Genomic DNA, 72,089 nt, shown 5'->3' with positions numbered 1-72,089 from the left:
GTGGGGTGCGTCAATCATGGACCATCAGATCTGAGGTTGCCCCGAATTTATCAGTTTGTCCGAATTCAAAATTTTGCCCCGAATTTACTAATCGGCCTAGATTTACAATATGACATACTCGAATCTCCTATATTTCAACGTACGCATGAGGGTGTAGTGGTTCATGCACATGACTCGTGGTGGGGAGGTCGAAGGTTCAAGACATGGGGTGCGGATCGACCCGAATTTACAAGCCTACCCGAATTTACTTTTCTCCCCGAATTTACCAAATGCGCATCTGACAGCCCAGATCACCTCGATCGTCGATCCCATTTGAGATGCCTGGGCGAGATAGTGTGGAGAGTCCCCCATGAATGCTTTGAGATAAATGCCCTATTGGACAATGTAGCTAAAACTTGCTTAGATGATCTTCCTTGTCAAGTGTATGTAAGCAGGCTGGTGCGTAGACTAATGCTCAATAAAAATCATTGTGTACGTAAGCAGGCTGGTGCCTAGACCTATGCTCAATAAAAATCATTTTAGCAACCCAACCGTGTATTTTGTATGGATATTGAGTAAATGCCGATTTTTACTGTAGAATTGTCTAAATTTTGTTGTATTTCTCTAGGCCCAGTTTTTTGTACTAGGCCCAGTGCGACAAAAGAGTGCCCTTAATTTTGTCCGCAAAACGAGAATGGCTTCAAATTTTGTCCGCAGAACGGGAAGGGCTTGACATGTTTCCTTTAAGCATCTTGAGTCTTGGGATTGCCTTGAGTGTATGTGTGTGTGTGTGTGTGTGTGTGTGTGTGTGTGTGTTCTCTCTCACTCCCTACTCTTTGGGCTCGTCGCCTCCTATGTAGGAGTCATGTTTGGCTTGAACACCACAAGCGCTTTGGTCATCAAGCACGTCCTTAGTCATGACTGACGACAAGAAACTCAAGCACCTTAGTCATTAAGTACAACAAGCATTTCAAGCACCTTAATCTGCTCAAGCACCTCAAGGAACTCCAGAATGGACCTAGCTTGCCTAAGCTCTAAAGTATCCAACAGTACTAGATCTAAGGACTCTTAAGACTAACCTTTTGAGGTCTTTATTGACACTAACCCTAAGTTCTTCTAAACTCCATTATATGTTCATTGCTCTTTGGTAGACCATCTCCTTTTTGGACCCTCAATGAGATGTAGCCTTCTCTCCCTTTGGTCACGTGTTGAGATAGGTCTAAAAGAGAATATCTATATTCTAACTCTTGTTCCCATTCATTTTTCCACATTAAATGATCAATTCAATAATAGAAAATAATTTGGGATAGATAGTTATTAGATTTTATGACATTACCTCTGTCATCAAACCGTAGTCCTCCTCGCCTATGAGGTAGAGAAGGTAAAGCCTTAGTCATTCGTCAATGTTTCTTCGCGGCTAGATGCTGGCCGGCTGCCAAGCCTCACCATATTGATGGTGGAGTGGCCATGGACTTACATTTGAAGAAATACTTGATACAAGGAAGTATAGGAAAATATCGAAAAACCTTTTGTGGAATTTTTGTTCCGTGGAGATCTACTCGATATCTCTCGGGATCACATTTCGGACACTTCTCTATGTCTATGTATTCCCCTCTGAAAAGAATGCAGTCATTAGGACAAGCGTGGATCGAATTGTAGTCTATTCCCAAGTTTCGCAAGATCTTTCTTGGTTCCTGTCTGGAATCTGGCATCACATTATCTGCCGACAGTGTGTGCTCTTTGAGCAATCTACATAGCGAAAAAATGCGGTACAATTGTGTAAAAATCTATCAGATCATTATACATCTAGAGTTTTTTCTTAAAGTAAACACATTGTAAATAGATCACCTGAAAAGTGTTGTGACACTAGTGTCACTCCATCCAAACTTTGTCTATATGTTAAGAAGAACCAGGAGCGCCTTCAATCTAGACACATGTGCTCCATCATACAATGGTGTACCGGCTTCACTTTTCATATCATCATAGATAATCCTCTCTAAATCCATGATCGTCTCAATAATTTCATCGATCTCAGGCTGAAACATTGACTTGTTGGGAATGTGGTCTGCATGATCATCCCCCGAGGTGTCAAAGGCTACATCTTGTGGCCTCACATATGCTGCTTGACCAAAGCGCTTGCGAACACGTCTATTGGGTTGCAAGATTGTTGCCTATTGGCCAGCGTCAGATTCCGACGAGTTATAATTGGAAACAACTCGCTCTATAATAGATGGATCGAACGCGCTGAATTCGCGAAAGTGCTGCAAAGAAACACGTCTTGTCCGTCTTACAACATGCTTGCATTGATTACAAGGACATAAGATCCTAGTTGAGAGATATGTGTTTCGGTTTGACGGCCCCACTCTCTCTCTTTGTTCACACTGTAAACTACCTCACATTCCCAAGTCATGTCCAATCCTCCCACACCTCGGTCTAGAGGTGCAAGGAGATTTGAACCACCGGGTTATAATCTTGTCTTGATTGGTCAATGCCTATATTTGTGGGTACAAGAAATCTACACACCCACATCTACATGATAGTGCATGTAGTGGACAAAACCCCTTTGCCTCTTCTCTAGCTGTAGCATTTCTCAACATCTTAACATTTTTTCACAATAGATCTTTGTCTGCAGCATGCAGGTACGCCATACTTGCAATGTAGCTGATGCCTGCTCAATGTCATGGATGCTTGAGAGTCAATCGTTGCCTGTATCAACACCTATGTCATCACCTACATCATCGCTAGAATCTAGAAGTATCTAGAAGATTCTATAAGTTTTAAAAGTATCAAGGAGATTTTAGAAGTTTCTAGAAGCATGGAGAAGATTCCAGAAGAATCTAGAAGGTTCTGGAAAGCTCTAGAAAGTTGAAGAAGGTTCTAGAAGAACTAGAAGGATCAAGAAATTTCTAGAAGCTTGGAGAAGATTTCGAAAGAATCTAGAAGTTTTTGGAAAGCTGTAGAAACTTGAAGAAGGATCCAGAAGGTTCTAGAAGCACTAGAAGGATCAAGAAGATTCTAGAAGATTCTAACGTCCTCAAGAAGAACCTAGTAAGTCCTAACCTCCTCAAGTAACCTCCTCAAGCACTAGTATAAATAGGGGTCTTGGGCCACAAGCCCCTGAGTCTTGCCAACACCAGTTGTGAGCCTCCTATGAGGAAATCGCTCTTCTAGTTCTTATGTTCAAGTCTTGTCCTGGCAATCAAGCCTTGTCTTGTACTCAAGTCATGTAATCCAAGTCTTCTATCTAGCTCTCTTAATAAAGTATTAAATCTTGTAATCATTATTAAGCTTATCATAAAATCCAAGTTCTTGTACATTGTGAGCGCCTCCTCTTGCTCTCTTGTAGCTCTATATGCGCTCATAACAGTTTGGCAAGAGTACCATCTCTTAATCTTCTCAAGCCATCATGGAGCCGACAATGGAAGGTCTCATCAACACATTGCAAAGCATTCAAGCTCAATTACAAGAACTTCGCGAGAGTATCTCTCAACTGCAAGCAAGGCAACCCCTAATCTTGGGACCAGCGTTGCAAGATCTTCAACGTCAAATTCAAGAGCTTCAAGAGACAAGCACACATCAAGCACAAGGTGCAAGATCCAGCTATTCTCAACAACATAAGATGGAGCCGAAGGTCAGCATGCCGGAAAAATTTGATGGGACTAGATCAAAGTTTAGAGGTTTTCTCGAACAAGTGCATTTCTTCATTCGAATGCAACGAGAGCATTATCCAGATGATGTCTCTCAAGTAGGCCTTATTGGGACCCTCCTCTCAGGTATGGCTCTCTCTTGGTTTTCTCCCTTACTTGAAAAAGAATCTCCTCTCCTTCATGACTTTGAAGCTTTTGTGCGGGAGTTCTCTGTAACCTTTGGGGATATTGATAGAGCAAGGGTTGCTGAAAGAAAACTTAGAAATCTCCGCCAAGGATCAAGACCTGCATTCGTCTATGCATCCAAATTTCAACAGCTCACTTGTGATCTGACTTGGCATGAGGAATATTTCATTAGCCAATTTCGGTGGGGATTAAAGGATGACATAAAAGATCTTTTATTGACTATGCCAAAGGCTCACACACTAAGCGAGTTCTTCTCTCAAGCAATAGAATGTGATAATCGACTATTTGAAGGATACAGGAGAGGCGTCTTGCGGAAACATTGTGACCCCAAACAGAAGTGACACATAATGGATACACACCTCAACAGGGCCATGAATCAAGCGTTGAGCCCATGCAAATTGATTCAGCACGGTTTGAACCTCTCTGAGCCTAGGAGAAGCAAAGGCGATGCATTAATGGCTTATGTATGTACTGCGGAGAACAGGGGCACATAGGTCGACAGTGTCCAAGGAAGGGAAGGATGAAGGTTCATGGTGCAATGGCCTCAATGTGTTCAGAAAACATGGACGTCCAACCCCAATAGAGACCGACAGGTTAACAAAAGGCACAATGGGGACAGAGAGTTCCTGACCAATTGGGACCACCCATCTCGTAGGCATTCGCAACCTGAGCCAAGCCCCCACTTTCCACCCCCACACTCACACTTCCTTGTGTGAACTAATTACTACCACAAAGGTTGTTCAGCATAATCATTCCTTGTTTTAATTCCGAAGCACATTGTTCGTTAAGACATCCCTTCAATCAATATTGCAAACAACACCAAGACAGTATTCTAGTAAAAATTCTACTCAAACTTATTCATTAAATTCCAATGTTCTGGAGGTACAACATCCCCCCTCCAGCGAGAGTTTACTCCTCCAGTTGTCGCCTAGTTGCCCATACAACTAGGTATGTCCACCGCATAGAAAGCACGACATGGACATTCCCACCGCTTAACCAGCAGACGTGGGTTCCCACCGCTTAACCAGCAGTCGTGGATTCAAGAGCCCTTAACCAGGAACTCTGCCCCCTGTGATCAGGAGGGGATTCATGACTAATTCAACATTGGAAACAGAATGAACATGCCGAGCTAAATTTTCCCTAGCAGACATTCTTTCCTATTGCAACAGTATATCCGTCAATCATTTCTTTCCTACTTTAGACTTTAATATACAAACGGATTCAATTGCCGAGGTTTCCGTCGGATTTCTCCAACATGCTTGGGGATATGTTCATTCCTAGCTAAACGTTGTCGAGAAATTTGCGGTCTTGTCGGGAAAGCACCGGGCTTATGGCTGTGAGAGTTTGTGAGAGAACTCAAAAAAAAACTATATGAAGGAGTTAAACCATAGATGCCATGAAGACTAGGGTTTGAAAGGAAGTGCAATAAAAGAAAGACCCACTCTTTCTCTCTTGCACTCACACACACAAAAAAAGAATACAAAAGAGAATGTCAAAATAACACAAAGATGAAAACATCAAGGCTATGGTCATATCGTATCATGGGTAGTATGAAAGGGTTAATAGATGAGTTAATGGAATTCAATCTTGACTGACCAAATAGGCTACGAATTGTTCTTTGGAATTGTAGTTTTGTGCTTACCATAATATATATATTCTGTCTAGTGATTGGGATTAATTATGTATACAAATCCTCTTGGTTCATAGCAAGATAACTACGCTTACGTCAAAAGAAAAGTTATAGTCTATGAGAGGTAGTATAATGGGATCCGGTGATAGAAGTATCTCATTGAGTCTTTCTGGGACAAAGAGAAACACTATATGTTGTTGAAAGTGTATTTTACGGCTAATCCATGCGTTAATTCTAATAGATCATACAGAGTGAAAGCGATAGAAATTATCATCATGTGGGTTATTCATCTAGGATAGTATATGAGAAATGTAGATATGAGAGAAGAGAAGGGAAGAGAAGAGAAGAGAGTTTCCCTCCCAAGCCCTATTCTTGCCCGTAGGCAATAAGGATACTGCGGGGAGAGATGTACCTGTGGCAAGGAGAACCTAAAATTTGTAGAGAGGATGAATTACTAAGAGTGAAAGAGATAGATTTGGTTAAGGAAATGATATTAGATACATATATATATATATATGTTGGATTAGAGATGAAAAAGAAAACAACAAGAAATCAAGAAAACATCAATGTAGAACACATCTTACTTGACAAACCCTTTGGCAACATTATTGATGGAGAGAGAAGAAGAGGGGAGAACTCCACTTTGATTGATACGCCAAGTGCAAGACCTTCTTTGATTAGATTTCATCTTCTGAGGATAGCGTACAAGAATGGCTAGTCTTCCAAAAATAGAGAAAATTATTGTAAATCCTAAAAAAGTAACCTAATTTTGTAAAATTTCCTCTTGGAAAATATAAGGAAACGAATTTTGTATGTTTGGAAAATTGATTTTAATTTCCAAACATTGCTTAGAGGTGACTTTGATTCGACATTCGAAGTTTCATTAGCCCTATCCTCATACCTGTTGGAGCATTGACATTGCATGTAAGCGATGATCGAGGTCTGGAGGAAGCCTCTCTTTGTAACAACAGCCTAAAGTTCTTTCTAGTGCCATGTGTTGGAAACTAGATCATGCCTTTCGTGAGGAATTCACTCTTTGTAAAAAGGGACTTGCCACTTGCAGGCAAAAAGTCTTAGAAAAACCTCTATCTACAATTAGTTTATTTTAATATACCTTGATTGGATAATCTTTATTCCTAAGGAAGTACTCATCAGATTATTCTCGATGACAATCTGATTTGTATGAAAAGGGTTTATGTTTTGTAATATCGAAAATTGAATTTGAAGTGGCATCAGATGAGAGTAACAAAAATTATGCGAGCAATGTTAACCTCTGATGGCTTCATCAAAATCTCTCTCTCTATATATGTGTATGGAATTTTTATTTAAGGATATACCTAACAGAGAAGACATGTTTCTCTCATTTCATCTCTATCTCTTCTCCTTCTCCTTCTCCCCTCTCCCTTTCCCTTGAGTAAGACTTACCCCCCCCCCCCCCCCCCCAATCCATCTCCTTATAATTCTAGAAGGCGAATTATCGGGGGTCCATCCGTAGCTTATAAGCTTATCTCCTGCTCATGGAGGGAGGCAAAGCGGTCTCCTTTGGTGCATGGCACCGGACAACTATGTTTAGGCCTACCCCATCTCCCAATATCGTCCGCTTGTGTTGCATTCTAGGCCTAGAGATCAACCCTTCCCCTCTTCTTGTCAACTGCCTCTAAGGGCGCTCTTGAGGAGGTCAAGGGGTTTGTATCGGACAATGCTTGTATTATAGAACACAATCCCTTAATGGCATTGAGTGTAGGTGCACAAAACGTCTTTAAAATGGCCTGGCCGCTTCCTAGGCACACCTCCTATGCCTTCATTGATCTAGTGAAACCCGTAGTCCCAAAGAAAGACAGTGATATTGCCCAAGTTGTTTCCTGGCGACTTCTGTTTTTAAAGCCACCATCTCTAAGCTTTGGCCTTATGAACCTGGGTTTTGAGGGACCCCAACTCTAAAGCATATACCCACAAACCTGTTTCTCGCTTTAGAATAGAGATCAAGTAAAGCTTCGTTTGCCTCCATAGGCTCGATTCTTCTTTGATTGAGATATCTATACAATATGCATGGCGGAAGAAGTTTCGGGATATATGTTGCAATTTCCTTGATCCATATTCTTTCTACTACTTTCTAGATAGGTACTCTTTAGTGACACCTAAAACAGGAGATGACTCGTATTGTACCTATGGACTATGGCATGGCAAGGTTGCACTACATAGATAGTAAGTAGAGGGGAGCACCTAATCAAGACAAGGGCCTCAAAAGTATCATGATCGTATGTCTTTCATAGTCAGTTGACACAAGAGTGCATTTATACAATGTCTCTTGTCATTCATTGATACAACCACGTCGACCTTTATGATAGCTATGATCATTCTACGTCCAGATGGAGAGTTTGTAATCAATTTTGAGTGGAAAGGAAGAGAGATTCAATTTTCAAATTGACTTTGAAGACCAAGATCTCCCAGCAAGCTATTATAAATGCTTCTTGTAACGGAATATGGCTAATAGCATCGATTGTAGCGGAATATAAGTAACAATAGTGAGCATTCCCTTAAGAGGATTCTTAATAAACAGACATAGAGTGCTCAATCGAAGGTTTCAAAATAAACATCATAACTTGCTAGCTTGGCATGAACAATACTTCCAAGAGAGAGAGAGAGAGAGGGGGGGGGGGGGGGGGGGGGGGGAGAGATAGATAATTAGAGAAATTGACAACAATCGAGGACCGGATTTACTTGGAGCCACTCCTCCCTCCAAACAGATTTTGTATTATAGATTCTCCCTTGAAGAGAGACTTGGTACAATACATGCTTTGCTCCTAGTTGAGACCTTAATGGTGCCATGAAGATGGTAAGCTTCATGTACCAGTATTATGCATGTAACTAACTTGCAAAAACATTAACTTGTCCCTGGACTCAATCCCAAGACCTCAAACACCTTCAAAGGTGGAGAGAGCTAGCAAGGAGTGAGGGAAGGGAAGAGGAAGATGATGTAGCATACAAGAAAGGAGTACTTGTCTCACCATAGATTACTCTTAAAGCCTAGCTTAGCATAGTAATATAGATGGTAGAGAAGATGAGCATGCCATTGAGGCTTGACTCCTAGTTGGATTTGCATTCCATAGCCAAGTGGGGTTGGTGTAGGATCTCTACTTCTCAAGCTTGGAGAAGGAGATGTACTTATTGCTCAACACATGAGAGAGTGTGTTTGTGTACGCGCGAATGTGAAAAAAGGAGGGCTCTCCCTTGTTTTCGTCGACATCTCTCTCTCGACTCTAGCTTGCTCCTAATTGGTGTATGGCAACCCTGGCCAATCACAAGCTATGGTCATATCAAGCAGTATGGGTAGCATTTGGCAAGTTTCCTTCTTTCCCCCTTTTATAAAGACATCTTAATTAATTTTTTTAAAGCATCTAAATTCTCATTGGACCTCCCTAAAGTCCATCTAATAGGATTCAGGCACACTATGAGGGAAATAGGGCTAGGGGCTTAACATGTTTCCTTTAAGCATCTTGAGTCTTGGAATTGCCTTGAGTGTGTGTGTGTTCTCTCTCACGCCCTACTCTTAGGGCTCGTCCCCTCCTATGTAGGAGTCCTGTTTGACCTGAACACCACAAGAAATTTGGTCATCAAGCACCTCAAGCACGTCCTCAATCATGACTCACGATGATAGACTACTTTTGGTGTGTAGAAAGTAGCGTTTATATGCATGGTCATATGTACAAAAAGATGTAAATACATGCATTTTTGAGCTTTGTAAAGTGGTTTCAAGTTCAAAAAAAGGTGTAACGTGTGCACATTGTAAATATGCATGCTTACGTGTCGGCAGTCGGACACATGTACATGCCCGTATAAGGTATCGGGGCCTTGGATATGGTTTTAGGTGGCTTATTTTGGCTCTAGATAATGTGTTTGAGCTTTCTAGAATGTAAGTAATGCAAGTGACAAGTGTGGGTACTCTTATCCCGCTCGAGAAGTTTGACACATGCGGTAACTGTCTATTTGCTGAGCCTGATCTGCAGTGATACGTGCATCGCCCTCGAAGTGGTCAAAAATGGAGTTTTGGGATGTGGAAATTTGATTTGGGAATGGAGGATCAAGCGTGCAAAATTTGGTGAATTTTGGAGTTTGTTTGGGGTTTTTCCTACGAAAAATGCTCGTCAGGGGTCAAAACTGGGCCAAAAAGGGTCAAAAAATGGTCAAAAAAGGTGTGAAATGGCTTCAATTGCCACATCACTCACAGTGCCGTGAGTGTTGATTTTGAGGGAGATCTTTTGAACTAAAATATCAACACTTGCACCCCTATGTGTATGGGAGTAAGCAGGGTTCCTACAGGTGGTCTAGTGCAATCCCATTGCGTTCGCGTCCTGTTTTCGAGTGTGTGGAGTAGTGAATGAGAGCTTTCTCTCTTCAATTTTTCACTTAGGAGAGTCTATGGGAGTTCTAAGGTTTCCATGGATGTGTGTGTGCAAGGAATTGAGGGAAGAAGGTGCGGATTTCTGCAAGACTATGTGACCCTATATCGGTGCCATTAGGGTTGGCGCTACTCCAAAGATCGAGTCCAACAAAGTGGAGTTTGGTGAAGCTTTTGCAATGGTTTCAGAGTTTCCTTTTGTGGCTGGAGTTTTTGGTTTTCTGATCGGTTTTCTTGTATATTTTGGTCATCAATCAAGCGTGATTTCAAGTGTTGATCACCTCGACTCACCTTGTAGTGTCTGCGTGCAGGCAAGGGCTTGTAAGTCGAGGCGTTTGGAGTTTGAATTGAGCTTGTGGGTAGAGTTTTTAGTGAGGTTTTGAGTGGTAGTGAGTGAGGTGAGGAATTCAATTAAATACCTTTTGTTGTGTTGCTTTGTCTCTGTGTGTGAGTGTGCGCACGACGTCTTTTGCTCCATCATCCTTTGGCGATCCCGCTGGGGAGCGGAAATTTGCCGGTTGTGCACCCAGGTGAAGCAGTTTTGCTATGAAGTTCGAGCTTCATTGAAGAAAAGTGGTGGTTTGGTTGAGGTGCAAGACTTCAAATTTTGTGGAATTACTTACGCAAGGGAGAAGGGACTTTAAAGGGATGGCGTATAGTCGGCCAGTGTTTACAGGGAAGGAGGATGTGAAGGACTGGATTGCGGACTTCGAGTGGCATACGCTTGGTATGCACATTGTGAATGACAAAGCCAAGCTTCATGTATTTCCTCTTGCGCTCAAAGGAGAAGCTCGGGAGTGGTTGGAAGGTTTAGAGGAAGAAAAAAAGCAAACATGGGAGCAGGTGAAGCTGGCAATTTTTGACAGGTTTGGAAAGAAACTAACCGCAACAGAAGTGACGACAAAATTGAGAGGTTTGCAGCAAGATGTTCATGCTAGCTTTAAAGAGTTTTTGCACACTTCAAAGGACTTTGGGTTCAATTAGAGGCGACATCCCAAGTACCTCCAGGGGATTTCTTTAAAGTGCGTCAGTTTATGGATTGTATCCATCCAAGTGTAAGGGAGAAGGTCGATCAAGAGGAGCCTGCTACATTTTCAAGAGCTATGGAAATTGCCGAGGCCAAGATCAAGAAGATCAAGAGAAGGTGGGAGCAAGGCCTGACACATACTGAGCCAGTTGTGGTGCAACCAATGGTCCCTCTGACAACGGATGATAGAGTGGAGCGAGTGGTTCAAGGTCCAAATCCTGTTACGGCCCGGGTTTTGCATGATCTTGCTGGTGAGTTGCAAGAATTAAGAATTAACATAATGAATAGGAACCAAAGAGAGCAGCGGCAGGGGACGAAGGCTACAAGGTAGATGCTAGAATTGTGATGAAGAGGGTCACTATGCCCTGGATTGTCCTGAACCACCAAGAGAGAGAGGAGGGATATGCCCCTTATATGGACGTGGTCGAGGAAGAAAATAGAAGAGAATCATCAATAACAATTGCAACCATTGCTTGAAAATGGAGAAGGTAGGGCTATTAACATCATTACCCTTGAGCATCAAGATGTGGATAGAAAGAGATAGAAGAAGAGAGAGAAACAAGAGCAAGGAAAGGAAAGGCTAAGGTAGAAAACAAACGAAATCAAAAGGAAAAGTGGTCCATAGGGCTACCTCCTTGGCGAAGGTGTTGAAGAGTATGATATTGTCGAAGACATACGAAATCAAAAGTCAAATATATCTTTTGGTCAATTGGTGGCTTTGAAAGCTAAATTGAGGAGGCAGTGGACCAAGTGTGTGAGTACGCGGCTTCCTTCCAATAAGGAAAAGCATCAAAGCATGGTGTCATCTTTGAGGGTTGGTCACCCAGTGGATATGGTGCCAATAGTTGAAGCTATACTGGGAAAGAAGACGGAAGTGCAAGCATATGTGGATGGTGGTGCGTAGGTGTGTGTCATAACCGAGGCTATCATGAAAGAAGCAGGCGTTAAGATGTCAGTGAATGCTTCGATCCGTATGAGGATGGCCAACCACAAAAAGGCAAGCTGTCTTGGAATAGCTGAAGAGGTGAAGATAAAAGTCTTGGGGATTGAGTGGTTGGTTGATTGCTACGTGATGCAAGCCGGTGAGAATGTGTATCCAATCATTTTAGGGAGGCACGCTTCTAAATCTTCGCATATCTTTCTTATGCCATCAAACTCTTTAAGCTTAGCCTTCGTTAAGAATGATTTGGTTGTCGCTTCTCCCATATCGTCATCGTTTCTTTTGGCGGTACCCCAGTGCCACCACGATGATTATTGTTTCCAGGTGGATTAGCATGGTTTTCACCTTCATGTTGGCCATCAAGGTCTACATAGATATCAAGCTCTCGTGTTGCTTTGCCCCGTAGAGCCTCAACACACTCCCGATATTCAATTTTCAGATCTTCTCATAGTCGCCGAATCAGGTCTTCTTGCTCCTTCATCCTCCTCTCGTATCCTTCCATGTCCAGAATCAACCGCTCGCTCTGATACCAATTGTCACGGGAACCGAATAATAGAGATCGATAGCAAAAGATAGAGAAAGAGATCTTTGTATTGATGAATCTTTGTAGAGTTTTGATACAACAGAGGAGCAAAATATATGGGCGCACTCCGTTGTATGGAGCTCGAACCTCCCGACCACCCCCGAGCTTCAATCCGCTTGCATGCAGCGTCTCACTCGCACTCGCACTCACACTCGCACTCTCACTCTCACTCTCACTCTCACTCGCACTCGCACTCACAGAAGAAGAGATCGGCGAATGATCCCCAAACGCACCACCCGTCGTGCTTTTATCCTTCTTTTCCTCGAAAAGCCTGCACGATTTTCGTACCAAGTATACCTGCGAGAATAATATAAGAACGTGATCGCTAAGTGATCCGTAAAGGTTAGATTTCTATCATGACACTTTGCACAGATCCTGTTTCACACATTGATTTCTGCATCGCCTACAAAATAGCCAAAAGAACATACTCGTGCAACCAATTCAACATGATAATCAAAGTAAAAAAACATAATTATATACCTTCATAATCTCAATTTTCATACTCTATCATGAAGAAACAATCCATTTCTTGGTTGATAGCAGGGAGAACTATATGATGTTGTATGTCTGTCTGTCCCTGTGTACACTACACTACTGCTTCCTTCTGTTTGTTTTCATTATAACTTTTACAAACGAACTCAGAACAAAGCAATCCAGGTACTCAAAACGACGGGAATAGGTTTGGTCTACAAGGCAACGCGGACAGAATTGCGAAAAACGTCTCTGTTTGGCTAAAAATGCATCTTTTAGGTCGCGACTCATAAAACCTCTATTTTTTTGGGTATCCACTACTTTTACAACTTATTTTAAGCCTATCCATGCATTTTAAGCTAAAACACATAAATATAAAACATTGATATTAATAAAAATCTCAATTTTACTGTTCATAGACAGACTATCTGTTATTCATTAATCTTTATCAAATCCGTTTTTAGTGTATTATTTAAAAAAAAAGAATATATGTTCTCTCTTAATATTTCAACTCATTCGTATAAGCTCTATTTAATAGACTATTCAATAATCTTTCAAATCGTGCTAACGAAAGATATGCCCTGCTACATTCTTTTCGACTTTAAGAACTTCAAATATTAGTCCTATTACACGTATAGGGTATCGGGGCCTTGGATATCGTTTTAGGTGGCTTATTTTGGCTCTAGATAATTTTTTTGAGCTTTCTAGAATGTAAATAATGCAAGTGACAAGTGTGGGTACTCTAATCCCGCTCTAGAAGTTTGACACATGTGGTAACTGTCTGTTTGCGGGGCCTGATCTGCGGTGATACATGCATCGCCCTAGAAGTGGTAAAAAATGGAATGTGGGGATGTGGAAATGGGATTTGGGTATCGAGGATCAAACGTGTGAAATTTGGTTAATTTTGGAGTTCGTTTAGGTATTTTCCTGCGAAAAATGTCCGCCAGGGGTCAAAACTGGCAAAAACTGGGCCAAAAAAGGTTTAAAAATTGTCAAAAAAGGTGTGAAATTGCTTCAAATTGCCACATCACTCATGTTTCCATGAGTGTGGAGTCTGAGGGAGAACTTTTGAAGTACAATATCAACACTTTCACCCCTATGTGTATGGGAGAAAGCAAGGTTCCTACAGGTGGTCTAGTGCAATCCCGTTGCGGAGTGAATGAGAGCTTTCTCTCTTCAATTTTGCACTTGGGAGAGTCTATGGGAGTTATGAGGTTTCCATAGATGTGTGTGTGCAAGGAATTGAGGGAAGAAGGTGCGGCTTTCTACAAGACTATGTGACCCTGTATCGGTGCCATTAGGGTTGGCGCTACTCTAAAGAGTCCAACGGAGTGGATTTTGGTGAAGCTTTTGCAATGGTTTGAGAGTGGCCTGTTGTGGATGGATTTTTTGGTTTTTTGATGGTTTTTCTTGTATATTTTTGTCACCATCAAGCGTGATTTCAAGTGTTGATCACCTCGACTCACCTTGTAGTGTCTGCGGGCAGGCAAGAGCTTGTACCCCTATGTGTATGGGAGTAAGGAGGGTTCCTACAGGTGGTCTAGTGCAATCCCATTGCGTTCGCGTCCTGTTTTCGAGTGTGTGGAGGAGTAAATGAGAGCTTTCTCTCTTCAATTTTTCACTTAGGAGAGTCAATGGGAGTTCTGAGGTTTCCATGGATGTGTGTCTGCAAGGAATTGAGGGAAGAAGGTGCGGATTTCTGCAAGACTATGTGACCCTATATGGGTGCCATTAGGGTTGGCGCTACTCCAAAGAGTCCAACAGAGTGGAGTTTGGTGAAGCTTTTGCAATGGTTTGAGAGTTTCCTTTTGTGGCTGGAGTTTTTGGTTTTCTGATGGGTTTTCTTGTATATTTTGGTCATCAATCAAGCGTGATTTCAAGTGTTGATCAGCTCGACTCACCTTGTAGTGTCTGCGTGCAGGCAAGGGCTTGTAGGTTGAGGCATTTGGAGTTTGAATTGAGCTTGTGGGTAGAGTTTTTAGGGAGCTTTTGAGTGGTAGTGAGTGAGGTGAGTAATTCAAGTAAATTCCTTGTGTTGTGTTGAGTTGTCTGGGTGTGTGAGTGTGTGCACGGCGTCTTTTGCTCCATCATCCTTTGGCAATCCCGCTGGGGAGCGGAAATTTGCCGGTTGTGCACCCAGGTGAAGCGGTTTTGCTGTGAAGTTCGAGCTTCATTGAAGAAAAGTGGTGGTTTGGTTGAGGTGCAAGACTTCAAATTTTGTGGAATTACTCACGCAAGGGAGAAGGGACTTCAACGGGATGGCGTATAGTCGGCCAGTGTTTACAGGGAAGGAGAATGTGAAGGACTGGATTGCGGACTTCGAGTGGCATGCACTTGGTATGCACATTGTGAATGACGAAGCCAACATTCATGTATTTCTCTAGCGCTCAAAGGAGAAGCTCGGGAGTGGTTTGAAGGTTTAGAGGAAGAAAAAAATCAAATATGAGAGCAGGTGAAGCTGGCAATTTTTGACAGGTTTGGAAAGAAACTAACCGCAACAGAAGCGACATCAAAATGGAGAGGTTTGCAGCAAGATGTTCATGCTAACTTTAAAGAGCTTTTGCAGCACTTCAAAGGAATTTGGGTTCAATTACAGGCGACATCCCAAGTACCTCCAGGGGATTTCTTTAAAGTGCGTCAATTTATGGATTGTCTCCATTCAAGTGTAAGGGAGAAGGTCGATCCAGAGGAGCCTGCTACATTTGAAAGAGCTGTGGAAATTGCCGAGGGCAAGAGCAAGAAGATCAAGAGAAGGTGGGAGCAAGGCCTGACATATACTGAGCCAGTTGTGGTGCAACCAATGGTCCCTATGACAACGGATGATAGAGTGGAGCGAGTGGTTCAAGGTCCAGATACTGTTACAACCCGGGTTTTGCATGATCTTGCTGGTCAGTTATAAGAATTAAGAATTAACATAATGAATAGGAACCAAAGAGAGGAGCGGCCAGCTGGGAGCCTGGCAGGGGACGAAGGCTACAAGGTAGATGCTTCAATTGTGATGAAGAGGGTCACTGCGCCAGTGATTGTCCTGAACCACCAAGAGAGAGAGGAGGGATATACCCCTTATATGGATGTGGTCGAGGAAGAATAGAAGAGAATCATCAAGAATGGGCACTAGAAGCACCGCCGCCGCAACAACAACTCCAACCGTTGCCTACAAATGGAGAAGATAGGGGTATTAACATCATTACCCTTCAGCATCAAGATGTGGATGTTTTTGCCAATAAGAGATCTAGGCATGATAGGGAGAAAGAGACAGAAGAAGAGAGGAAAACAAGAGCAAGGAAAGGAAAGCCTAAGGTAGAAGACAAACCAGAAAGTAACAAGAGGCGGCGAAGAAGGAAAATTGGTCCAAAGAACTACCTCCTTGTCCAAGGTGTTGGAGACTATGATATTGTCGAAGACATATGAAATCCAAAGGCAAATATATGTTTTGGTCAATTGGTGGCTTTGAACGCTAAATTGAGGAGGCAGTGGACCAAGTGCGTGAGTATGCGGCTTCCTTCCAAGAAGGAAAAGCATCAAAGCATGGTGTCATCTTTGAGGGTTGGTCACCCAGTGGATATGGTGCCAATAGTTGAAGCTATGCTGGGAACAAGACGGAAGTGCAAGCATATGTGGATGGTGGTGCCCAGGTGTGTGTCATCACCGAGGCTATCATGAAAGAAGTAGGGCGTTAAGATGTCAGTGAATGCTTCGATCCGTATGAGGATGGCCAACCACAAAAAGGCAAGGTGTCTTGGAATAGTTGAAGATGTGAAGATAAAAGTTTTCGGGATTGAGTGCTGTTGAGATGTAGAGAGAAAGAGAGAGAGACGAGACAAGAGACACACCATATACGCTCCCAAAGACTGATTCATATTGAGGACAAGATACAAATATATAGGTGAGACCAAGTTCAGTAGAGTGAGCCATATATAGCTCCAACACCCCCACTCAAATAAAGGTCTCTAGCTTTGGATGAAAAAACCCTTGGGGAGTTCAAGGGAAAAACCCAAGCCCCTATACAATGTGAAATATGAACCAGTGGTGATGATGTGAAAGTGAATTGTGCATCTATGTACAAATATTCAAGTGACTTAGATATCACAAGGTGCAAATGTGGAGTGTGCATAGTGCATGGTACCTAAAAGATTACAATGTCATATGTACAAAGCTATTACAATAGAAAAGAAGCTAATCTAGAAAGAGTGAGGCCAAAGCAACTCCAAGCTCCGAGCGCAAGAGGATGAAACGTGACTCATTGAGGCCTTTGGTCAAAATGTCTGCAATCATCTGGTCACTTGGACAGTGTTCAACCATAATGGTTCCCTTGCCTACTTCATACCTCAACAGAATGGTGTTGTTGAACGAAAGAATCGCACTATTCTCAATGCTGTAAGATGTATGCTGATTCATTCTGGCTTATCTCGTGTTTTCTGGGCTGAAGCTACTTTGACAGCAACATTTATTCAGAATCATCTTCCTACTACTGCACCCTCTGGTAAGATACCCATCACAGCATGGACAGGTGACATTTCTTCTGTATCTCATTTTCGAACCTTTGGATGTATTGCTTATATTCATGTTCCCAAAGAAACACGAACAAAGCTTGATGCTCCTGGTCTTAAAGTTATTTTTATTGGATATTCTGACACTTCCAAAGGCTACAAATTCTATGACCCTTCCTCCAAGAAAGTAACTGTGAATCGTGATGCTACTTTTAACGAACAGCTTATGGGAGGCTCATGGTCCATGGATGATTCTGATGATACTAAATCATTGCTTCAGGCTTTTCCATTTCTTTTAGAAGATGAAACACTTCCTATAGAGCAACTTTCCTCCTCACAACCATCCATTCCAAATGTTGCCAATGATGATATTGATATTTTTGTTGATCTGCCTATTAATTTTGAACATGGCTCATGTCATGTTTATGATGACGATATTGCTGATAATGCTTTTTCTACTTCTGAAGATCCCATTACTTATGATGAAGCTATCTATTCACCACAAAAGGATCAATGGCAAGAGGCTATGGAAGCAGAGTACGATTCTCTTATCTCTAAAGGTACATGGATACTAACTGAATTACCTCCTGGTCGTACAGCTATTAAATGTAAGTGGGTGTATAAAACAAAAGTAAAAGCAAATGGATCTTTTGACAAGTTCAAGGCGCGTTTAGTTGCAAAAGGTTACTCCCAAGTAGCTGGTGTTCATTATCAAGAGACTTTTTCACCAGTTGTTCGCATTACAAGTGTTCGAGTTTTATTGGCATTTGCTGTTCAATTTGATTTAGAAGCTCATCAAATGGATGTGCGAACTGCTTTTCTTAATGGTGACTTGGAAGAGGAAATTTATATGGAACAACCAGATGAGTTTGTTATTCCAGGTAAAGAAGACCTTGTTGCTCTGATACCATGTTGAGATGTAGAGAGAAAGAGAGAGAGAGACGAGACAAGAGACACACCATATACGCTCCCAAAGACTGATTCATATTGAGGACAAGATACAAATATATAGGTGAGACCAAGTTCAGTAGAGTGAGCCATATATATCTCCAACAAGTGCTTGGTTGATTGCTACGTGATGCAAGCGGGTGAGAATGCGTATCCAATCATTTTAGGGAGGCCAACAATGCTTAAGCTACTCTATCGAAACGAGTGCAAGCATATGAAACGAGAGGTCAACAATGCTTAAGTTACTCTATCGAAGCATTTATAGTAGCTCAGTTGTATATATATATATATATATATATATATAGGGTTGTTAACACTAGAATGATAACCTAACAGGACATAAAAGTGTCCATTCAGGGTTTTAGGAAAAAATTCCAAAACCATAGTAGATCCACTCCTTTTGAAAAATCCTTTCATGACCTTATAGTTCAGTAACTACTACATATGGAAAAAATGAGAAACTTGTAATTTTTCTCATCCCTTGGTCACTACATGCCCCGTTAACTTCAATGGGTTAGTGACCAAAACATAGGGTTGCTTTTACCTCACTAATTTGTTTTTGGGCAAAAAAAATAGGTACAAAAAAGTTGCATTTCTGTCATTCTTCGGACCTATCATTAAAGTTTCTATAGTCACGCTCAATATAGATACTATATACATGTTTTCTTAGTTCCCTTTGGGCCTTTGGATTCAAAACGAGCCATGGAGCATGTCAAAAGGATAATGGATCTCTTACGATTGGAACCTTGGGGGCAATGATAAAGTGTTAAATACAGCAAACATGAAAAAACTGGGTTTAGCATTATGACCTCTAGAAACCCATAGAAACTACTCAATATCTAGCCAAGTTTGTACTCTATGATTAGATATGGTTACTACCTACAAAATACACACAATTGGCCTAAGAAACTAGCAATACTAAGAAAGTTATACTTGCTACTCTAAAATGTATCGTATTCTTCAGCAATCAAAAAACTCAACCATCATCATATACTATGCTATATAGCATATTAGGTCCCCCAAAACTCAAGGAAGATTAGCTTTATGTTATACATTACACTTACATAATCAAAATTGAATTTGGATATCAAGAAAGCCCCAAAAAATCATAAAAGTGGTAATTTTGGCCAAAAAACAGGATTATGCAATTCTTGTAAATTGGTCATAACTTTCAATTTTAACACTTAGCTCTCTCTACAAGCATCAAAACATGTTGAGAACTATGAAGGCCTAACCTCTAGCGATCTAAACCTCACAAACATGAAGTTTAGAGTTGTATAGTTGCTAAAAATTGAAAAAAAAGCCAAAAACAGGACCCAGTTTTTCACATAGTTTAGGTTCAAAAATGTTGTGCAAGAGTAAGGTTAATGGTGAGATCGATACTCCAAAAAAAATGCTGTCTTTTTTTCAGCTCATAAGGCAACTTTGTGGATATATAGCACCTAGAAATTCATTTTCATACTCTTCACATAATTGAAGCAAAATGGTCACTTAACAGGACATAAAAGTGTCCTGTTACCATTCTAGTGTTAAAGAACCTTGAAAGGGCATATTATAAAACAAGAGTGATGTAGCTGCTTTGAACATTGTAAAGTACATTTGAAATATTTTAATATAACAGTGGGTGTATATAGATCTATGGGTTTTCGCTTTGAGCCCCCAAAGGATTTTCATCACAGGTAGGGACCGGTGTTGAGGTATATATAGTATCTCTACATAAAGCACCTTGGTCCCCTCTATATAAACTCATCTCATTTGATCAATTGACACACTTTTTGGGGTTCTCCATCTCACGTCTCGTCTTGGTCTCCCCTCAACTTCTCTCTCGGCTTTGCTCGTCTACATGTTGTTTCTCCCTCTAGTTCAACGGAATATAGTTTCATGTTATATTCAACTAAAGAATGTATACCTCCTACAACACATAATCTGGGTTAGGGTCATTTTAGCACATTGAAACATGCATGCAGACCGAGTATCATATAAAAAATTAATGAAGCATGCACACTTTCACCAAGTGGAAAATTTTACCACACTTACCAAAACACAGTTTGTTTGAAGCCAACAGCGTAGTTGATTACATTCACACATGCATGCATGGAATATGCATTCAAACATGCATGCATCTAAAACAAGTGAAAAAAAGTAAAATTAGGGATATTCAATGTTCAACTCTTTGCCTCCTCATGGACTTGCTTGGACCCTCTTCATCGAAAAGGGCAAATGCTTCCATGGACACAATCTTCTTAGAACTTGTCCTTGTCTTCGGGATCCTTTTATCTTCTACATCCATGCTAGGTTTCATTGTCTCGTTCATACTCGAAAGGGATTTCATCTCACTATCCTTCCTTTTTGGTTTTGGTTTGGGACCAGATGAGCAGACTTGTGTAATGGGGTCGTCATGGAACGACGCTATCAGCTCCTTTATAGGAAAGAGAACGAGCACAACTAGGGTAGAGCACTATCAGAGCGAGAGTTCCACCTACCACATGAATAGAGAAATCTACCGTTCATAGAGTGATTGCAAGCAAGCTCAACAGAAACCTTTTTAAAATGGCACTACTTGACTCTCTCCCACAAGTTGAAACATTCTCCACTTCCAAAAAATAATGAGCCCATCACCTTACAGTTGTTTTACACATATGGTCACACTTTAAAAATTTCTTCATTTGGCTTCAATATTAAAAAGTATAACGTTTTGCCACCACTGGACTCCCTCTAAAAGTCCAAATATTGCAACTGCATCTAGCTCTTAGTGAAACATTCAAAAATTAAGATTGATCTCACTTATTGAAAATGTTACAAAATAACAAGGGATATTTTTTAAAAAGGCATAGTGTTCAAACACCTCAGTGCATCACCAGGGGTGCACTACAAGAGGTTGTGTGCACTTGTGACATTGTTAGCGATGGAAATACATTGGGTTTTTATACTCCCCGGCATCGCTAACAGCGTCGATACAAGAACGTCGCTATAACCATCGCTATTTAGCGACGCCTATAGTGACGATCATAGCAACGTTTACAGGCCACCTATAGCGATGATGCAGAGCCTTATATAGTGATGCTCATTGCAACACCTGAGAGAGATATTTTTTGGTGAAATGCCCTGCCCCCATCAACCATATTGAATGTTTCAATAATTGAGTAAACCTAAATGAATCCAAGATAAGCCCAAATTCACCTTTGAAAGAAAGTGCAAGCTTAGATATAGACCCAAGGTGACTAGTCACCCACAAGACAATATAACCATTAACTCCATCATCCATAGTATTGTTTGCAGAATAAGATACAAAACTGACAAAAGTAAATTGATGAAACTAAATCAATGACAATTATACACATCATAGGAAAAATCACTTGATAGGTAAACTTTGCAAATGTAATAGTTACAACACCATTGTCATTATTGAAAAAATATACATGGTTTTCTAATAGTTACAAAAAGACGTATAAACATCATCTCAGGATACATGTGCTATGACAAAAGGAAAGTAATGCTATCTAGCTACGACTAGACTGACATCGTTTAATCAGACATCTCATCGCATCCATGCGTATCTGTCGGATTCTGCAAAAAAAAACAATAAGACAGCTTTCTATAAGTATAAATATATAATTATAAAACAATACAACAAATAGAAAAGAGTAAACCCTATAACTAACCATGCTGCCGCGAGAACTCAGAATGTCCATCAGGGCGTTTAAGCCCTTCCTGCCTGCGTACTCGCGCTCGTACGGTGTGGCGTACCCTAAACTATCAAACGTAAAGAGCAATGCAAAAACACTTATAAAATCGGCCTCAAATGATACCCACCCGTCTCTCCCACAAGTTGAAACACACTACAAGAAGCTATTCATATTAGCGACGCTCAAAAAAAAAATCCCGGCGTCGCTATGAGCGTCGCAAATTTACAAAGAAATTTGCGACGCTCATAGCGACGCCGACTGGGCTAAAAAAATAACAGAGAGCGCCCAAAAACTCAGATCTCAGATCTGAGTTTTTCGGCGCCCTCAAGCAAGGAGCAGGTAACGCTCTCCCTCTCTCTCTCTCTCTCTCTCTCTCTCTCTCTCTTTCTTTCTTCTCCACACACACACACACACACACACACACGAGGAGAGGAAGGAGAGCCAGGTATGCTCCTTCCCTCTCCTCACTCTCATGTTCCCTTCCCCTCTTTCTCTCTCCCTCTCTCTCTCTCTCTCACACACACATACACACACACATAGTGTTTTTGAGAGAGAGAGAGAGAGAGAGAGAGAGAGAGAGAGAGAGAGAGTACAAACATAAACAAAAACGCACACACACATACATAAACAAAGAATGCACACACACATTGAGAGAGGAAAAGAGAGAGAGAGAGCATGCATAAACAAGAAACACACACATTGAGAGAGGAAAAGAGAGAGAGAACATGCATAAACAAAAAACGCACACATTGAGAGAGGAAAAGAGAGAGAAAACATGCATAAACAAAAAAACGCACACACATTGAGAGAGAAAGAGAGAGAAACTAATTTAACGTCGTAGGAAACTAATTAAAATTAAAAGACCTAAAGATCTAGCCGACGAGGAGTTGAACTCAAGACCTATTATTCAAGAGGGAAATGACATAACCAATCTATCATACTTGGCATGGGTGATAGAAAGGTTATACCATTTATCTCTTTTTATTGGCACACACATCCACACACGCGCACACACACAAGAAGAAGAGAGTTATAACGTCGTAGGAAACCATCCTAAAATACGTTAAAGATTAGGTTAGATGTAGACTTACGTTAAATTAGATTTAGGTTTATTTAAGTTAAATTAGATTAGATTTAGGTTTATTTTTAATTAGATTTACGTTTATTTACTCTAGATTTAGATTTACGTTATATTAGATTAGATTTAGGTCTCTATAGACTGCGATGCCTGCATGAAGCGGGTGAAGAAAGCCCTCAATGGAATATAGGGTATTGTTGCCTTCACTCATGGTGGACTCCGTCGATCCAAAAGTACTGGTGAAATGTCTTCAGAAGATAGGGAAGAAGGTGGATCTTCAGGGCGGCAAGAGTCACTACATCCCCGACACAATGACCATCTAGACAACCTCTAGTCATTCAACAGCAACTTCAAAGTTAGTAACAAGAGCAAGAACGGTCTAAAGGGCCAATTGCTGTCGTCAGATGTGGATGGAGATGAGGCAGCGTCACCGCCGGAAGCTAACTCTCACATCTTTAGTGATGAGAATGCCAACTCTTGCCGAGTTATGTGAAAAATTATGTGTTAAATCAGTTTTAAGGTTCATATAATCCCTGTTAGTTTAGTTCTTTGCTTTTAATATAACATAATTTACGTTAGATTTAGATTTATGTTATATTAGATTAGACTTAGGTTTATTTAGGTTTATTTAGGTTTACCCCCACACACACACACACACAAGAAGAAGAAGAGAGTTTTAACGTCGTAGGAAACTATTCCAAAAGACGTTAAAGATTAGGTTAGATGTAGACTTACGTTAAATTAGATTTAGGTTTATTTTTAGTTAGATTTACGTTTATTTAGATTTATGCTTACTTACGTTAGATCGAGTCCACGCAAAAATTACTTACGGTTTAGGGTTTAGAGTTAGACGAACTCTGAAAAGATCTACTGTGAAAAGATGTTAAGATGCTGTGAAGTGCTACAGCTAGAGAAGAGGCAAAGGGGTTTTGTCCACTACATGCAGTATCATGTAGACGTGGGTTTGTAGATTTCTTGTACCCACAAATATAGGTATTGACCAATAAAGACGAGATTATAACCCGGTGGTTCTGATCTCCGTGCACCTCTAGACCGAGGTGTGCGAGGATTGGACATGACTAGAGAATGTGAGGTAAAGAGAGAGAGAGAGAGAGAGAGAGAGAGAGAAGACGAAGAATGCCAATAGAATATTAAATTTTTTGTCCAGGTTATAAGATTTTTATCCTCATTATGAGTAGTGACGAGGATGTGGGACCGTCCAACCAAAACACCTATCTCTCAACGAGGGTCTTATGTCCTTGTAATCGATACAAGCATGCTGTGCGACGGACAAGATGTGTTTCTTTGCAGCACGTTCGCGAATTTGGCGAGTTCGATCCATCTATTATAGATCGAGTTGTTGCCATTTATAACTCGTTGGACTCTGACGCTGGCCAACAAGCAACAATCTTGCAACCCAATAGACATGTTCGCAGGCGCTTTGGTCAAGCAGCATATGTGAGGCCACAAGATGTAGCCTCTGACAGCTCGGGGGATGATCATGCAGAGCACATTCCCAACGAGGCAATGTTTGAGCCCGAGATTGATGAAATGATCGAGACGATCATGGATTCAGAAAGGCTTATCTATGATGATATGAAAAGTGAAGACGATACGCCATTGTATAATGGAGCACGTATGTCTAGATTGAAAGCACTCCTGGTTCTTCTCAACATGCAGGCAAAGTTTGGATGGAGTGACACTAGCGTCACAACGCTTTTCAGGTGATCTATTACAATTAGTTTACTTTAATAAAACTCTAAATGTATAATGATCTGATAGATTTTTACACGACTGTATCGTATTTTTATGTTGTGTAGATTGCTTAAAGAGCACATACTACCAGCTGACAATGTGATGCCAGATTCCCGAGATGAAGCAAGAAAGATTTTGCGAAACTTGGGGATGGATTACAATTCTATCCACGCTTGTCCTAATGACTGCATTCTTTTCAGAGGGGAATACATAGATGTGGAGAAGTGTCCGAAATGTGATTCCGAAAGATATCGAGTAGATCTCCACGGGACAAAAATTCCACAAAAGGTTTTGCGACATTTCCCTCTGCTTCCTCGCATCAAGCATTTCTTCGAATGTAAGTCCATGGCCGCCCTAGCATCATGGCATGAGGAGAATAAATCTTCGGATGGTGTGCTACGAATTCCTGCAGATTGCGCAGCCTGGAAACATATAGATGGAACATGGTCGGATTTTGCCAGGGAAGCTCGAAATTTGCACTTAGGCCTGGCTATGGATGGCGTAAATCCATTTGGTCAAAGATCAACATCTTATAGTGTATGGCCCTTTGTCATCGTCAACTACAACATTCCCCCGTGGTTGACTACGAAGAAGGGGCACCTATGGCTAAGCTTGATTGTGCCAGGGCGATATAAAGTGGGGAATATGGATGTGTATCTTCGTCCACTATTGGAAGAGCTACAACAATTGTGGATTGGCATAGAGGTGGTGGATATGAGCCGACACACAAGACGACGGAATGCTTTGATCAGAGGCATTCTAATGTGGACCATGCATGACTATCCCGGGCTAGCAGAATGCTCAGGTGATCTATTGACACTCCTCACTCAGACACTGTAAATCTTGTTTTTTCCCATAGTTGATCTATTATCATGTGTATACATGCAGGGCTTCAAACAAGCGGATACAGAGCATGTGTCACATGTGGACCTAGACTGAATGCACGTAGGGCGCCCTCACTGAAGAAGCAAATCTACGAAGGTCATCAAGCATATCTTCCAGAGAATCATGTGTTACGCGACGGCTTTTTGGGAAGAGAGCCACCAAGGATGTCTGCACAAGCATGGTTAGAGCAGAAGGAGATGTGCGATGACGGATTGCCTCCAGGGATGAAGAGACTATCCCTATGGTACGAGTTACCATACTGGCCCCGACTCATGATCAATCACTTGCTCGATCCAATGCACATATTCAAGAATGTGGGTAATCTACTATGGGACCATCTGACCGGTAAGAAAGATACTTTGGGAGCCAGAGTTCACCTTAGAAATGTGGATCATATGGAGAAATATTGGCCGCAAACAGCGTTTGATGGATCGATAAAACTCCCTAAAGCACCATGGATTTTCACAGGAGCCCAAGAACGCAAAGTAAAAGAGACCATTCAATCTTTGCGGACCCCCACTGGCGTAATGCACTCGCTCCGAACGTGTTTTACTAAAGAAGGAAAGCTTACCGGTTTGAAGTCACACGATTGGCATAAAATGTGTGAGGTACGTTCATAGTGGACTTTAATATCATTGCATAAAATGTGGAGTTTAATATCATTGCTGCACATACTTTACAGTTTATTTTACCGGTTGCCATTGAGGGATGTTTGTCTCTCGACATCCGTAACACAATCTACAAACTTGCAAAGCTGGTGCAATGGATATCACAAAAGGAGATCAACGTAGACTCCATACCATTCGCCAAACTAAATGCTGCGGAGCTTGTGTGCATATTTGAGAAACATTTTCCTACTACCATGCTAACCATTCAGGTGCATCTTCTTGTTCACATAGTTGATGAGGTGGAAATAGGTGGCACAGTTCATTCCAGATGGATGTTCTTCTTAGAACGTTTCATGAAAACGCTTAAGGGATATGTGCGTCAAAAGGCACGTCCGGAGGGTAGCATGGCAGAAGGTTGGTTGGTATCAGAGTCCCTAGTGTACATTGGAGAGTGGCCAGACGGATTTGATAAAGCCCGGGACACGCTATGGCGAACCATAGATGATGAGCGCATATTTGGGATTGTCATGTGTAATCTCGGTGTTGAGAAGAAGATGACGGAAGATCTAGAGGCTAAAATCAACCGATTTTGCATGCTTCACAATCCAGTGATGCAAAAGTGGATTTCACAATATGAGGATGCAAAGCAAGAGCGACAAAGGGCACGAATCGAGTGGAGACGGGGAAGACGACCACTGATGCACTATCCGATGGTTCTGGAGAGCCTACCAACCTTCATGAGCTTAAGATGGTTGCACAACCAATCGAAAATCGCACAACAATGCGGTGACGAAGTGACTGAAGAAGAGTGGGAGTACTCTCGGGGTTGCGCGACCAAGGTAAGTTTGCAATGTACGACTAGCTAGTGACTTTATTTCTAAACGTTTGAACGGCCATTCATAATCTTTGTTCGTTGTAGTATAAGTCATACACAGCAGCATGGTGTAAAGGTCGACATTTTAGGGTGGAACAAATCGACAAAAAGCGTTTTACTCAAGATTGTGGAATCATGGCAAAATTTGAACAGTCTAGTCGACGACGTTCCTCTGATGCAGATCCTGTGGTGGCGGAACTCACTTACTTCGGCACGCTGCAAGAGATTTTGAGGATCGATTACAGAGGATTTTTTGTCGACTTGTTCGACGTGCAATGGTTCAAGATAATCATGGAGGGTCACAACGCTATTGTGCGTAGAGGAGAGTCTGGTTTTCTTGAGGTGGATTCTACTAAGAAATGGATTGACCTAAGAGACACTTTCGTACTACCCGAGCATTGTGAACAAGTAAGTATGTAAATAGTTAACATCCCCCTTCTACAAGTTATGTGCTTGAAAGCTCTCATGTAAGTTATGTGGCTCTGGCAGGTAGTATTTCATCCTACAAAGTCTACATCAAACTGGTGGTACGTCATAGAGGTAGCCCCTCGTAGTGCAAGGACGTATGAAGGCTACCATGTACCAATCACAACGACATCAATGGAGGAGATCAGAGAAGATGCTCAATCAGAAGCCGCTGCGGTGGTGCCAGACGAGCATCAAGATGCTACTACTCTATATGGGGTGCATGCAGAGGAGCTACAAAATGAAACAGAGGATATGTGTTTAAACGGAGAGCTCTATATAGATATAGGAAGTTATGCTGAGTTATGCGAGGATGAGAGAGAGATCTCTTAAAGCCACAAATATTGTATTTGAACAATTTTGCTCCGTGCTGTAAAAGCTCTGGCTCTCTAAGTAGCTTCCATGGTGTATAACGCTCTTTTCTACTCGCGCTCACATCTTTTGATTGAAAATTCTGAGTTTTCGACTTGCCTCTTTTATCACTCGATTCATTGCGTCATTGTATTTATATGCGTCATTACGTCATTGTATTTAATGGTCTTTGCGTCATTGTCTACTCTATTCATTCAATATTAAGTTTAAATATTTGTGTGGTTAATGCAGGTATGGATGATGAGGAGTTTCTTTCTTCTTTGTCACCGCAGCAGAGACAGTGGTACGTGGAGCGTCATCACTCTGGCGCATCATCGCGCGTTCCTACGTCATCCGCATCTCCCTCTATTTCGGAGCATTCGGCGCGCTCCAAAGCTTCGGCGTCGACGAGACGAGCTTCACACTCGTCTAGACACCGGCGCTCTAGTGGTGGCGGTGGCGGTTGTTGTGGGGATTCCGCCACCGATGCCTCCACACCGCCTCGTGTTCGACGAGGCTCTTTACCCTCCCCTTCTTTGCCCGCCCCCACACCAGCCACAGCATCACCATCTACGCCAGGTTTTGCACGGCTGACTGTTCCTAGCAGCTACACACCTCTACCTACTCCGCCAGGAGCCACCCCACTCGACACTCCTCGCTTCGGGGCCCAGACGTCGGTGGAGACACCTGACGTCCGTACCCCCATCGACACACCGCTAGAGAGCCCTGCCGGGACACCCAGGTTCACGCGTCACCGGCCAGAGGGATTGCCTTACTCCGTCGACTTCAGCGGCGGCATCATCATGGATGATGACGGAAAGAAGTTGATCTCGCGCATGCGTGGTCTTTGCTCTCAGCTGTTTAGACACTACATACTAAACAAATGGAGTGAAGTACCAAGTGATTTAAAAAACAGAGTCATCAGCATACTTCATGATGAGTTTCCCGTTCCAACACGGGATCAGCGCTTCAATGAAGACCTGATGATGATTTGAATGCGCGAATACTGCAAACACAAGCGTTCCGAAGTGCAAAAAGCAATCAAGCATGGGTGGAACAGGCCAGATTGGCTGGCCAAAGAAGATTGAAAGAATGCAAAGAAATCAGCGCGCGAGAATCCCGACAAGTGGAGGCAACAAAAGGATGCAGGCAGAGAGCGAGTAGAGGAAGGGAGCTCGCACCACTTTGGGAGCGGTGGATGGGCATCATTTGAGGCCGATTTTGTAAGTGTTTTTGCATTGCTCTTTACGTTTGATAGTTTAGGGTTTATGAGTTTTCTAATTCTAACATAATGAATTCTTTGTATGTTTTGACAGCGGTCGATGACAGGACGTGATCCCACACCGTACGAGCGCGAGTACGCAGGCAGGAAGGGCTTAAACGCCCTGATGGACATTCTCAGTTCTCGCGGCGGCATGGTTAGTATTAGGGTTTACTCTTTTCTATTTTTTGTATTGTTTTATAAATGTCGTTATATGTTTATACTTACTGAAAGCTGTCTTATTGTCTTTTTTTGCAGAATCCGACAGATACGCCGCTTGGACGCGATGAGACGTCTGACTAGACGACGTCAGTTTAGCCGTAGCTAGATAGCATTAGTTTAGGGTTTCTCATAGCTTATGTATCATGAGACGGATTTTATACGTCTTTTTGAACCATGTATATTATTACATTTGTCACCGCAGTTCATTTTGCCAATCAATTCTTTATGCCTATGATGTTGTACAATTGTCATTATTACATTTGCCAATCAATTCATTTTGCCTATGATGTGTACAATTGTCAATTTTACGCTTGTCAATTTTGCAAACAATGCGTCTTGTGGGTGACTATTTTGGGTCTATTATCTACCCTTGCACTTTTTTTAAAAAGTGAATCAAGTACAATATGGTTGATGGGTGGCAGGGCATTCAATGCCCTGTCACCAAAAAAAAAATTCTCTCGGGCGTCGCTATAACCGTCGCTATTTATGGCTCTGGAGCGTCGCTATAGACTTCTGTGAAAACGTCGCTATGATCGTCGCTATGAGCGTCTCTATATAGCGTCGCATATAGCGACGCTCTCGTAGCGACGCTATTAGCGACAGTTTTAGCGATGCCAGGGGTTATATAAACCCACTGTATTTCCGTCGCTAACAGCGTCACAAGAGCACACAACCTCTTGTAGTGACATTCTCCACTCTAGAAAATAATGAGCCCATCATGTTACAGTTGTTTGACACATATGGTCACACTTTAAAAATTTCTTCATTCGGCTTCAATTTTAAAAAGTATAACATTGTGCAACCACTGGATTCCCTCCAAAATTCCAAAGGCTATGTGGCTAAGTCCCAGTCAGGGTGGAATAAAAAAGGGTCCTTTTTGTTACCACAAATCTTGCTTTTAGCCTTGTCCAAATATTTGCAACTGCATCTGGCTCTTAGTGAAACATTTAAAAATTAAGATTGATCTCTCTCATTGAAAATGTGTCAAAATAACAAGGGATATTTTTTTAAAATGCATAGTGTTCAGACACCTCAGTACATCACTAGGGGTGGACATATTAGACATACAAACATTTGACCTCAATCTAGCTGGAACCTAAACAAGATCAATAGTAAGATTAGAAGGTGGAAGTACATACTCCTCCCCTTTCCTAGCTGAGTGATTGTGGTTAACTCCTTGATTATTGAATAAATATTCTTCGTGTCCTCTATCTTGAAAATGGACAAACACAATTGGAAAGCATTTTTAAATCCCATTAAACGATCAAAATATTATTTGTCTCGTCTATCTTAAACATGACCGAATGCAATTGGTCCACTATTGAAAATAATTTATAAAACCCATCAAACCATTCCTATCAAGAAACAACACAACTCCAAGGTATTTGGGGAAATGGAAATGGGTGTTGAGAACCAAGGTGGCATTGGAATCCTACGCCTAGTGCTATACATAAAATAATTTCTAAAACCCATGAAACCAGTCCTATTAAGAAACAACACAAACAGCACAACTCCATGGTAGTGGGGGAAATGGAAATGGGTGGTGAGAACCGAGGTGGCATTGGAATCCTACACCTAATGCTATACATAAAAGCCTTCTGTGCAAACCAGGAAGTATCCTTTACACATCATGGGTCGGATTGGGCATCCATGGCTTGGGATATGCTTGACAAAGTAGAGATTACTTTACAAGAAGGCCCATGGAAGGAGTCTATCGTGCATGGGAAAATGGTTGCTTCAAGGTGGAATTCTTTAAAAGTTGGAGATCGATAAAGTGGCGACAAAGTGGCATCATCATAAGAGGGGGAGACCTTCAGATACGTCACGTGCTCCATCTTTCACTGGTCTCCTTAGCTGTCCAACCTAGGAACATGTTAGGTTTTGGATAAATGTTTCCATAAATATGAATAACGAAGGAATATCAAAGGTGTCATGTTCATGGGACAACGACAACTTTTGTTGGAAGGATGTGGACCAATGGGTGGTGCAACATAATTTGAATCTAAATGAAAGGCTATTGTATTGAAAGCAGGGTTTGTTTGTACGAAAAAAGGACATAACTTTTGCACTACCAAAACCGCTAGGAACTTATAAGAAGCTTATTTGCAAAGCAGATTGGATCACTCCCCTCATGAAATTCAATAGGGTAGAAAATAATAAGATTAATCCTTTTCCAAGGTATTCACTAGGTTACCTTATGGTATCATGTGAGTGTACAATAAGGGGGTTTTGAAAGAAAAGAATGCAAATTTTACAAAGGGATAAAACAAGGCAATTTATGTGCATGCAAGTGACATCTCCGTATTACTACAAGAGAGTTCCCCCTCATCACTATATCACACGGGCATGGTCAAATGGGATCAATGGTGGAGGAGGAAAAGGCGGGGTGCGTCAATCATGGACCATCAGATCTGAGGTTGCCCCGAATTTACCAGTTTGTCCAAATTTACAATTTTGCCCCGAATTTACTAATCGGCCTAGATTTACAATATGACATACTCGAATCTCCTATATTTCAACGTACGCATGAGGGTGTAGTGGTTCATGCACATGACTCGTGGTGGGGAGGTCGAAGGTTCAAGACATGGGGTGCGGATCGACCCGAATTTACTTTTCTCCCCGAATTTACCAAATGCGCATCTGACGGCCCAGATCACCTCAATCGTCTATCCCATTTGAGATGCCTGGGCGAGATAGTGCGGAGAGTCCCCCATGAATGCTTTGAGATAAATGCCCTATTGTACAATGTAGCTAAAACTTGCTTAGATGATCTTCCGTGTCAAGTGTATGTAAGCAGGCTGGTGCGTAGACTAATGCTCAATAAAAATCATTGTGTACGTAAGCAGGCTGGTGCCTAGACCAATGCTCAATAAAAATCATTTTAGCAGCCCAAGCGTGTATTTTGTATGGATGTTGAGTAAATGCCGATTTTTACGGTAGAATTGTCTAAATTTTGTTGTATTTCTCTAGGCCCAGTTTTTTGTACTAGGTCCAGTGCGACAAAACTGGAAGAGTGCCCTTAATTTTGTCCGCAAAACGGGAATGGCTTCAAATTTTGTCCGCAGAACGGGATGAGGTGCCCTTAATTTGTTGGGTTAGGGAAAATGCTTTTGTCAAGCTGTGTAGCACGCTTTTCTTTCCATTACTTTATGTCAGGTGGGGGTACTGCAGTACAATCACGCGGAGAAATGCCACGTTGTGATGCTACAGCAATCGATCACGTACATTGATTGTAGTTGCAAGCGCCGTGCAAGGGCTGCCCCCAGCCCGGGCCCTTAAAATGCCTGCTGCGGCCTTCCCTTTTCATTGTAAGACAGCGTCGACGTCCAGCTCCTCTTCCTACTTTGAAGTAGCGCAAGCTTGCAAGCAGCAGCATGGCGGTATTATCGTATAAATCTAGCTAGGCCGGGTTGTGTGTCTGTGTGTGTGTGTGTGTGTAAGTAAGAGAGAGAGAGAGAGAGAGAGAGAGAGAGAGAGAGAGTATGATCATCAACTTATAATGACCGATGATATTATACTGGTGCAGGCGACGTCGAAGCCCGCCGTTGTGGGTCCGTGGGGAGCCCCGGGTGGCAAAGCGTTCGACGATGGACGGAGCACCGGCAGGATAACGCGTGTGACCCTCTATTATATGCCTGACTATCTGCGAGGTCTGGAGGTGGTGTATGCGAAAGGAACAACGACTATGCACGGGGGACGTGTCGGCACCTCGATGACCATTCAAGTAACTAGTACTGCATTTATTTGTCAGTGTTGTTGTTGCTGTTGGTTGGTTGACCTCCCTAAAGGCCATCCAATTGGATTCAGGCACACTATAAGGGAAATAGGGCTAGGGGCTTGACATGTTTCCTTTAAGCATCTTGAGTCTTGGGATTGCCTTGAGTGTATGTGTGTGTGTGTGTGTTCTCTCTCACTCCCTACTCTTTGGGCTCGTCGCCTCCTATGTAGGAGTCATGTTTGACTTGAACACCACAAGCGCTTTGGTCATCAAGCACGTCCTTAGTCATGACTCACGACAAGCAACTCAAGCACCTTAGTCATTAAGTACAACAAGCATTTCAAGCACCTTAGTCTGCTCAAGCACCTTAAGGAACTCCAGAATGGACCTAGCTTGCCTAAGCTCTAAAGTATCAAACGGTAGTAGATCTAAGGACTCTTAAGACTAACCTTTTCAGGTCTTTATTGACGCTAACCCTAAGTTCTTCTAAACTCCATTATATGTTCATTGCTCTTTGGTAGACCATCTCCTTTTTGGACCCTCAATGAGATGTAGCCTTCTCTCCCTTTGGTCACGTATTGAGATAGGTCTAAAAGGGCATATCTATATTCTAACTCTTGTTCCCATTCATTTTTCCACTAAAATGATCAATTCAATAATAGAAAATAATTTGGGATAGATAGATATTAGATTTTATGACATTACCTCTGTCATCAAACCGTATTCCTCCTCGCCTATGAGGTAGAGAAGGTAAAACCTTAGTCATTCGTCAATGTCTCTTCGCGGCTAGATGCTCGCCGGCTGCCAAGCCTCACCATATTGATGGTGGGGAGGCCATGGACTTACATTTAAAGAAATACTTGATACAAGGAAGCATAGGATGTTGAGCTTATATGTGAAGCTACTCAATATATGGCTTTACATATAAGCTCAACATATTGAGTAGCTTCACATATAAGCTCAACATAGGAAAATATCGCAAAACGTTTTGTGGAATTTTTGTTCCGTGGAGATCTGCTCGATATCTCTCGGGATCACATTTCGGACACTTCTCTATGTCTATGTATTCCTCTCTGAAAAGAATGCAGTCGTTAGGACAAGCGTGAATCAAATTGTAGTCTATTCCCAAGTGGGCATAGACGAAGGAACCAAAGGAACCAAAGAGAGGAGCGGCCAGCTGGGAGCCTGGCAGGGGACGAAGGCTACAAGGTAGATGCTACAATCACTACAAGAGGTTGTGTGCTCTTGTGACGCTGTTAGCGACGGAAATACACTGGGTTTTTATAACCCCCGGCGTCGCTAAAACCGTAGCTAATAGCGTCGCTACGAGAGCGTCGCTATATAGAGACGCTCATAGCGACTGTCATAGCGACGGTGATAGCGACACTCTCACAAAAGTCTATAGCAACGCTCCAGAGCCATAAATAGCGACGGTTATAGCGAGGCCGGAGAGATTTTTTTTTCGTGACAGGGCATTGAATGCCCTACCACCCATCAACCATATTGTACTTGATTCACTTTTTAAAAAAAGTGCAAGGGTAGATAATAGACCCAAAATAATCACCCACAAGACGCATTGTTTGCAAAATTGACAAGCGTAAAATTGACAATTGTACACATCATAGGCAAAATGAATTGATTGGCAAATGTAATAATGACAATTGTACAACATCATAGGCATAAAGAATTGATTGGAAAAATGAACTGCGGTGACAAATGTAATAATATACATGGTTCAAAAAGACGTATAAAATCCGTCTCATGATACATAAGCTATGAGAAACCCTAAACTAATGCTATCTAGCTACAGCTAAACTGACGTCGTCTAGTCAGACGTCTCATCGCGTCCAAGCGGCGTATCTGTCGGATTCTGCAAAAAAAGACAATAAGACAGCTTTCAGTAAGTATAAACATATAACGACATTTATAAAACAATACAAAAAATAGAAAAGAGTAAACCCTAATACTAACCATGCCGCCGCGAGAACTGAGAATGTCCATCAGGGCGTTTAAGCCCTTCCTGCCTGCGTACTCGCGCTCGTACGGTGTGGGATCACGTCATGTCATCGACCACTGTCAAAACATACAAAGATTTCATTATGTTAGAATTAGAAAACTCATAAACCCTAAACTATCGAACGTAAAGAGCAATGCGAAAACACTTACAAAATCGGCCTCAAATGATGCCCATCCACCGCTCCCCAAGTGGTGTGAGCTCCCTGCCTTTACTCGCGCTCTGGCTACATCCTTTTGTTGCTTCCACTTGTCGGGATTCTCGTGCGCTGCTTTCTTTGTATTCTTCCAATCTTCTTTGGCCAGCCAATCTGGCCTGTTCCACCCATGCTTGATTGCTTTTTGCACTTCGGAACGCTTGTGTTTGCAGTATTCGCGCATTCGAATCTTCATCAGGTCTTCATTGAAGCGTTGATCCCGTGTTGGAACGGGAAACTCATCATGAAGTATGTTGATGACTCTAGCTTTTAAATCACTTGGTACTTCACTCCATTTGTTTAGTATGTAGTGTCTAAAGAGCTGAGAGCAAAGACCACGCATGCGCGAGATCAACTTCTTTCCGTCATCATCCATGATGATGCCGCCGCTGAAGTCGATGGAGTAAGGCAAGTCCTCTGGCCGGTGACGCGTGAACCTGGGTGTCCCGGCAGGGGTCTCTAGCGGTGTGTCGATGGGGGTACGGACGTCAGGTGTCTCCACCGGCGTCTGGGCCCCGAAGCGAGGAGTGTCGAGTGGGGTGGGTCCTGGCGGAGTAGGTAGAGGTGTGTAGCTACAAATAGTAGATTACCAAAGTATTTCTAAGGTCAACTTTGGCTCCCAAAGTATCTTTCTTGCCGGTCAGATGGTCCCATAGTAGATTACCCACATTCTTGAATATGTGCATTGGATCGAGCAAGTGATTGATCATGAGTCGGGGCCAGTATGGTAACTCATACCATAGAGATAGTCTCTTCATCCCTGGAGGCAATCCGTCATCGCACATCTCCTTCTGCTCTAACCATGCTTGTGCAGACATCCTTGGTGGCTCTCTTTCCAAAAAGCCATCGCGTAACACATGATTCTCTGGAAGATACGCTTGATGACCTTCGTAGATTTGCTTCTTCAGTGAGGGCGCCCTACGTGCATTCAGTCTACGTCCACATGTGACACATGCTCTGTATCCGCTTGTTTGAAGCCCTGCATGTATACACATGATAATAGATCAACTATGGGAAAAAACAAGATTTACAGTGTCTGAGTGAGGAGTGTCAATAGATCACCTGAGCATTCTGTTAGCCCGGGATAGTCATGCATGGTCCAAATTAGAATGCCTCTGATCAAAGCATTCCGTCGTCCTGTGTGTTGGCTCATATCCACCACCTCTATGCCAATCCAGAATTGTTGTAGCTCTTCCAATAGTGGACGAAGATACACATCCATATTCTTCACTTTATATCGCCCTGGCACAATCAAGCTTAGCCATAGGTGCCCCTTCTTCGTAGTCAACCACGGGGGAATGTTGTAGTTGACGATGACAACGGGCCATACACTGTAAGATGTTGATCTTTGACCAAATGGATTTACGCCATCCATAGCCAGGCCTAAGCGCAAATTTCGAGCTTCCCTGGCAAAATCCGACCATGTTCCATCTATATGTTTCCAGGCTACGCAATCTGCAGGAATTCGTAGCACAACATCCGAAGATTTATTCTCCTCATGCCATGATGCTAGGGCGGCCATGGACTTACATTCGAAGAAATGCTTGATGCGAGGAAGCAGAGGAAAATGTCGCAAAACCTTTTGTGGAATTTTTGTCCCCTGGAGATCTACTCGATATCTTTCGGAGTCACATTTCGGACACTTCTCCATGTCTATGTATTCCCCTCTGAAAAGAATGCAGTCATTAGGACAAGCGTGGATAGAATTGTAATCCATCCCCAAGTTTCGCAAAATCTTTCTTGCTTCATCTCGGGAATCTGGCATCACAATATTGTCAACTGGTAGTATGTGCTCTTTAAGCAAACTACAAAACATAAAAATACGATACAATCGTGTAAAAATGTATCAGATCATTATACATTTAGAGTTTTATTAAAGTAAACTAATTGTAATAGATCACCTGAAAAGCGCTGTGACGCTAGTGTCACTCCATCCAAACTTTGCCCGCTTGTTGAGAAGAACGAGGAGTGCTTTCAATCTAGACATACGTGCTCCATTATACAATGGCGTATCGGCTTCACTTTTCATATCATCATAGATAAGCCTTTCTGAATCCATGATCGTCTCGATCATTTCATAAATCTGGGGCTCAAACATTGCCTCGTTGGGAATGTGCTCTGCATGATCATGCCCCGAGCTGTCAGAGGCTACATCTTGTGGCCTCACATATGCTACTTTACCAAAGCGCCTGCGAATACGTCTATTGGGTTGCAAGATTGCTGCTTGTTGGCCAGCGTCAGAGTCGGATGAGTTATAATTGGCAACAACTCAATCTATAATAGATGGATCGAACTCGCCAAATTCGCGAACGTGCTGCAAATAAACACGTCTTGTCCGTCGCACAGCATGCTTGTATCGATTACAAGGACATAAGACCCTCGTTGAGAGATAGGTGTTTCGGTTGGACGGTCCCACATCCTCGTCACTACTCATAATGAGGATAAAAATCTTATAACCTGGACAACAAATTTAATATTCTATTGGCATTCTTCGTCTTATCTCTCTCTCTCTCTCTCTCTCTCTCTACCTCACATTCTCTAGTCATGTCCAATCCCCGCACACCTCGGTCTAGAGGTGCACGGAGATCAGAACCACCGGGTTATAATCTCGTCTTTATTGGTCAATACCTATATTTGTGGGTACAAGAAATCTGCAGACCCACGTCTACATGATACTGCATGTAGTGGACAAAACCCCTTTGCCTCTTCTCTAGCTGTAGCACTTCACAGCATCTTAAGATCTTTTCACAGTAGATCTTTTCACTGTTCGTCTAACTCTAAACCCTAAACCGTAAGTAATTCTTGCGTGGACTCGATCTAACGTAAATAAGCATAAATCTAAATAAATGTAAATCTAACTAAAAATAAACCTAAATCTAATTTAACGTAAGTCTACATCTAACCTAATCTTTAACGTCTTTTGGGATAGTTTCCTACGACGTTAAAACTCTCTTCTTCTTGTGTGTGTGTGTGTGTGTGTGTGTGTGTGTGGGTAAACCTAAATAAACCTAAGTCTAATCTAATATAACATAAATCTAAATCTAACGTAAATTATGTTATATTAAAAACAAAGAAGTAAACTAACAGGGATTATATGAACCTTAAAACTGATTTAACACATAATTTTTCACATAACTCGGCAAGAGTTGGCATTCTCATCACTAAAGATGTGAGAGTTAACTTCCGGCGGTGACGCTGCCTCATCTCCATCCACATCTGACGACAGCAATTGGCCCTTTAGACCGTTCTTGCTCTTGTTACTAACTTTGAAGTTGTTGTTGAATGACTAGAGGTTGTCTAGATGGTCATTGTGTCGGGGATGTAGTGACTCTTGCCGCCCTGAAGATCCACCTTCTTCCCTATCTTCTGAAGACATTTCACCAGTACTTTTGGATTGACGGAGCCCACCATGAGTGAAGGCAGCAATACCCTATATTCCATTGAGGGCTTTCTTCACCCGCTTCATGCAGGCATCGCAGTCTATGGAGACCTAAATCTAATCTAATATAACGTAAATCTAAATCTAGCGTAAATAAACATAAATCTAATTAAAAATAAACCTAAATCTAATCTAATTTAACTTAAATAAACCTAAATCTAATTTAACGTAAGTCTACATCTAACCTAATCTTTAACGTATTTTAGGATAGTTTCCTACGACGTTATAACTCTCTTCTTCTTGTGTGTGTGCGCGTGTGTGGATGTGTGTGCAAATAAAAAGAGATAAATGGTATAACCTTTCTATCACCCATGCCAAGTATGATAGATTGGTTATGTCATTTCCCTCTTGAATAATAGGTCTTGAATTCCTCTCTCAATGTGTGCGTTTTTTGTTTATGCATGTTCTCTCTCTCTTTTCCTCTCTCAATGTGTGCGTTTTTTGTTTATGCATGCTCTCTCTCTCTTTTCCTCTCTCAATGTGTGTGTGCATTCTTTGTTTATGTATGTGTGTGTGCGTTTTTGTTTATGTTTGTACTCTCTCTCTCTCTCTCTCTCTCTCTCTCTCAAAAACACTATGTGTGTGTGTGTGTGTGTGTGAGAGAGAGAGAGAGAGAGAGGGAGAGAGAAAGAGGGGAAGGGAACATGAGAGTGAGGAGAGGGAAGGAGCATACATGGCTCTCCTTCCTCTCCTCGTGTGTGTGTGTGTGTGTGTGTGTGTGTGGAGAAGAAAGAAAGAGAGAGAGAGAGAGAGAGAGGGAGAGCGTTACCTACTCCTTGCTTGAGGGCGCCAAAAACCTCAGATCTGAGATCTGAGTTTTTGGGCGCTCTCTGTTATTTTTTTTAGCCCAGCCGGCGTCGCTATGAGCGCTGCAAATTTACTTGTAAATTTGCGACGCTCATAGCGACGCTGGGAAATTATTTTTTTTAGCGTCGCTGTGTGAGCGTTGCTAATATGAATAACCTCTTGTAGTGAGTTGTGATGAAGAGGGTCACTACGCCCCTGATTGTCCTGAACCACCAAGAGAGAGAGGAGGGATATACCCCTTATATGGATGTGGTCGAGGAAGAATAGAATAGAACGGGCACTAGAAGCACCTCCGCCGCAACAACAACTCCAACCGTTGCCTGCAAATGGAGAAGATAGGGCTATTAACATCATTACCGAGGCCCATGTGTGTCATGACCAAGGCTATCATGAAAGAAGTAGGCGTTAAGATGTCAGTGAATGCTTCGATCCGTATGAGGATGGCCAACCACAAAAAGGCAAGGTGTCTTGGAATAGGTGAAGATGTGAAGATAAAAGTCTTCGGGATTGAGTGCTTGGTTGATTGCTACGTGATGCCAGGGGGTGAGAATGCGTATCCAATCATTTTAGGGAGGCCAACAATGCTTAAGCTACTCTATCGAAACGAGTGCAAGCATATGAAACGAGAGGTCGACAATGCTTAAGTTACTCTATCGAAGCATTTATAGTAGATGAATTGTATATATATATATATATATATATAGATATATATATATATATATATATAGGTTGTTAACACTAGAATGATATAGGGTTGTTTAACAGGACATAAAAGTGTCCTTTCAGGGTTTTAGGAAAAAGTTCCAAAACCATAGTAGATCCACTCCTTTTGAAAAATCCTTTCATGAGGTTATAGTTCAGTAACTACTACATATGGGAAAAATGAGAAACTTGTAATTTTTCTCATCCCTTGGTCACTACAAGTCTCCAAAGTGGATGGACCAGTGCATTTTGCCCAAAACGGCAATTTCTTACGATTGATTGCATATAAATAAGAGTGGGGATTTTTGTAGGACATAAGATAAAATGCCCCGTTAACTTCAATGGGTTAGTGACCAAAACATAGGGTTGCTTTTACCTCACTAATTTGTTTTTGGGCAAAAAAAATAGGTACAAAAAAGTTGCATTTTTGCCATTCTTCGGACCTATCATTAAAGTTTCTATAGTCACGCTCAATATAGATACTATATACATGTTTTCTTAGTTCCCTTTGGGCCTTTGGATTCAAAAGGAGCCATGGATCATGTCAAAACGATAATGGATCTCTTACGGTTGGAACCTTGGGGGCAATGATAAAGTGTTAAATACAGCAAACATGAAAAAACTGGGTTTAGCATTATGACCTCTAGAAACCCATAGAAACTACTCAATATCTAGCCAAGTTTGTACTCTATGATTAGATATGGTTACTACCTACAAAATACACACAATTGGCCTAAGAAACTAGCAATATTGAGAAAGTTATACTTGCTACCCTAAAATGTATCATATATTTCAGCAATCAAAAAACTCAACCATCATCATATACTATGCTATATAGCATATTAGGTCCCCCAAAACTCAAGGAAGATTAGCTTTATGTTATACATTACACTTACATAATCAAAATTGAATTTGGATATCAAGAAAGCCCCAAAAAATCATAAAAGTGGTAATTTTGGCCAAAAAAACAGGATTATGCAATTCTTGTAAATTGGTCATAACTTTCAATTTTAACACTTAGCTCTCTCTACAAGCATCAAAAAATGTTGAGAACTATGAAGGCCTAACCTCTAGCGATCTAAAACTCACAAACATGAAGTTTAGAGTGGTATAGTTGCTAAAAATTGTAAAAAAGCAAAAAACAGGCCCTGTTTTTTCACACAGTTTACTCTCAAAAATGTTGTGCAAGAGTAAGGTTAATGGTGAGAACGATACTCAAAAAAAAATGCTAACTTTTTTTAAGCTCATAAGGCAACTTTGTGGATATGTAGCACCTAGAAATTCATTTTCATACTCTTCAAATAATTCAAGCAAAATGGTCACTTAACAGGACACAAAAGTGTCCAAGGACATAAAAGTGTCCTGTTACCATTCTAGTGTTAAAGAACCTTGAAAGGGCATATTATAAAACAAGAGTGATGTAGCTGCTTTGAACATTGTAAAGTACATTTGAAATATTTTAATATAACGGTGGGTGTATATAGATCTATGGGTTTTTCCTTTGAGCCCCCAAGGGATTTTCATCACAGGTACGGACCTTCATTTGAGTAGGGGTGTTGAGCTATATATAGTATCTCTACATAAAGCACCTTGGTCCCCTCTATATAAACTCATCTCATTTGATCAATTGACACACTTTTTGGGGTTCTCCATCTCACGTCTCGTCTTGGTCTCCCCTAAACTTCTATCTCGGCTTTGCTCGTCTACATGTTGTTTCTCCCTCTAGTTCAACGGAATATAGTTTCATGTTATATAGTTTCGTTCTGTTTTCAATTTCAAAAATGTCTGTTAAGGGCAACGGCAAAAGGACAAGTTTCGCCCAAAAATAGAGAAAATTATTGTAAATCCTAAAAAAGTAACCTAATTTTGTAAAATTTTCTCTTGGAAAATATAAGGAAATGAATTTTGTATGTTTGGAAAATTAATTTTTTTCCGAACATTGCTTAGAGGTGACTTTGATTCGACATTCGAAGTTTCATTAGCCCTATCCTCATACCTGTTGGAGCATTGACATTGCATGTAAGCGATGATCGAGGTCTTGAGGAAGCCTCTCTTTGTAACAACAGCCTAAAGTTCGTTCTAGTGCCATGTCTTGGAAACTAGTGCATGCCTTTCGTGAGGGATTCACTCTTTGTAAAAAGGGACTTGCCACTTGCAGGCAAAAACTCTTAGAAAAACCTCTATCTACAATTAGTTTATTTTAATATACCATGATTGGATAATCTTTATTCCTAAGGAAGTACTCATCAGATTATTCTCGATGACAATCTGATTTGTATGAAAAGGGTTTATGTTTTGTAGTATCGAAAATTGAATTTGAAGTGGCATCAGATGAGAGTAACAAAAATTATGCGAGCAATGTTAACCTCTGATGGATTCATCAAAATCTCTCGCTCTATATATGTGAATGGCATTTTTATTTAAGGATATCCCTAACAGAGAAGACATGTTTCTCTCATTTCATCTCCATCTCTTCTCCTTCTCCTTCTCCCCTCTCCCTTACCCTTCAGTAAGACTTAACCCCCCCCACCCCCCCAATCCATCTCCTTATAATTCTAGAAGGCGAATTATCGGGGGTCCATCCGTAGCTTATAAGCTTATCTCCTGCTCATGGAAGGAGGCAAAGCGGTCTCCTTTGATGCATGGCACCGGACAAATGTGTTTAGGCCTAGCCCATCTCCCAATATCGTCCGCTTGTGTTGCATTCTAGGCCTAGAGATCAACCCTTCCCCTCTTCTTGTCAACTGCCTCTAAGGGCGCGCTTGAGGAGGTCAAGGGGTTTGTATCGGACAATGATTGTATTATAGAACACAAGGCCTTAATGGCATTGAGTGTAGGTGCACAAAACGTCTTTAAAATGGCCTGGCCGCTTCCTAGGCACACCTCCTATGCCTTCTTTGATCTAGTGAAACCCGTAGTCCCAAAGAAAGACAGTGATATTGCCCAAGTTGTTTCCTGGCGACTTCTGTTTTTAAAGCCACCATCTCTAAGCTTTGTCCCTATGAACCTGGGTTTTGAGGGACCCCAACTCTAAATCATATGCCCACAAACTTGTTTCTCGCTTTAGAATAGAGTTGGAAAATTAAAAGTGAGATCAAGTAAAGCTTCGTTTGCCTCCATAGGCTCGATTCTTCTTTGATTGAGATATCTATACAATATGCATGGCGGAAGAAGTTTCGGGCTATATGTTGCAATTTCCTTGATCCATATTCTTTCTACTACTTTCTAGATAGGTACTCTTTAGTGACACCTAAAACAGGAGATGACTCTTATTGTACCTATGGACTATGGCATGGAAGGTTGCACTACATAGATAGTAAGTAGAGGGGAGCACCTAATCAGGACAAGGGCGTCAAAAGTATCATGATTGTATGTCTTTCTTAGTCAGTTGACACAAGAGTGCATTTATACAATGTCTCTTGTCATTCATTGATACAACCATGTCGACCTTTATGATAGCTATGATCATTCTACGTCCAGATGGAGAGTTTGTAATCAATTTTGAGTGGAAAGGAAGCGAGATTCAATTTTCAAATTGACTTCGAAGACCAAGATCTCCCAGCAAACTATTATAAATGCTTCTTGTAACGGAATATGGCTAATAGCATCGATTGTAGCGGAATATAAGTAACAATAGTGAGCATTCCCTTAAGAGGATTCTTAGTAAATAGACATAGAGTACTCAATCGAAGGTTTCAAAATAAACATCATAACTTGCTAGCTTGGCATGAACAATACTTCCGAGAGAGAGAGAGAGAGAGAGAGAGAGAGAAAGAGAGAGAGAGGGGGGGGGGGAGAGGGATAGATATTTAGAGAAATTGACAACAATCGAGGACCGGATTTACTTGGAGCCACTCCTCCCTCCAAACAGATTTTGTATTATAGATTCTCCCTTGAAGAGAGACTTGGTACAATACATGCTTTGCTCCTAGTTGACACCTTAATGGTGCCATGAAGATGGTAAGCTTCATGCACCAGTATTATGTCTGTAACTAACTTGCAAAAACATTAACTTGTCCCTGGACTCAATCCCAAGACCTCAAACACCTTCAAAGGTGGAGAGAGCTAGCAAGGAGTGAGGGAAGGGAAGAGGAAGATGATGTAGCATACAAGAAAGGAGTATTTTTCTAACCATAGATTACTCCTGAAGCCTAGCTTAGCATAGTAGTATAGATGGTAGAGAAGATGAGCATGCCATTGAGTCTTGACTCCTAGTTGGATTTGCATTCCATAGCCAAGTGGGGTTGGTGTAGGATCTCTACTTCTCAAGCTTGGAGAAGGAGATGTACTTATTGCTCAACACATGAGAGAGTGTGTTTGTGTACGCGCGAATGTGAAAAAAGGAGGACTCTCCCTTACCTTCGTCGACATCTCTCTCTCTTGACTCTAGCTTGCTCCTAATTGGTGTATGGCAACCCTGGCCAATCACAAGCTATGGTCATATCAAGCAGTATGGGTAGCGTTTGGAAAGTTTCCTTCTTTCCCCCTTTAGAAAGACATCTTAATTAATTTTTTTAAAGCATCTAAATTCTCTTTGGACCTCCCTAAAGTCCATCCTATAGGATTCAGGCACACTATGAGGGAAATAGGGCTAGGGGCTTAACGTGTTTCCTTTAAGCATCTTGAGTCTTGGAATTTCCTTGAGTGTGTGTGTGTTCTCTCTCACGCCCTACTCTTAGGGCTCGTCTCCTCCTATGTAGGAGTCCTGTTTGACCTGAACACCACAAGAAATTTGGTCATCGAGCATCTCAAGCACGTCCTCAATCATGACTCACGATGATAGACTGCTTTTGGCGTGTACAAAGTAGCATTTGTATGCATGGTCATATGTACAAAAAGATGTAAATACATGAATTTTGGAGCTTTGCAAACTGGTTTCAAGTTCTAAAAAAGGTGCAACGTGTGCACATTGTAAATATGCATGCTTGCGTGTCGGCAGTCGGACACATGTACATGCCCGTATAGGGTATCGGGGTCTTGGATATGGTTTTAGGTGGCTTATTTTGGCTGTCTATTTGCTGAGCCTGATCTGCGGTGATACGTGCATCGCCCTAGAAGTGGTCAAAAAGTGAATTTTGGGATGTGGAAATGTGTTTTGGGTATGGAGGATCAAGCGTGCAAAATTTGGTGAATTTTGGAGTTTGTTTGGGGTTTTTCCTGCGAAAAATGCCCGTTAGGGGTCAAAACTAGCCAAAACTGGGCCAAAAAGGGTCAAAAAATGGTCAAAAAAGGTGTGAAATGGCTTCAATTTCCACATCACTCACGGTGCCGTGAGTGTTGATGCTGAGGGAGATCTTTTGAAGTAAAATATCAACACTTGCAGCCCTATGTGTATGGGAGTAAGCAGGGTTCCTACAGGTGGTCTAGTGCAATCCCGTTGCGTTCGCGTCCTGTTTTCGAGTGTGTGGAGGAGTGAATGAGAGCTTTCTCTCTTCAATTTTTCACTTGGGAGAGTATATGGGAGTTCTGAGGTTTCCATGGATGTGTGTGTGCAAGGAATTGAGGGAAGAAGGTGCGGCTTTCTGCAAGACTATGTGACCCTATATCGGTGCCATTAGGGTTGGCGCTACTCCAAAGAGTCCAACAGAGTGGAGTTTGGTGAAGCTTCTGAAATGTTTTGAGAGTTTCCTTTTGTGGCTGGAGTTTTTGGTTTTTTGATGGTTTTTCTTGTATATGTTGGTCATCAATCAAGCGTGATTTCAAGTGTTGATCACCTCGACTCACCTTGTAGTGTCTTCGAACAGGCAAGGGCTTGTAGGTCGAGGCGTTTGGAGTTTGAATTGAGCTTGTGGGTAGAGTTTTTAGTGAGGTTTTGAGTGGTAGTGAGTGAGGTGAGGAATTTAAGTAAATACCTTCTATTGTGTTGAGTTGTCTAGGTGTGTGAGTGTGCGCACGGCGTCTTTTGCTCCATCATCCTTTGGCGATCCCACTTGGGAGCGGAAATTTTCCGGTTGTGGACCGAGGTGAATCGGTTTTGCTATGAAGTTCGAGCTTCATTGAAGAAAAGTGGTGGTTTGGTTGAGGTGCAAGACTTCAAATTTTGTGGAATTACTCATGCAAGGGAGAAGGGACTTTAAAGGGATGGCGTATAGTCAGCCACTGTTTACAGGGAAGGAGGATGTGAAGGACTGGATTGCTGACTTCGAGTGGCATACCCTTGGTATGCACATTGTGAATGACGAAGCCAAGCTTCATGTATTTCCTCTTGCGCTCAAAGGAGAACCTCCAGAGTGGTTTGAAGGTTTAGAGGAGGAAAAAAAGCAAACATGGGAGCAGGTGAAGTTGGAAATTTTTGACAGGTTTGGAAAGAAACTAACCGCAACAGCGACGACAAAATTGAGAGGTTTGCAGCAAGATGTTCATGGTAGCTTTAAAGAGGTTTTGCACACTTCAAAGGACTTTGGGTTCAATTAGAGGCAACATCCCAAGTACCTCCAGGGGATTTCTTTAAAGTGCGTCAGTTTATGGATTGTATCCATCCAAGTGTAAGGGAGAAGGTCGATCAAGAGGAGCCTGCTACATTTGAAAGAGCTATGGAAATTGCCGAGGCCAAGAGCAAGAAGATCAAGAGAAGGTGGGAGCAAGGCCTAACACATACTGAGCCAGTTGTGGTACAACCAATGGTCCCTCTGACAACGGATGATAGAGTGGAGCGAGTGGTTCAAGGTCCAGATCCTGTTATGGCCCGGGTTTTGCATGATCTTGCTGGTCAGTTGCAAGAATTAAGAATTAACATAATGAATAGGAACCAAAGAGAGCAACGGCTAGCTTGGAGAGGCACGGGACGAAGGCTACAAGGTAGATTCTACAATTGTGAAGAAGGTAGGGCTATTAACATCATTACCGTTGAGCATCAAGATGTGGATGTTTTGGCCAATAAGAGATCTAGGCATGATAGGGAGAAAGAGATAGAAGAAGAGAGGGAAACAAGAGCAAGGAAAGGAAAGGCTAAGGTAGAAGACAAACCAGAAAGTACCAAGAGGCGGTGAAGAAGGAAAATTGGTCCATAGGGCTACCTCCTTGGCGAAGGTGTTGAAGAGTATGATATTGTCAAAGACATACGAAATCAAAAGGCAAATATATCTTTTCGTCAATTGGTGGCTTTGAACGCTAAATTGAGGAGGCAGTGGACCAAGTGTGTGAGTATGCGGCTTCCTTCCAAGAAGGAAAAGCATCAAAGCATGGTGTCATCTTTGAGGGTTGGTCACCCAGTGGATATGGTGCCAATAGTTGAAGCTATGCTGGGAAAGAAGACGGAAGTGCAAGCATATGTGGATGGTGGTGCGCACGTGTGTGTCATGACCGAGGCTATCATGAAAGAAGCAGGCGTTAAGATGTCAGTGAATGCTTCGATCCGTATGAGGATGGCCAACCACAAAAAGGCAAGCTGTCTTGGAATAGCTGAAGAGGTGAAGATAAAAGTCTTGGTGATTGAGTGCTTGGTCGATTGCTACGTGATGCAAGTGGGTGAGAATGCGTATCCAATCATTTTAGGGAGGCCAACAATGCTTAAGCTACTCTATCGAAACGAGTGCAAGCATATGAAACGAGAGGTCAACAATGCTTAAGCTACTCTTTGAAACCATTTATAGTAGCTCAATTGTGTGTGTGTGTGTGTGTGTGTGTGTGTATATATATATATATATATATATATATATATATATATATATATATATATATATATATATATATATATATATATATATATATAATATATATATATATATATATATATATATATATATATATATATATATATATATATATATATATAGAGAGAGAGAGAGAGAGAGAGAGAGAGAGAGAGAGGGTTGTTAAAGAACCTTGAAAGGGCATATTATAAAACAAGAGTGATGTAGCTCCTTTGAACATTGTAAATGTATATTTGAAATATTTTAATATAACGGTGGGTGTATATAGATCTATGGGTTTTTCCTTTGAGCCCCCAAGGGATTGACCTTCATTTGAGTAGGGGTGTTGAGCTATATATAGTATCTCTACATATAGCACCTTGGTCCCCTCTGTATAAACTTATCTCGTGTGATCAATTAGGGATATTCAATGTTCAACTCTTTGCCTCCCCGCGGACTCGCTTGGACCCTCTTCATCGAAAAGGGCAGATGCTTGTTGTGAACGTTCCATGGACACAATCTTCTTAGCACTTGTTCTTGTCTTCGGGATGCTTTTATCTTCCACATCCATGCTAGGTGTCATTGTCTCGTTCATACTCGAAAGGGATTTCGTCTCACTATCCTTCCCCTTTGGTTTTGGTTTGGGACCAGATGAGCACACTTGCGTAATGGGGTCCTCATGGAACGACACTATCAGCTCCTTTAAAGGAAAGAGAACTAGCACAACTAGGGTAGAGCACTATCAGAGCTAGAGTTCTACCCACCACAAGAATAGAGAAATCTACCGTTCATAGAGTGATTGCAAGCAAGCTCAACAGAAACCTTTTTTAAATGGCACTACTTGACTCTCTCCCAGAAGTTGAAACATTCTCCACTCCAAAAAATAATGAGCCCATCACCTTACAGTTGTTTTACACATGTGGTCACACTTTAAAAATTTCTTCATTTGGCTTCAATATTAAAAAGTATAACGTTTTGCAACCACTGGATTCCCTCCAAAAGTCCAAATATTTGCAACTGCATCTAGCTCTTAGTGAAACATTTAAAAATTAAGATTGATCTCACTCATTGAAAATGTTCCAAAATAACAAGGGATTTTTTTTAAAAAGACATAGTGTTCAAACACCTCAGTGCATCACCAGGGGTGGACTACAAGAGGTTGTGTGCACTTGTAACGTTGTTAGCAACGGAAATACATTGGGTTTTTATACTCCCGGGCGTCGCTAAAACCATCGCTAACAGCATCGATACGAGAACGTCGCTATAACCATCGCTATATAGCGACGCCTATAGTGACGATCATAGCAACGTTTACAGGCCACCTATAGCGACATTTATAGCGACGATGTAGAGCCTTATATAGCGATGCTCATTGCGACACCTGAGAGATTTTTTTTTTTGTGAAATGTCCTACCCCCATCAACCATATTGAATGTTTCAATAATTGAGTAAACCTAAATGAATCCAAGATAAGCCCAGATTCACCTTTGAAAGAAAGTGCAAGCTTAGATACCCCTTAGATATAGACCCAAGGTAGTCACCCACAAGACAATATAACTATTAAGTCCATCATCCATCGTATTGTTTGCATAATAAAGATACAAAACTTACAAAAGTAAATTGATGAAAGTAAATTAATGACAATTGTACACATAATTGGCAAAATCACTTGATTGTTAAACTTTGCAAATGTAATAGGCATGGAAGTGACATCTCCGTATTACTACAAGAGAGTTCCCCCTCATCACTATATCACACGGGCATGGTAAAATGGGATCAATGGTGGAGGAGGAAAAGGTAGGGCGCGTCAATCATGGACCGTCAGATCTGAGTTTTCCCGGAATTTACCAATGTGTCCGAGTTTACAAATTTTCCCCGGATTTACTAATCAGCCCAGATTTACAATATGACATACTCGAATCTCCTATATTTCAACATATGCATGAAGGCGTAGTGGTTCGTGCACATGGATCGTGGTGGGGAGGTCGGAGGTTCAAGACATGGGGTGCGGATCGACCTGAATTTACGAGCCTACCCGAATTTACTTTTCTCCCCGAATTTACCAAATGCGCATCTGACGGCCCAGATCACCTCGGTTGTCGATCCGATTTGAGATGCCCGGGCGAGATAGTGTGGAGACTCTCCCATGAATGCTTTGAGATAAACGCCCTATTGGACAATGTATGTTAAACTTGCTTAGATGCTCTTCCGTGTCAAGTGTATGTAAGCAGGCTGGTGCGTAGACCAATGCTCAATAAAAATCATTGTGTAAGTAAGCAGGCTGGTGCCTAGACCAATGCTCAATAAAAATCATTTTAGCAACCCAAGCGTGTATTTTGTATGGATGTTGAGTAAATGCCGATTTTTACGGTAGAATTGTCTAAATTTTTTTGTATTTCTCTAGGCCAAGGCAGGTTCGTAGTTTTTCGTACTAAGCCCAGTGAGACAAAATGGAAAGAGTGCCCTTAATTTTGTCTGCAAAACGGGAATGGCTTCAATTTTTTTTCGCAAAACGGGATTAGGTGCCCTTAATTTGTTGGGTTAGGGAAAATGCTTTTGTGAAGCTGTGTAGCACACTTTTCTTTCCATTACTTTATGTCAAGTGGGGGTATTGCAGTACAATCACGGGGAGAAATGCCAGGCGGTACTTAAGTACAATCACACGGAAAAATGCCACGTTGTGATGCTACAGGAATCCATCACGTACATTGACTGTAGTTGCAAGCACCGTGCAAGGGCTGCCCCAAGCCCGAGCCCTTAAAATGCCTGCTGCGGCCTTCCCTTTTCATTTTAAGACAACGTCGATGTCCAGCTCCTCCTTCTACTTCGAAGTAGCGCAAGCTTGCAAGAAGCAGCATGGCGGTATTATCGTATAAATCTAGCTAGGCCGGGTTGTGTGTGTGTGTGTGTGTGTGTGTGTGTGTGTGTGCGCGCGCGCATGCCTTTCGTGAGGGATTCACTCTTTGTAAAAAGGGACTTGCCACTTGCAGGCAAAAAGTCTTAGAAAAACCTCTATCTACAATTAGTTTATTTTAATATACCTTGATTGGATAATCTTTATTCCTAAGGAAGTACTCATCAGATTATTCTCGATGACAATCTGATTTGTATGAAAAGGGTTTATGTTTTGTAATATCGAAAATTGAATTTGAAGTGGCATCAGATGAGAGTAACAAAAATTATGCGAGAAATGTTAACCTCTGATGGCTTCATCAAAATCTCTCTCTATATATATGTGAATGACATTTTTTATTTAAGGATATACCTAACAGAGAAGAAACGTTTCTCTCATTTCATCTCTATCCCTTCTCCTTCTCCTTCTCCCCTCCCCTTGAGTAAGACTTATCCCCCCCCCCCCCCCTCCCCCCAAAATCCATCTCCTTATAATTCTAGAAGGGGAATTATCACGGGTCCATCCGCAGCTTATAAGCTTATCTCCTGCTCATGGAGGCAGGCAAAGCGGTCTCCTTTGGTGCATGGCACTGGACAAATGTGTTTAGGCCTACCCCATCTCCCAATATCGTCCCCTTGTGTTGCATTCTAGGCCTAGAGATCAACCCTTCCCCTCTTCTTGTCAACTGCCTCTAAGGGCGCTTTTGAGGAGGTCAAGGGGTTTGTATCGGACAATGCTTGTATTATAGAACACTAGACCTTAATGGCATTGAGTATAGGTGCACAAAACGTCTTTAAAATGGTCTGGCCGCTTCCTAGGCACACCTCGTATGCCTTCTTTGATCTAGTGAAACCCGTAGTCCCAAAGAAAGACAGTGATATTGCCCAAGTTCTTTACTGGCGACCTCTGTTTTTACAGCCAACACTACAAGAGGTTCTTCGTATTAGCGACGCTCACACAGCGACGCTCAAAAAAAAATTTCCCGGCGTCGCTATGAGCGTGTCAAATTTATTTGTAAATTTGCGACGCTTATAGCGACGCTCATAGCGACGCCAGCTGGGGTAAAAAAAATAACCGAGCGCACCCAAAAACTCAGATCTCAGATCTGAGTTTTTCGGCGCCCTCAAGCAAAGAGCAGGTAACGCTCTCCCTCACTCTCTCTCTCTCTCTCTCTTTTCTTCTCCACACACACACACACACACACACGAGGAGAGGAAGGAGAGCCAGGTATGCTCCTTCCCTCTCCTCATTCTCATGTTCCCTTCCCCTCTTTCTCTCTCCCTCTCTCTCTCTCTCACACACACACATACACAAACACATAGTGTTTTTGAGAGAGAGAGAGAGAGAGAGAGAGAGAGAGAGAGAGAGAGAGTACAAACAAAAACAAAAACGCACACACATACATAAACAAAGAATGCACACACACATTGAGAGAGAAAAAGAGAGAGAGAGCATGCATAAACAAAAAACGCACGCATTGAGAGAGGAAAAGAGAGAGAGAACATGCATAAACAAAAAACGCACACATTGAGAGAGGAAAAGAGAAAGAAAACATGCATACGATCCAAAAAAACGCACACACATTGAGAGAGAAAGAAAGAGAAACTAAGGGAGCGTCGTAGGAAACTAATTAAAATTAAAAGACCTAAAGATCTAGCCGACGAGGAGTTGAACTGAAGACCTATTATTCAAGAGGGAAATGGCATAATCAATCTATCATACTTGGCATGGGTGATAGAAAGGTTATACCATTTATCTCTTTTTATTGGCACACACATCCACACACGCGCACACACACAGGAAGAAGAGAGTTATAACGTCGTAGGAAACTATCTTAAAAGACGTTAAAGATTAGGTTATATGTAGACTTACATTAAATTAGATTTAGGTTTATTTTTAACTAGATTTACGTTTATTTAAGCTAGATTTAGATTTACGTTATATTAGATTAGAGGCGGGTCTCCATAGACTGCGATGCCTGCATGAAGCGGGTGAAGAAAGCCCTCAATGGAATATAGGGTATTGCTGCCTTCACTCATGGTGGGCTCCGTCGATCCAAAAGTACTGGTGAAATGTCTTCAGAAGATAGGGAAGAAGGTGGATCTTCAGGGCGACAAGAGTCACTACATCCCCGACACAATGACCATCTAAACAACCTCTAGTCATTAGACTTACGTTAAATTAGATTTAGCTTTATTTTTAGTTAGATTTACGTTTATTTAGATTTACGCTTATTTACGTTAGATCGAGTCCACGCAAGAATTACTTACGGTTTAGGGTTTAGAGTTAGACGAACAGTGAAAAGATCTACTGTGAAAAGATGTTAAGATGAAGTGAAGTGTTACAGCTAGAGAAGAGGCAAAGGGATTTTGTCCACTACATGCAGTATCATGTAGACGTGGGTGTGTAGATTTCTTGTACCCACAAATATAGGTATTGACCAATAAAGACGAGATTATAACCCGGTGGTTCTGATCTCCGTGCACCTCTAGACCGAGGTGTGCGGGGATTGGACATGACTAGAGAATGTGAGGTAAAGAGAGAGAGAGAGAGAGAGAGAGAGAGAGAGAGAGAGAGAGAGAGAGAGAGATAAGACGAAGAATGCCAATAGAATATTAAATTTGTTGTCCAGGTTATAAGTTTTTTATCCTCATTATGAGTAGCGACGAGGATGTGGGACCGTTCAACCGAAACACCTATCTCTCAACGAGGGTCTTATGTCCTTGTAATCAATGCAAGCATGCTGTGCGACGGACAAGACGTGTTTCTTTGCAGCACGTTCGCGAATTTGGCGAGTTCGATCCATCTATTATAGATCGAGTTGTTGCCAATTATAACTCGTCGGACTCTGACGCTGGCCAACAAGCAGCAATCTTGCAACCCAATAGACGTATTCGCAGGCGCTTTGGTCAAGCAGCATATGTGAGGCCACAAGATGTACCCTCTGACATCTCGGGGGATGATCATGCAGAGCACATTCCCAACGAGGCAATGTTTGAGCCCGAGATTGATGAAATGATCGAGACGATCATGGATTCAGAAAGGCTTATCTATGATGATATGAAAAGTGAAGCCGATACATCATTGTATAATGGAGCACGTATGTCTAGATTGAAAGCACTCCTGGTTCTTCTCAACATGCAGGAAAAGTTTGGATGGAGTGACACTAGCGTCACAGCGCTTTTCAGGTGATCTATTACAATTAGTTTACTTTAATAGAACTCTAAATGTATAATGATCTGATAGATTTTTACACGACTGTATCATATTTTTATGTTGTGTAGATTGCTGAAAGAGCACATTCTACCAGCTGACAATGTGATGCCAGATTCCCGAGATGAAGCAAGAAAGATTTTGCGAAACTTGGGGATGGATTACAATTCTATCCACGCTTGTCCTAATGACTGCATTCTTTTCAGAGGGGAATACACAGACATGGAGAAGTGTCCGAAATGTGATTCCGAAAGATATCGAGTAGATCTCCACGGGACAAAAATTCCACAAAAGGTTTTGCGACATTTTCCTTTGCTTCCTCGCATCAAGCATTTCTTCGAATGTAAGTCCATGGCCGCCCTAGCATCATGGCATGAGGAGAATAAATCTTCGGATGGTGTGCTACGAATTCCTGCAGATTGCGCAGCCTGGAAACATATAGATGGAACATGGTCGGATTTTGCCAGGGAAGCTCGAAATTTGCGCTTAGGCCTGGCTATGGATGGCGTAAATCCATTTGGTCAAAGATCAACATCTTACAGTGTATGGCCCGTTGTCATCGTCAACTACAACATTCCCCCGTGGTTGACTACGAAGAAGGGGCACCTATGGCTAAGCTTGATTGTGCCAGGGCGATATAAAGTGGGGAATATGGATGTGTATCTTCGTCCACTATTGGAAGAGCTACAACAATTGTGGATTGGCATAGAGGTGGTGGATATGAGCCGACACACAGGACGACGGAATGCTTTGATCAGAGGTATTCTAATGTGGACCATGCATGACTATCCCGGGCTAACAGAATGCTCAGGTGATCTATTGACACTCCTCACTCAGACACTGTAAATCTTGTTTTTTCCCATAGTTGATCTATTATCATGTGTATACATGCAGGGCTTCAAACAAGCGGATACAGAGCATGTGTCACATGTGGACCTAGACTGAATGCACGTAGGGCACCCTCACTGAAGAAGCAAATCTATGAAGGTCATCAAGCGTATCTTCCGGAGAATCATGTGTTACGCGACGGCTTTTTGGGAAGAGAGCCACCAAGGATGTCTGCACAAGCATGGTTAGAGCAGAAGGAGATGTGCGATGACGGATTGCCTCCAGGGATGAAGAGACTATCTCTATGGTACGAGTTACCATACTGGCCCCGACTCGTGATCAATCACTTGCTCGATCCAATGCACATATTCAAGAATGTGGGTAATCTACTATGGGACCATTTGACCGGCAAGAAAGATACTTTGGGAGCCAGAGTTGACCTTAGAAATGTGGATCGTATGGAGCAATATTGGCCGCAAACAGCGTCTGATGGATCGATAAAACTTCCTAAAGCACCATGGATTTTCACAGGAGCCCAAGAACGCAAAGTAAAAGAGGCCATTTGATCTTTGCGGACCCCCACTGGCGTAATGCACTCGCTCCGAACGTGTTTTACTAAAGAAGGAAAGCTTACCGGTTTGAAGTCACACGATTGGCATAAAATGTGTCAGGTACGTTCATAGTGGACTTTAATATCATTGCATAAAATGTGGACTTTAATATCATTGCTGCACATACTTTACAGTTTATTTTACCGGTTGCCATTGAGGGATGTTTGTCTCTCGACATCCGTAACACAATCTACAAACTTGCAAAGCTGGTGCAATGGATCTCACAAAAGGAGATCGACGTAGACTCCATACCATTCGCCAAACTAAATGCTGCGGAGCTTGTGTGCATGTTTGAGAAACATTTTCCTACTACAATACTAACCATTCAGGTGCATCTTCTTGTTCACATAGTTGATGAGGTGGAAATAGCTGGCACAGTTCATTCCAGATGGATGTTCTTCTTAGAGCGTTTCATGAAAATGCTTAAGGGATATGTGCGTCAAAAGGCACGTCCGGAGGGTAGCATGGCAGAAGGTTGGTTGGTATCAGAGTCCCTAGTGTACATTGGAGAGTGGCTAGACGGATTTGATAAATCCCAGGACACGCTATGGCGAACCATAGATGATGAGCGCATATCTGGGATTGTCATGTGCAATCTCGGTGTTGAGAAGAAGATGACGGAAGATCTAGAGGCTAAAATCAACCGATTTTGCATGCTTCACAATCCAGTGATGCAAAAGTGGATTTCACAATATGAGGATGCAAAGCAAGAGCGACAAAGGGCACGAATCGAGTGGAGATGGGGAAGACGACCACCGATGCACTATCCAGCGGTTCTGGAGAGCCTACCAACCTTCATGAGCTTAAGATGGTTGCACAACCAATTGAAAAGCGCACAACAATGCGGTGACGAAGTCACTGAAGAAGAGTGGGAGTACTCTCGGGGTTGCGCGACCAAGGTAAGTTTGCAATGTACGACTAGCAAGTGACTTTATTTATAAACGTTTGAACGGCCACTCATAATCTTTGTTCGTTGTAGTATAAGTCATACACAGCAGCATGGTGTAAAGGTCGACATTTTAGGGTGGAACGAATCGACAAAAAGCATTTTACTCAAGATTGTGGAATCATGGCAAAATTTGAGCAGTCTAGTCGACGACGTTCCTCTGATGCAGATCCCATGGTGGCGGAACTCACTTACTTCGGCACGCTGCAAGAGATTTTGAGGATCGATTACAGAGGATTTTTTGTCGACTTGTTCGACGTGCAATGGTTCAAGATAATCATGGAGGGTCGAAACGCTACTGTGCGTAGAGGAGAGTCTGGTTTTCTTGAGGTGGATTCTACTAAGAAATGGACTGACCTAAGAGACACTTTCGTACTACCCGAGCATTGTGAACAAGTAAGTATATAAATAGTTAACATCCCCCTTTTACAAGTTATGTGCTTGAAAGCTCTCATGTAAGTTATGTGGCTCTGGCAGGTAGTATTTCATCCTACAAAGTCTACATCAAACTGGTGGTACGTCATAGAGGTAGCCCCTCGTAGTGCAAGGACGTATGAAGGCTACCATGTACCAATCACAACGACATCAATGGAGGAGATCAGAGAAGATGCTCAATCAGAAGCCGCTGCGGTGGTGCCAGACGAGCATCAAGATGCTACTACTCTATATGGGGTGCATGCAGAGGAGCTACAAAATGAAACAGAGGATATGTGTTTAAACGGAGAGCTCTATATAGATATAGGAAGTTATGCTGAGTTATGCGAGGATGAGAGAGAGATCTCTTAAAGCCACAAATATTGTATTTGAACAATTTTGCTCCGTGCTGTAAAAGCTCTGGCTCTCTAAGTAGCTTCCATGGTGTATAACGCTCTTTTCTACTCGCGCTCACATCTTTTGATTGAAAATTCTGAGTTTTCGACTTGCCTCTTTTATCACTCGATTCATTGCGTCATTGTATTTATATGCGTCATTACGTCATTGTATTTAATGGTCTTTGCGTCATTGTCTACTCTATTCATTCAATATTAAGTTTAAATATTCGTGTGTTTAATGCAGGTATGGATGATGAGGAGTTTCTTTCTTCTTTGTCACCGCAGCAGAGACAGTGGTACGTGGAGCGTCATCGCTCTGGCGCATCATCGCGCGTTCCTACACCATCCGCATCTCCCTCTCTTTCGGAGCATTCGGCGCGCTCTGAAGCTTCGGCGTCGACGAGACGAGCGTCACACTCGTCTAGACACCGGCGCTCTAGTGGTGGCGGTGGCGGTTGTTGTGGGGATTCCGCCACCGATGCCTCCACACCGCCTCGTGTTCGACGAGGCTCTTTACCCTCCCCTTCTTTGCCCGCCCCCACACCAGCCACAACATCGCCATCTACGCCAGGTTTTGCACAGCTGACTGTTCCTAGAAGCTACACACCTCTACCTACTCCGCCGGGAGCCACCCCACTCGACACTCCTCGCTTCGGTGCCCAGACGCCGGTGGAGACACCTGACGTCCGTACCCCCATCGACACGCCGCTAGAGACCCCTGCCGGGACACCCAGGTTCACGCGTCACCGGCCAGAGGGCTTGCCTTACTCCGTTGACATCAGCGGCGGCATCATCATGGATGATGACGGCAAGAAGGTGATCTCGCGCATGCGTGGTCTTTGCTCTCAGCTGTTTAGACACTATATACTAAACAAATGGAGTGAAGTACCAAGTGATTTAAAAAACAGAGTCATCAGCATACTTCATGATGAGTTTCCCGTTCCAACACGGGATCAGCGCTTCAATGAAGACCTGATGAAGATTCGAATGCGCGAATACTGCAAACACAAGCGTTCCGAAGTGCAAAAAGCAATCAAGAATGGGTGGAATAGGCCAGATTGGCTGGCCAAAGAAGATTGGAAGAATGCGAAGAAAGCAGCGAGCGAGAATCCCGACAAGTGGAAGCAACAAAAGGATGCAGCCAGAGCGCGAGTAGAGGCAGGGAGCTCGCACCACTTGGGGAGCGGTGGATGGGCATCATTTGAGGCCGATTTTGTAAGTCTTTTCACATTGCTCTTTATGCATGTTCGATAGTTTAGGGTTTATGAGTTTTTTAGTTCTAACATAATGAAATCTTTGTATGTTTTGACAGTGGTCGATGACAGGACGTGATCCCACACCGTACGAGCGCGAGTACGCAGGCAGGAAGGGCTTAAACGCCCTGATGGACATTCTCAGTTCTCGCGGCGGCATGGTTAGTATTAGGGTTTACTCTTTTTTATTTTTTGTATTGTTTTATAAATGTCGTTATATGTTTATATTTACTGAAAACTGTCTTATTGTCTTTTTTTGCAGAATCCGACAGATACGCCGCTTGGACGCGATGAGACGTCTGATTAGACGACGTCAGTTTAGCCGTAGCTAGATAGCATTAGTTTAGGGTTTCTCGTAGCTTATGTATCATGAGACGGATTTTATACGTCTTTTTGAACCATGTATATTATTACATTTGTCACCGCAATTCCTTTTGCCAATCAATTCTTTATGCCTATGATGTTGTACAATTGTCATTATTACATTTTCCAATCAATTCAGTTTGCCTATGATGTGTACAATTGTCAATTTTGCAAACAATGCGTCTTGTGGGTGACTATTTTGGGTCTATTATCTACTTTTGCACTTTTTTTAAAAACTGAATCAAGTACAATATGGTTGATGGGTGGCAGGGCATTCAATGCCCTGCCCCCAAAAAAATATTCTCTCAGGCGTCGCTATAAGCGTCGCTATTTATGGCTCTGTAGCGTCGCTATATGCGTCGCTATACTCTTCTGTGAGAGCGTCGCTATAAGCGTCGCTATCGGCGTCGCTATGAGCGTCGCTATATAGCGACGCCTATAGCGACGCTCTCGTAGCGACGCTGTTAGCGACGGTTTTAGCGACGCCGGGGGTTATAAAAACCCAGTGTATTTCCGTCGCTAACAGCGTCACAAGAGCACACAACCTCTTGTAGTGCAAGCACCATCTCTAAGCTTTGTCCCTAGGAACCTGGGTTTTGAGGGACCCCAACTCTAAAGCATATGCCCACAAACCAGTTTCTCGCTTTAGAATAGAGTTGGAAAATGAAAAGTTAGATCCAGTAAAGCTTCATTTGCCTCCATAGGCTCGGTTCTTCTTTGATTGAGATATCTATACAATATGTACTGTGGACGAAGTTTCAGGCTATATGTTGCAATTTCCTTGATCCATATTCTTTCCCCTAAGTATGGGCATCCTGAAGTGGTTTTATTATTGCCTATGTGCAATCACACATTAGTATAATGTGGGTCTTCCTGACTCTCATAGTGCAAGGTGACTTGTTCAATGCTATTATTGTTATGCCTACTCCAGTGGATCTTCAATATTGAGCCATTAACCAATGCACATTGAAGTTTGCACCATTAGAGGTATGGTCTATTGGACTTTTTACCTTTTCTGTCTCCACTCCTTGTAAGACTCAACCTCTCCACATGTAGGTGCAGAAGTCTCTCTCTCTCTCTCTCTCTCTCACACACACACACACACACACACACACACACACACAAAGCCAATGATAGTGACAACATGGCAAGGTGGAAAACAATGATAGTGCTTTCTAGATGGGAAGGTGGCAAACAATGATACTACTTTCTAGATAGGTACTCTTTAGTGACACCTAAAGTAGAAGATGACTCGTATTGTACCTATGGACTATGGCATGGCGAGGTTGCACTACATAGATAATAAGTAGAGGGGAGCACCTAATCAGGACCAAGGGCCTCAAAAGTATCATGATCGTATGTCTTTCATAGTCAGTTGACACAAGAGTGCATTTATACAATGTCTCTTGTCATTCATTGATACAACCACGTCGACCTTTATGATAGCTATGATCATTCTATGTCCAGATGGAGAGTTTGTAATCAATTTTGAGTGGACAGGAAGAGAGATTCAATCTTCAAATTGACTTCGAAGACCAAGATCTCCCACCAAGCTATTATAAATGCTTCTTGTAACGGAATATGGCTAATAGCATCGATTGTAGCAGAATATAAGTAACAATAGTGAGCATTCCCTTAAGAGGATTCTTAATAAACAGACATAGATTACTCAATCGAAGGTTTCAAAATAAACATCATAACTTGCTAGCTTGGCATGAACAATACTTCCAAGAGAGAGAGAGAGAGAGAGGGGGGGGGGGGGGGGGGGGGGCGCAGGGGGGACCGGATTTACTTGGAGCCAGTCCTCGCTCCAAACAGATTTTGTGTTATAGATTCTCCCTTGAAGAGAGACTTGGTACAATACATGCTTTGCTCCTAGTTGAGACCTTAATGGTGCCATGAAGAGGTAAGATTCATGCACCAGTATTATGCCCGTAACTAACTTGCAAAAACATTAACTTGTCCCTGGACTCAATCCCAAGACCTCAAACACCTTCAAAGGTGGAGAGAGCTAGCAAGGAGTGAGGGAAGGGAAGAGGAAGATGATGTAGCATACAAGAAAGGAGTACTTGTCTCACCATAGATTAATCTTGAAGCCTTGCTTAGCATAGTAATATAGATGGTAGAGAAGATGAGCATGCCATTGAGGCTTGACTCCTAGTTGGATTTGCATTCCATAGCAAAGTGGTGTTGGTGTAGGATCTCTACTTCTCAATCTTGGAGAAGGAGATGTACTTATTGCTCAACACATGAGAGAGTGTGTTTGTGTACGCGCAAATATGAAAAAAGGAGGGCTCTCCCTTGCTTTCGTCGACATCTCTCTCTCGACTCTATCTTGCTCCTAATTGGTGTATGGCAACCCTGGCCAATCACAAGCTATGGTCATATCAAGCAGTATGGGTAGCATTTGGCAAGTTTCCTTTTTTCCCCCTTGTAGAAAGACAACTTAATTAATTTTTCTAAAGCATCTAAATTCTCATTGGACCTCCCTAAAGGCCATCCAATAGGATTCAGGCACACTATGAGGGAAGTAGGGCTAGGGGCTTAACGTGTTTCCTTTAAGCATCTTGAGTCTTGGACTTGCCTTGAGTGTGTGTGTGTTCTCTCTCACGCCCTACTGTTAGGGCTCATCCCCTCCTATGTAGGAGTCTTGTTTGAATTGCCTTGAGTGTGTGTGTGTTCTCTCTCACGCCCTTCTCTTAGGGATCATCCCCTCCTATGTAGGAGTCCTCTTTGACTTGTGTGTGTGTGTGTGTGTTCTCTCTCACGTCCTACTCTTAGGGCTCATCCCCTTCTATGTAGGAGTCCTGTTTGACTTGAACACCACAAGCAATTTGACTTGAACACCACTTGAAAAACTAATCGACCATGATGTAATATCCAAATCAATACTGAATACTTGTTTTTGTCAATGATTTGTGTCAACATTGAGTACTTGTTTTTTTTCTGATTCATATTGTCCAATAAATTTCATTTCTACAACACATACACACAACCTCAAACATAAAGCCGCCGGGCGACCAAGGGGCACGTCTCAGTGATTCTTTTGCGAAACGGGGCGACCAGGGGGGGAGGGTACGGGGTCAACTAGACCACAAATAACAGGGCGGTGCTCGTCGGGGTCAGACAGGGTAAAAAAAGCTCCTCTGATTTACGGTGTGTAGGCAATAGATCTGTCACTACCAGATCTACTCCCTGCACGCCGTGGCGTAAAAGGGAGATTTGTTGTCCCGTATGACCCCACCGAGCGTCGCCGTGGTCATTTGTGCTCCGATTGACCCCGTAGAGATCTAGCGCTTAGAGAGAAAACTCTGTGTGGGTGAGGGTGGACGGGGAGGGTGAGTTTAATTAAATATTTTAATGCATCTAAATTCTCATTGGACCTCCCTAAAGGCCATCCAATTGGATTCAGGCACACTATAAGGGAAATAGGGCTAGGGGCTTGACATGTTTCCTTTAAGCATCTTGAGTCTTGGGATTGCCTTGAGTGTATGTGTGTGTGTGTGTGTTCTCTCTCACTCCCTACTCTTTGGGCTCGTCGCCTCCTATGTAGGAGTCATGTTTGACTTGAACACCACAAGCGCTTTGGTCATCAAGCACGTCCTTAGTCATGACTCACGACAAGCAACTCAAGCACCTTAGTCATTAAGTACAACAAGCATTTCAAGCACCTTAGTCTGCTCAAGCACCTTAAGGAACTCCAGAATGGACCTAGCTTGCCTAAGCTCTAAAGTATCAAACGGTAGTAGATCTAAGGACTCTTAAGACTAACCTTTTCAGGTCTTTATTGACGCTAACCCTAAGTTCTTCTAAACTCCATTATATGTTCATTGCTCTTTGGTAGACCATCTCCTTTTTGGACCCTCAATGAGATGTAGCCTTCTCTCCCTTTGGTCACGTGTTGAGATAGGTCTAAAAGGGCATATCTATATTCTAACTCTTGTTCCCATTCATTTTTCCACTAAAATGATCAATTCAATAATAGAAAATAATTTGGGATAGATAGATATTAGATTTTATGACATTACCTCTGTCATCAAACCGTATTCCTCCTCGCCTATGAGGTAGAGAAGGTAAAGCCTTAGTCATTCGTCAATGTCTCTTCGCGGCTAGATGCTGGCCGGCTGCCAAGCCTCACCATATTGATGGTGGGGAGGCCATGGACTTACATTTAAAGAAATACTTGATACAAGGAAGCATAGGATGTTGAGCTTATATGTGAAGCTACTCAATATATGGCTTCACATATAAGCTCAACATATTGAGTAGCTTCACATATAAGCTCAACATAGAAAAATATCGCAAAACGTTTTGTGGAATTTTTGTTCCATGGAGATCTGCTCGATATCTCTCGGGATCACATTTCGGACACTTCTCTATGTCTATGTATTCCTCTCTGAAAAGAATGCAGTTGTTAGGACAAGCGTGGATCAAATTTTAGTCTATTCCCAAGTGGGCATAGACGAAGGAACCAAAGGAACCAAAGAGAGGAGCGGCCAGCTGGGAGCCTGGCAGGGGACGAAGGCTACAAGGTAGATGCTACAATCACTGCAAGAGGTTGTGTGCTCTTGTGACGCTGTTAGCGACGGAAATACACTGGGTTTTTATAACCCCCGGCGTCGCTAAAACCGTAGCTAATAGCGTCGCTACGAGAGCGTCGCTATATAGAGACGCTCATAGCGACTGTCATAGCGACGCTCTCACAAAAGTCTATAGCGACGCTTATAGCGACGCTCCAGAGCCATAAATAGCGACGGTTATAGCGAGGCCCGAGAGAATTTTTTTTTCGTGACAAGGCATTGAATGACCTGCCACCCATCAACCATATTGTACTTGATTCACTTTTAAAAAAAAGTGCAAGGGTAGATAATAGACCCAAAATAATCACCCACAAGACGCATTGTTTGCAAAATTGACAAGCGTAAAATTGACAATTGTACACATCATAGGCAAAATGAATTGATTGGCAAATGTAATAATGACAATTGTACAACATCATAGGCATAAAGAATTGATTGGCAAAATGAACTGCGGTGACAAATGTAATAATATACATGGTTCAAAAAGACGTATAAAATCCGTCTCATGATACATAAGCTATGAGAAACCCTAAACTAATGCTATCTAGCTACAGCTAAACTGACGTCGTCTAGTCAGACGTCTAGTCAGAGCTTATCTCCTGCTCATGGAGGCAGGCAAAGCGGTCTCCTTTGGTGCATGGCACCGGAAAAATGTGTTTAGGCCTAGCCCATCTCCCAATATCGTGATAATGTGTTTGAGCTTTTTGGCTCGAGATAATGTGTTTGAGCTTTTTGGAATGTAAATAATGCAAGTGACAAGTGTCGGTACTCTCATCCCACTCGAGAAGTTTGACACATGCCGTAACTGTCTATTTGCGGCGCGTGATCTGCGGTGAGACGTGCTTGGGTATCGAGGATCAAGTGTGTAAAATTTCGTGAATTTTGGAGTCCGTTGGGAATTTTCCTGCGAAAAATGCCCGCCAGGGGTCAAAACTGGCCAAAACTGGGCCAAAAAAGGTCAAAAAAGGTGTGAAATGGCTTCAAATTGCCACATCACTCACGGTGCCGTGAGTGTTGAGGCTGAGGGAGAAATTGGGAAGTATAATATCAACACTTGCACCCCTATGTGTATGGCAGGAAGCAGGGTTCCTACAGGTGGTCTAGTGCAATCCCGTTGCGTTCGCGTCCTGTTTTCGAGTGTGTGGAGGAGTGAATGAGAGCTTTCTCTCTTCAATTTTTCACTTGGGAGAGTATATGGGAGTTCTGAGATTTCCATGGATGTGTGTGTGCAAGGAATTGAGGGAAGAAGGTGCGTCTTTTTGCAAGACTATGTGACCCTATATCGATGCCATTAGGGTTGGCGCTACTCCAAAGAGTCCAACAGAGTGGAGTTTGGTGAAGCTTCTGAAATGGTTTGAGAGTGGCCTTTTGTGGCTGGAGTTTTTGGTTTTTTGATGGTTTTTCTTGTATATTTTGGTCACCATCAAGCGTGATTTCAAGTGTTGATCACCTCGACTCACCTTGTAGTGTCTGCGGCAGTTGTCTGCGGGCAAGCGAGGGCTTGTAGGTCGAGGCGTTTGGAGTTTGAATTGAGCTTGTGGGTAGAGTTTTTAGGGATCTTTTGAGTGGTAGTGAGTGAGGTGAGGAATTCAAGTAAATTCCTTCTGTTGTGTTGAGTTGTCTCTGTGTGTGAGTGTGCGCACGGCGTCTTTTGCTCCATCATCCTTTGGCGATCCCGCTGGGGAGCGGAAATTTGCTGGTTGTGCACCCAGGTGAATCGGTTTTGCTATGAATTTCGAGCTTCATTGAAGAAAAGTGGTGGTTTGGTTGAGGTGCAAGACTTCAAATTTTGTGGAATTACTCACGCAAGGGAAAATGGACTTCAACGGGATGGCGTATAGTCGGCCAGTGCTTACAGGGAAGGAGGATGGGAAGGACTGGATTGCGGACTTGGAGTGGCATACGCTTGGTATGCACATTGTGAATGACGAAGCCAATCTTCATGTATTTCTTCTTGCGCTCAAAGGAGAAGATCGGGAGTGGTTTGAAGGTTTAGAGGAAGAAAAAAAGTAAACATGGGAGTAGGTGAAGCTGGCAATTTTTGACAGGTTTGGAAAGAAACTAACCGCAACAGAAGCGACGACAAAATTGAGAGGTTTGCAGGAAGATGTTCATGCTAACTTGAAAGAGTTTTTTCAACACTTCAAAGGACTTTGGGTTCAATTAGAGGCGGCATCCCAAGTACCTTCAGGGGATTTCTTTAAAGTGCGTCAGTTTATGGATTGTCTCCATCCAAGTGTAAGGGAGAAGGTCGATCAAGAGGAGCCTGCTACATTTGAAAGAGTTGTGGAAATTACTGAGGCCATGAGCAAGAAGATCAAGAGAAGGTGGGAGCAAGGCCTGACACATACTGAGCCAGTTGTGGTGCAACCAATGGTCCCTGTGACAACGGATGATAGAGTGGAGCGAGTGGTTCATGGTCCAGATCCTGTTTACGGCCTGGGTTTTTCATGATCTTGCTGGTCAACTGCAAGAATTAATAATTAACATAATGAATAGGAACCAAAGAGTGTTAGACCAACGGGTAGACAGACATGCGAATAATCTCCCAACTATCCTATATATATGCTCTTGGCCCTCTTCCATATATAGACCCCTTTACTGGATGTGTGTCCGGCACATTGCCCGGGCCGTACCTGTCTAGTCCTACCCTTGGCATGACATTAATACTCCCCCCTTGGAGAATCATTTTTGTCCTCGAAAACACAAGCTAGTATCTTCATAAGAACACTAATGTTTTCCATCGTGGCATACCTCATGGATCCAACTGTTCGTTGAATCGGAACCCGGTTCATTGGGAGGTTCAATGAAATCAATAGTAACATCTTGATTTTCTACATTGTTGTCCCTGTGCAACCATCTTGGTTAACCGACTCATAATCAAAAGAGTGTGAAGGCTCCATTTAGAACTCACTTGAGAATGCTGAACGAGTTATCACAACTAAGAGGTGTTTGAATGCATACCCAGGTTTCAGACTTTCTGAAGGTACTAGAATGTGCAATATAACCTCAACTCATCTTTCCATGAAAGTACTATGCTGACATACTCATCAGCAGCAACCAAGTCCTTGACTTGCGGTGGTTTCTTGCCAATAGTCAACCCCATCCAAACTGATGATTAAGGTTGATAACTTGAGAATAACAGGCAGAGACTAGAACTAGCCGTAACATGTCTTTCATCATATGAAGCAAACTCCAAACCAGAAAGCTAACCGATCTAGTTGTTTCACTGCTTTCTAACGTATGCACTTTGCATATCCTTTAGTGCTAAATAGAATGCTTGTAAGCTGCCCATCCTACGAGGGATGAATAGCAACAATAAGAGTGAGGTGCTGCCCCCAACCCACTTACAGACAGTCGCCCACGATTGAAGACAAACGATGACTCAATCATTGATTATCCAGCCAGATACTCGATATGGAATGGAGACAACCAACTAGGTTGAAACCAGGTTGAGAGGAGCGGCCAACACGCAGGGGATGAAGGCTACAAGGTAGATGCTACAATTGTGATGAAGAGGGTTACTACGCCCCTGAGTGTCCTGAACCACCAAGAGAGAGGAGGGATATACCCCTTATATGGACGTGGTCGAGGAAGAATAGAAGAGAATCATCAAAAACGGCCACTAGACGCACCGCCGCCGCAACAACAACTGCAACCGTTGCCTGCAAATGGAGAAGGTAGGGCTATTAGCATCATTACCCTTGAGCATCAAGATGTGGATGTTTTGGGCAATAAGAGATCTACGCATGATAGGGAGAAAGAGAAAGAAGAAGAGAGGGAAATAAGAGCAAGGAAAGGAAAGGCTAAGGTAGAAGACAAACTAGAAAGTAGCAAGAGGAGGCGAAGAAGGAAAATTGGTTCAAAGGACTACCTCCTTGGCCAAGGTGTTGAAGACTATGATATTGTCGAAGACATAAGAAATCAAAAGTCAAATATATCTTTTGGTCAATTGGTGTCTTTGAACGCTAAATTGAGGAGACAGTGGACCAAGTGCGTGACTACGCTGCTTCCTTCCAAGAAGGAAAAGCGTCAAAGCATGGTGTCACCTTTGAGGGTTGGTTACCTAGTGGATATGGTTCCAATAGTTGAAGCTATGCTGGGAAAGAAGACGTAAGTGCAAGCATATGTGGATGGTGGTGCCCAGGTGTGTGTCATGACTCAGGCTATCATGAAAGAAGTAGGCATTAAGATGTTAGTGAATGCTTCGATCCGGATGAGGATGGCCAACCATAAAAAGGAAAGGTGTCTTGGAATAGCTGAAGATGTGAAGATAAAAGTCTTGGGGATTGAGTGCTACGTGATGCAAGCGGGTGAGAATGCGTATCCAATCATTTTAGGGAGGCCATGGCTTATAACCCTTGGTGCTAAGCAGGAATGGGGGACGGTCTTGATCACCATCCCCGACAAAGAGAAGGGAAAGACCATTGTCTACAACATGAAGACACACGAGAGCTGTACACAGGCCCTAGTGGAGATGCAAGATACGGATTCGACGGAAACCACATCATACGATAGTGATGCTTCGTCTACATCATCAGAGGAAAGTGTAGATGAAGGCTTGATGCAATTAAGTCCTGATCTTTTTGGGATAAGTTTTAAAAATGAAGCATCGATGCATGATGTGAAGGTCAAGGAGGAGAAGGATAGTCCAAAAGCAATTGTAGAGCCTGCCAAAGTGAATGTAAGGAGCCTGCTAGGAGAGGAATTGACAAAAAAAGAAAAAAAGGAGTATGAAGACATGTTTACAGAGTTTCCAAAGCTATTCGCCCCACTGAATATACAGAGTTGCAAGGAGCGAAAGGAGTCGAGCATAGAATCAATCTAAAAGAAGGTGCCAAGCCAAAGGTTCAAAAGCTTAGGAAGTTGGGGGTCATTCATGAGAACGCACTTCATGAAGAGGTGACGAAGGAGATTTTAGAAGTTTCTAGAAGCATGGAGAAGATTCCAGAAGAATCTAGAAGGTTCTGGAAAGCTCTAGAAAGTTGAAGAAGGTTCTAGAAGAACTAGAAGGATCAAGAAATTTCTAGAAGCTTGGAGAAGATTCCGAAAGAATCTAGAAGTTTTTGGAAAGCTGTAGAAAGTTGAAGAAGGATCCATAAGGTTCTAGAAGCACTAGAAGGATCAAGAAGGTTCTAGAAGATTCTAACGTCCTGAAGAAGAACCTAGTAAGTCCTAACCTCCTCAAGTAACCTCCTCAAGCACTAGTATAAATAGGGGTCTTGGGCCACAAGCCCCTGAGTCTTGCCAACACCAGTTGTGAGCCTCCTATGAGGAAATCCCTCTTCTAGTTCTTATGTTCAAGTCTTGTCCTGGCAATCAAGCCTTGTCTTGTACTCAAGTCATGTAATCCAAGTCTTCTATCTAGCTCTCTTAATAAAGTATTAAGTCTTGTAATCATTGTTAAGCTTATCATAAAATCCAAGTTCTTGTACATTGTGAGCGCCTCCTCTTGCTCTCTTGTAGCTCTATATGCGCTCATAACAGTTTGGAAAGACTACCATCTCTTAATCTTCTCAAGCCATCATGGAGCCGACAATGGAAGGTCTCATCAACACATTGCAAAGCATTCAAGCTCAATTACAAGAACTTCGCGAGAGTATCTCTCAACTTCAAGCAAGGCAACCCCTAATCTTGGGACCAGCGTTGCAAGATCTTCAACGGAAAATTCAAGAGCTTCAAGAGACAAGCACACATCAAGCACAAGGTGCAAGATCCAGCTATTCTCAACAACATAAGATGGAGCCGAAGGTCAGCATGCCGGAAAAATTTGATGGGACTAGATCAAAGTTTAGAGGTTTTCTCGAACAAGTGCATCTCTTCATTCGACGTCTCTCAAGTAGGCCTTATTGGGACCCTCCTCTCAGGTATGGCTCTCTCTTGGTTTTCTCCCTTACTTGAAAAAGAATCTCCTCTCCTTCATGACTTTGAAGCTTTTGTGCGGGAGTTCTCTGCAACCTTTGGGGATATTGATAGAGCAAGGGTTGCTGAAAGAAAACTTAGAAATCTCTGCCAAGGATCAAGACCTGCATTCGTCTATGCATCCAAATTTCAACAGCTCACTTGTGATCTGACTTGGCATGAGGAATATTTCATTAGCCAATTTCGGTGGGGATTAAAGGATGACATAAAAGATCTTTTATTGACTATGCCAAAGGCTCACACACTAAGCGAGTTCTTCTCTCAAGCAATAGAATGTGATAATCAACTATTTGAGAGGAGACAGGAGAGGTGTCTTGCGGCAACATTGTGACCCCAAACAGAAGTGACACATAATGGATACACACCTCAACAGGGCCATGAATCAAGCGTTGAGCCCATGCAAATTGATTCAGCACGGTTTGAACCTCTCTGAGCCTAGGAGAAGCAAAGGTGACGCATTAATGGCTTATGTATGTACTGCGGAGAACAGGGGCACATAGGTCGACAGTGTCCAAGGAAGGGAAGGATGAAGGTTCATGGTGCAATGGCCTCAATGTTTTCAGAAAACATGGACGTCCAACCCCAATAGAGACGGACAGGTTAACAAAAGGCACAATGGGGACAGAGAGTTCCCGACCAATTGGGACCACCCATCTCGTAGGCATTGGCAACCTGAGCCAAGCCCCCACTTTCCACCCCCACACTCACACTTCCTTTTGTGAACTAATTACTACCACAAAGGTTGATCAACATAAACATTCCTTGTTTTAATTCCGAAGCACATTGTTCGTTAAGACAGCCCTTTAATCAGTATTGCAAACAACACCAAGACAGTATTCTAGTAAAAATTCTACTCAAACTTATTCATTAAAATTCCAATGTTCTGGAGGTACAACATCCCCCCTCCAGCAAGAGTTTACTCCTCCAGTTGTCGCCTAGCTGCCCATACAACTAGGTATGTCCACCGCATAGAAAGCACGACATGGACATTCCCACCGCTTAACCAGCAGACGTGGGTTTCCACCGCTTAACCAGCAGTCGTGGGTATCCACCACTTAACCAGCAGTCGTGGATTCAAGAGCCCTTAACCAGGAACTCTGCCCCCTGTGATCAGGAGGGGATTCATGACTAATTCAACATTGGAAATAGAATGAACATGCCGAGCTAAATTTTCCCTAGTAGGCATTCTTTCCTATTGCAACAGTATATCCATCAATCATTTCTTTCCTACTTTAGACTTTAATATACAAACGGATTTAATTGCCGAGGTTTTCGTCGGATTTCTCCAACATGCTTGGGGATATGTTCATTCTTAGCTAAACGTTGTCGAGAAATTTGCGGTCTTGTCGGGAAAGCACCGTGCTTATGGCTGTGAGAGTTTGTGAGAGAACTCAAAAAAAAACTATATGAAGGAGTTAAACCATAGATGCCATGAAGACTAGGGTTTGAAAGGAAGTGCAATAAAAAAAAGACCCACTCTTTCTCTCTTGCACTCACACACACAAAAAAAGAATACAAAAGAGAATGTCAAAATAACACAACGATGAAAACATCAAGGCTATGGTCATATCGTATCATGGGTAGTATGAAAGGGTTAATAGATGAGTTAATGGAATTTAATCTTGACTAACCAAATAGGCTACGAATTGTTCTTTGGAATTGTAGTTTTGTGCTTACCATAATATATATATTTTGTCTAGTGATTGGGATTAATTATGTATACAAATCCTCTTGGTTCATAGCAAGATAACTACGCTTACGTCAAAAGAAAAGTTATAGTCTATGAGAGGTAGTATAATGGGATCCGGTGATAGAAGTATCTCATTGAGTCTTTCTGGGCCAAAGAGAAACACTATACGTTGTTGAAAGTGTATTCTACGGCTAATCCATACGTTAATTCTAATAGATCGTACAGAGTGAAACCGATAGAAATGATCATCATGTGGGTTATTCATCTAGGATAGTATATGAGAAATGTAGATATGAGAGAAGAGAAGGGAAGAGAAGAGAAGAGAGTTTCCCTCCCAAGCCCTATTCTTGCCCGTAGGCAATAAGGATACTGCGGGGAGAGATGTACCTGTAGCAAGGAGAACCTAAAATTTGTAGAGAGGATGAATTACTAAGAGTGAGAGAGATAGATTTGGTTAAGGAAATGATATTAGATATATATATATGTTGGATTAGAGATGAAAAAGAAAACAACAAGAAATCAAGAACACATCTTACTTGACAAACCCTTTGGCAACATTATTGATGGAGAGAGAAGAAGAGGGGAGAACTCCACTTTGATTGATACGCCAAGTGCAAGACCTTCTTTGATTACATTTGATCTTCTGAGGATAGCGTACAAGAATGGCTAGTCTTCCAAAAATAGAGAAAATTATTGTAAATCCTAAAAAAGTAACCTAATTTTGTAAAATTTCCTGTTGGAAAATATAAGGAAACGAATTTTGTATGTTTGGAAAATTGATTTTAATTTCCGAACATTGCTTAGAGGTGACTTTGATTCGACATTCGAAGTTTCATTAGCCCTATCCTCATACCTGTTGGAGCATTGACGTTGCATGTAAGCGATGATCGAGGTCTTGAGGAAGCCTCTCTTTGTAACAACAGCCTAAAGTTCGTTCTAGTGCCATGTCTTGGAAACTAGATCATGCCTTTCGTGAGGAATTCACT

At 42.3% G+C, this 72,089-nt stretch overlaps 1 protein-coding gene across 1 annotated transcript; it reads left to right on the top strand.

Annotated features, from left to right (window-relative positions):
* Window positions 1-32,765: 32,765 nt before the first annotated feature.
* Window positions 32,766-57,269, top strand: LOC147440950 (uncharacterized). Its single transcript, XM_086483365.1, has 4 exons — window positions 32,766-32,873; window positions 33,012-33,209; window positions 56,625-56,879; window positions 56,961-57,269. The coding sequence occupies exons 1-4, from the start codon at window positions 32,766-32,768 to the stop codon at window positions 57,267-57,269; spliced, it is 870 nt and encodes a 289-aa protein (XP_086339491.1).
* The last annotated feature ends 14,820 nt before the right edge of the window (window positions 57,270-72,089 follow it).

This window comes from Adiantum capillus-veneris, chromosome 15 (genome assembly GCF_014529385.1).
Source record: "Adiantum capillus-veneris isolate H3 chromosome 15, ASM1452938v2, whole genome shotgun sequence".
NCBI classification, from domain to species: Eukaryota; Viridiplantae; Streptophyta; class Polypodiopsida; order Polypodiales; family Pteridaceae; genus Adiantum; species Adiantum capillus-veneris.
The sequence above is the reverse complement of the archived record's forward strand: the minus strand, read 5'-3'. Positions and strand labels throughout refer to the sequence as shown.

What these genes read in the sequence shown, in the direction of transcription:
- LOC147440950 (XM_086483365.1), top strand. Translation starts at nt 32,766, where the DNA reads ATGCCTGCTGCGGCCTTCCCTTTTCATTGTAAGACAGCGTCGACGTCC. An exon ending in GCACCTCGATGACCATTCAA is followed by an intron (nt 33,210 to 56,624) that starts GTAACTAGTACT and finishes AAATTTGAGCAG; the next exon opens with TCTAGTCGACGACGTTCCTC. An exon ending in TACCCGAGCATTGTGAACAA is followed by an intron (nt 56,880 to 56,960) that starts GTAAGTATATAA and finishes TGGCTCTGGCAG; the next exon opens with GTAGTATTTCATCCTACAAA.